Genomic DNA, 72,089 nt, shown 5'->3' on the forward strand with positions numbered 1-72,089 from the left:
CCTATATGCAGCAAAATGCTGAATCCTGTTAGCCTATATCTTTTTATTGGGGAATTGATTCCATTCATGTTGAGAGATATTACAGACCAATAAATATTGCTTCCTATTATTTTTGTTGTTAGAGTTGGAATTACTTTTGTGTGGCTCTCTTTGGGTTTGTTGTGAGATGATTAATTTCTTGGACTTTCTAGGGTGTCGTTTTACTCCTTGTGCTGGATTTTTTCCTTCTATTATCCTCTATAGGGTTGGATTAGTAGAAATATATTGTTTAAAGTTGGGTTTGTCTTGGAAAACTTTGGTCTCTCCATCTATGGTAATTGCAAGTTTTTCTGGTTATAGTAGCATGGGCTGGCAATCTTGATATCTTAGGGTTTGTATGACATCTGCCCAGGATCTTCTGGCTTTCATAGTCTTTGGTGGGAAGTCTAATGTAATTCTGATAGGTCTGCCTTTATATGTTACTTGACCTTTTATTTCTTACTGCTTTTAATATTTTTTCTTTGTTTTGTGCATTTGGTGTTTTAATTATTATTTGACGAGAGAAATTTCTTTTCTGATCCTATGTATTTGTTGTTCTGTAGGCCTCTTGTATGTTTACGGGCAATTCTTTCTTTAGGTTAGGAAAGGTTTTGTTTTTTTTTTGTTTGTTTGTTTGTTTTGTTTTTTCTATAATTTTGTTGAAGATATTTTGTTGAAGATAAACTGTCCTTTGAGTTGGGAGTCTTCACCCTCTTCTATAAATATTATCCTCAGGTTGGGTCTTTTCATTGTATTCTAGATTTCTTGAATGTTTTGAGATAGGATTTTTTTGCTATTTGTGTTTTCTTTGACTGTTGTTTCTGTATCTTGTATTGTATCTTCTGCTGCTGAGATTCTCTCTTCTATTTCTTGTATTCTGTTGCTGATGCTTGCATCTGTGACTCCTGATCTCTTTCCTAGGTTTTCCATCTCCCAAGCTGTCTCCCTTTGAATTTTCTTTAATGATTCTACATTCACTTTTAGATCCTGAAAGGTTTTGTTCAATTCCTTCACTTGTTTGATTGTGTTTCCCTGTATTTTCTTAAGGGATTTCTGTATTTAAGGCTTTTATGTATTTACTTGTGTTCTTGTGAATTTCTATAAGGAGGTTATTTATGTCCTTCTTTAAGTCCTCTATCATTTTTATGAAATGAGAGTTTAGATCTGAATCTTGTTTTAAGGGTGTATTTGGGTATCCAGGACTTGCTGTGGTGGTGGAACTAGGTTTTGATGTTGCCATGTGAAATTGCTTTCTGTTTCTTATGTTCTTATGCTTGCCTCTTATCATCTGGTTATCTCTGGTGGTATCTGGCCTCCATGTCTCTGACTAGAACCTGTCCTTTCTGTGATCCCGTGATATGGGGAAGTTGAGCTATAGGGGTGGGGGGGGGTCGACCTGCCATTGGTGTGTGTACTTTGTGGGATCATGTCCCTGCTCCTGGTGGGCACAGATGGGAGGTAGAAGCACCCTGGTATCTGGCTTGGCAGGATTCTGATTTCTCTAATCCCATGGGTCCTGGTATACCAGGTCTCTGGTCAGGGTTTAAGATCTCACGTGTGAAGCTGAATGTGGTGTCAGAATATCTGGGGTGAGGGTGTCTAGATACAACTGGTATATGTGCTGTGAGGTATCGGATTGAGCACTGGGTCTCTGCTCCCCTTCATCCTAATATAAATTCATTAGAATACCTCAGTGATAGTAGAATATAGACCACTTTTATAAAAAAATATTACAATTACTTTAATGGAGTATTTAAATAGCTGATTTGCATCTTTTATCTTCTAGACTCATTGTCAACAGCTTTTATCACAACATCATTTTCACTTTGTCAGGAGTCTCAAAAGAATATGGCAATTCTTATATGGATTCATGAAAGTTTTTGTTGTTTTTCATGGATTATGCAAATTTCAAATGATAATCAAATATGCTTCTGATTCCTTTGCAATTATTATATATGTCCCCCAGGACAGCATGAGCAGCATCTCCAAAGAGCTTGGTAGGGAACCAACATTGAGCTCTAATATAGACCTTTGAAATTACACACTTCTTAAATGCATTCTGAGGTTTTGTGATATATAATATTGATCCTAGTATACAAGAAAAATTAAAATCTAGCAGGAAAAAACAAAAATATTTTGAAGATTAAAAATGATAGTGTCACAGCTATTATTATACTACTAAATAGTTTTTATTTGAATACTGTACTGTCCTGTGATTAATATTCTTCATTTGTAACTGATTTTAACTCCTTTAATGATTCATATGACTTTAGAATTAGACAAAATATAGGGAAATGCTTCAGAAAACCATCAAGTCCTAAAACAATGGCAATTCATTGTGTGCTATTTTATCCACCGAAGGACATTTTATCATGTCTGAGTGCATTTTTAGTGGTCATCACTGGAGGAGAATGGTTTCTACTTATATTTATCTAGAAGAGAGGAAACACTTTACGGATATCCTATACATAGCAGGATGTGTCCTCACAATGGAGTATTGTTTAATTCACATATCAGTTAAGGTTAGGAAGATAAACTAAGAGAAGTTACTCATTCAAATTATAGTTTTATGATCTACTTTTTCTTCACAATTATTTCATTTGCATATTCTCTATAGATAGTTCTTGAATATCAACAATGATAATTTGCATTCATTTAAACTATTTAGCATGAATAAGGTTGCAGGTGAAAAGGTTTCTTTCCTTTTCATTCTTGAAAATCATTTATATAACACTAACACATTTAAAAGGTTCATTTTCCTCATATCGAAAAGAAATTAATTTGAAGATCTCACTGCAGTTCAATTCAAAGAATATTTTTGTTCCTCTATCTTGCTTATTATAAATCTCTGGCTTGAGCAAACCCAATAATAATAGAAGGAGAAAGTAATCTTATTGCTACACTTTCTTTTTTCATACCATTAGTTATCTTGCTATAACTTCACATACTCAAGTTTACTGTGTGTTTAAAACAAGCCAAGCAAATTAAAGTAGTAAGAAAAAGACACATTTTATCAGGATCTTGGCAGATTAAATGAAAAAGAATAATTTATTTTTTCCTTTTCATACTTTCCAGCCCACTCTTGGATGACAAATCCCATATGGTGATGACAATGAAAATGGATTGTCTAAAGATATCTTGCCACCATACTGCTTACAACCTTCAGGAAAGACTGAAAAGGCAGTAAAGCTGCCACAAGAAAGTGGTTGATGAATGATGTCTAGAAGATAACTAAAATAGATTACATACTTACGTTTTCTGTCATGCTTGCTACAGAGATTTCATTCTCTATTATAGGACATCATATCCACATCACTGATGCTGTAGAGATCTATTGCATTATATATCATACCCATGTCCAAAGGACCATAAATTAGAAAGTAAAAAACCAGAGTCAGGTTTTAGATAGATAAGACATTGGAAAAGTGTTGGAGCATCAAACACTAAAACACAACAACCTCATCCATGCTTGAGCAGATAGTTCTAATTAAGCTCAGTAGGGCACATAAGAGGAAGAATACATGAAAGTAGAATGGGAACCACATTTAGAAGAAGGAAACAATTAGAAAAGATAGAGGAGAAAAGGAGAAGTTTAGGAGTGAATTACTAAATAGTTAAAAATACATAGAATTATTCAAAATAAATGAAAAAGTATAATACCTCTCACTATCAAAGTTTAGCTAAAAAATTGGTATTGTTGAAATTTTTCCTTCAGAATAGAAAAGATGACATTCCTCTTTATGTTAATTCCTATGTCCCATGTATTCTGGGACACATAAATATATCATAATTCTTGAAAAAAATCACAAGTGCACTCTTTATAATTATGCTCAGTAGTTGTAAAGACAACACATAAATTCATAAACTTGTTTTGTACTTGAATTTAGAGAATGAGGAAATTTACCAGTCTATGAGCAGCATAACTAAATTGTTGAATATATGGAAAGGTGGAAGGGCATTGACTTGAGAATCTGACTGACATGTAACAAGTTGAAGTAATGATGTTCTACTGTCATTGCAGATATATTTCACACAAACACACACACCCAATTACTATAGCAGAATAATGTTCTTATTCCAAAATATCCAATCCTGTATTCCCAGGAACTGTGAACTAGTTCTTATATAACACAACATCTAATATAGATATGATTATTTGCAAGATTTTGATACAGGGAGATTACTATAGGTTAGCTATAAAGGCTTTATCTAAATACACAGAGGGAATGATTCCTATGTGTGGATGTGGGAACTTAAAAATTTTCTTTTTTCTTGAATAGAGAATATTGACCATCAGCCAAGAGAGCTAGGTAATTTCTAGAGCCTGTGGAAAAATGGAGAGATATTATTTTGCATATTTTAAGAACAAAAAGTCCTGATCTTCCAAGGTGGTTATTATATAGACATCCTTAATAAGTATTTGGCAAAAAAAAAAAAGTTTGTTGTTATCTTGTGTGTAAAGTGTGCCGAATTATGAAAAAACAAACAAACAAACAAAAAAAAAAAACACAGAGTTGTCACCAATGCAGAAAAGAGGACTTTACTTATTGAACATCAAATAACATGATTCTAAATTTGGATGAAATTCAAATTCCTTTATAAATTCTGACAAGACAGTAGTGAAGGGTTCCATTTTCAGTTTACCTAAGGGAGTAAAGATTCACTACCATCAAAAACAAAAATCCAGGTTAAAAAAAAATAATGAAAAGACTTATGATTCAAAACAAACTAAATATCACTTAAAGTAGCAAGGATCCTGGGAACCAAGCCTATAATAGACTTTCTGATTGGTACTCGCTAAACACATAAGTGGAAAATGATTTCTGCAACCTGCATTACCTAGTATGTACGTTGTACTTTATACTTCACTTTTTACATGCAAAGAGCTCAGTTACAGTACATAGAGGAATAAGTTGACAGATCCAGTATTAGAATGAATTCTAATATCTATTAAAATAGAGTTATTGAAAGACACACACACACACATACACACACACACACACACATATACACATTGATCATGTGAGCTTCATCCACCTGAACAGTCAGGATCTCAAAAAAATGCTCACTAGCAGTAGCTAAGAAGCTAATGTAACAAGTGTAGCCTCAGACTTAGCATCTTGCTGAGCTAGCCTGCTGCTGGAGAAGGAAGGCTCATAAAGGACATAAGAAGCTGTTGATAATCATGGATAGACAGATGATTGAATTCAGTAACTAGAAAACAAGTACAAATATTTACATTCTTAATAGTGTGTTAGATTCTCTCTAATCCTTACAACATGTTTTCAGTCTAGGTTACAATGTTCTCAATTTATAGATAAACTCAGAAAAAATGAACTTTCATTTAATTTCAACTACCTCTCCACTAAAACTTTTGAAATTGTTCTATTATCTTACCACTGTAATGAATAGATTTAATTACCTAAGTGACACAATCTAGATTCTCAGTAAGGGAGACTTGTATAGATCAGCTTGGCATCTCTTTTTAGGTGAAGTGAGAAGGATTGTCCATGGTGAGCTGCACCTTTTTGTGGGCAGTGAATTAGGGATTCTGTAAGACGAAAGAAAGCCTTTTGAGCACCAGCCTGCACTAGTGCACTACTCTCTGCTCTAGACAACAAAATGTTATGTGATCAGTTGTCTCAAGCTCCTACTATTGTCCTTCCCCTGCCATGATAAAAGGTTATCTTGATTTTGTACCAAGAAAACACTTTCTCTCTTAAGATGCCTTTGTCAGAATAGATTATCATAACAGAATACAAACTAAGACAACCATCAACTCAATCCAAATGCCTTAGTGTGGATAATACTTCTCCTTAATTTCTACTGAGTGACTTTACACCACTTTCTTCTGTGAGGTTATCAGGTGAGAATGTAAGGCATCTTTTATACATTTCGGCTTTTGCAATAGTCATGTAGTTATAAAACACTAAATTAGAAAAAATAATCTTTATATGAAAAAATTTAGATCAAAATTTATCCCGCTGAACTAGAGACATACTTTCAATTCACATATAAATAATTTTCTCTGGATGAAGGATACTTTTTCAATATATCTGGTTATTAACTCTTTTATACCAAAATCCATTACTTTTTTAAAACTCTCATCCTTTATTCTTGGTAGAGAATGGTGAAGCACAAATTTAATTTCATCACACAGGAGGCAGAGACAGTCAGATCTCTATGAGTTCAAGGCCAGCATAGTTGAAAGAGTGATTTTCTTTTTTCTTTTCTTTTTTCTTTTCTTTTTATTTATTTATTTTTTTTGTTGTTGTTGTTTTTTCGAAACAGGGTTTCTCTCTATAGCCCTGACTGTCCTGGAACTCACTCTGCAGACCAGGCTGGCCTCAAACTCAGAAATCCACCTGCCTCTGCCTCCCAAGTGCTGGGATTAAAGGCATGTGCCAAGACATCTGGGGCTACATAGTGATACTATGTCACACAAAACTCAAACAATAAAAGAAAAAAAAATTTGACCTTCTTCTTAACTTTGATTTGGTGTTCTATTACATATTATATTAAATATTATTATTCTGACTCTAACTGATCTTAAAATATTAAATTTATATACTCCTATTCCAAATGTGGAGAGGGTAAAACAAATTCCACCAGCTAAGGCACAGTGGCCTGCTAACGCATTTTACTCTGCTGCACATGGAATGCTTCTCTCATGTAGGAAGAACAATTTGCTGGTAAATTTCTTTTTTTTTTTTAATATATTTTATTACGTATTTTCCTCAATTACATTTCCAATGCTATCCCAAAAGTCCTCCATACCCTCCCCCCTCTCCCCCATTTCCCTACCCACCCATTCCCTTTTTTTTTTTTTTTTTTTTTTTTTTTTTTTTTGGCGTTCCCATGTACTGGGGCATATAAAGTTTGTGTGTCCAATGGGCCTCTCTTTCCAGTGATGGCCAACTAGGCCATCTTTCGATACATATGCAGCTAGAGTCAAGAGCTCTGGGGTAATGGTTAGTTCATAATGTTGTACCACCTATAGGGTTGCAGGTCCCTTTAGCTCCTTGGGTACTTTCTCCAGCTCCTCCATTGGGAGCCCTGTGATCCATCCAATAGCTGACTGTGAGCATCCACTTCTGTGTTTGCTAGGCCCCGGCATAGTCTCACAAGAGACAGCTATAACAGGGTCCTTTCAGCAAAATCTTGCTAGTGTATGCAATGGTGTCAGCGTTTGGAAGCTGATTATGGGATGGATCCCTGGGTATGGCAGTCTCTAGATGGTCCATCCTTTCTTAACTATAATTAGCAAATATTTTCTATAAGGTCTTTTTTTCATGGTTAGGTTTATGGTCCTATTTTTTATGTCCTTGAACACAAAATACTTGGATTTCCTTCTGTGCTCAATTTTTGTAATGTTCTTCTTTAATATTGGCTTATAACTGATTGGTAGTTTTGGAATTCTTTGGACTCCTCTGGTATAGCCATAAAACAAGTAATACAGAGAATAAAGATAGTGGCTAGATAGTTGATCAACAAAGAATAACTGAATATAAGATTGGTTAGATTATATGCACAGAGGAAAAAATGAGGTCAGCACAGTCATTGCTTAATTGTCAAAATTCATATAACTCAAAATCCAGTTTAAGCAAATTGAGACTCTAACATTATCTCCATTCAATCATCCACAATTTTTTCGACCAGAATTAGTAAGTAAATTTCCCTCAATTCTTCAACTTTTGGTTGAAGGCTTTTTCATACACATTTAATGGAAATAAACTAATATAATCATTACCTTAAGGAATATAAAAAAAAAAACAACTATAATTTTAACCAGCTCTTTTTCAAACTTAAATGAGGGAAAGAGAGAATAGTCTTAATGACTCTATTCAAATTTGATAATATTTTGAATCTATTACTCTGGAGAGAAAAGGACAAAGATCACTCAAACTGAGATATATATTTAATTCACCTGCTTCTGGGTTTGACATAATTTTTTCTGTCATAAAAAATGGAAATGCTTTCCTTAGTGAAGATTAAGGTTTACTAAAATATGCTGTAATCCATGCAAGCCTGTGAAAACTCCACAAACACAAGAAGCATAGAAAGAAAAAGAGATGGTCCTCATGAAATAGCATTAGCACTGATGACCTCATAAGTGTAGCAAAAATGAGAAATGAAAAATGAAAGAAAGAAAGAAACAAACAAACAAACAAAGAGAGAGAGAGAGAGAGAGAGAGAGAGAGAGAGAGAGAGAGAGAGAGAGAATATCTTCAGTGGCCTGTATGCAAAAACTTGCTGTTTCCTTTTAACACTTACAAATCCCAAATGAAACCTTAGTGATTAATAATGATTGACTTCAATAATGATTAGCTTAAGCATCTGCTATGGGCAGCTCCTGGGCACTCACATGACCTTTTCTGTGTTAATTAAAGGCCTCACTGATCCAAATGGCCTGAACTGAAGTTTATAAGTCCACTGCATGCAGAAGACACTGCCCTGCATAGGGACCCATAAAGAAAATTTAGACAGGCTTTCTTTTCAAATCGAACTCTAAAATTAAATCAAATCCCAAAGTGACCATTAGGTTAATTGTACTTCTGAGCACTTTAGTTTTAAAAAGACTTAAGGGAACATATAGATGTGGAGTCTATTTAACTTGTGCATGAACTACTGGAATATATGCTTATTTATAAGAATATGTGGCGTTGTTTATGTTGGCATTTTCCTAACCAAAAAAAAAAAAAAGGTCTTCTGAAGGCAAATAAAACCATGTATATCCTGCTAAGTTGTGTGGAAATTATTGCTAAGTTTGTAACAAAATGGGAGACACTGATATGATAATGCATGAACAATATTCAAGTATTGTTTAAAAATTTAAAATTCCTGTTATATTTCACTGTATTTCTTTTCAGATTCATACAATAATTCAAAATTAAGCAATACATTTGTCTTGAGAGCCCACATAATACTTAGCCCCCCCCCAAAACAAAACAAAACAAAACAAAAAAACTATATTTACCTAGAAGGAAACATGCCTTTAACCTAAAAGTCTCCATGCTACAAAGAACTACTTCAGTAACTAAGAGTGTCAAATGTGTGTGCCACCCAGTCTTGCCCCAGGTTCTGAGTACCAAATGACTACTGCAGATGGTGGCTGCAATAAGGAGTACAAGCTTTCAAGGTGCTAAGAGAGAATCCCTGCCAAGTCGGACTAAGCTGTGCAAGCAATTTACCTGCTTAAAGTTAAGAGTAATGAGTAAACTTTGATGGGAAGAGTGAGACCTAAGAGAAGGACATACAAATAATAGATAATGACGCTGGCTTATTAGTACTACTTTAGAGCTTACAGGATGCTTATAAATGTTTGCAACCTCAGTTACATGTAACAGGAAATTTTTTGACAGGGTCTGTATTACCCACCATAGCTAGTGAAAGGAAGAATCATAGACTAATCTATACTACATAAAAAAAAAAAAAAAAAAAACAAGTGTGGGTATGCCTGAGAAAAAAAAGAAGAAAACGAGTACTAGGGGCATGTCTGTAACCAAGCAAGACAAACATTTATTTATTTGGTACTGTAATTTTAGGAAATGATGAACTATGCATTTCCTAAAATGTATAACTCATGTTCTACTTTTCTGGAGATAATACTAGGGTCTTCTGAAGTAGGAGTGATGGATGGACACTGTTGGAAATGATGGAGTAGGCCTTTTAAAATACTACTATGAAGACTAAAGCAAAGGCATACTAAAGGCTATGTTGAAATTAAATTTTCTGGACAAAAATTATAATTTTCAATGAGGAAAAAGCTAACCCTTTGTGCATACCATTATGTGTTTCTGTTAAATTTTGTTCTGGATCATAGTAAAATGAAGCAAATTCACACGTGTGAGGATAGAATAATCATCCTCACTGTATAGTCTATTTATATTATTTTAAAAAACAGTAAGTGACTTTCAGAAGAAAATCCTCTGGTTATCATTTATTAAACAAAAATCTGTCGGAAATGTTACTGTAAATATTGAATAATTTAGATTTCTGAAGTTGTTTTTGTCTTATTGATGTTTAATTATTTTATAAGAAAATATTAAATCATTAGAAATATGTATTATATTGATAGTTTTATTTGTTTGAGCATTTCTGCTAGAGAATCACCCATTGTTGCCTTCTGGACTGCTACCAGAAGGATGTGGAGAAGCGGAGTTGGAGTTGAAATCTACACCTGTCCCTTGTTATTCATTTTGTAGGGATGAACATATGTCTACATGTAGACAAATTGTAGTTCTTCCCCAACTTATAATAAAAAAAATCATGGAGTTGTTCTGTTTCTTTTTATAAGTGTTCATATTAAACATGCATTTTAATGGCATTAAAATGTACAAAATTTGCATGGTCAACTGTTTCCACTTCTAAAACATTCCATTTTCTGTAAGGCTGTGGTAGAATGTGGACCATCAAAATCCAACTGCTCAGTCTTTTAAAAGCAATTACAGAAAGATGCACCGTCTTGAATATAACACAAACATAAATATGACTAAGTTATGGTAGTAAACTAATCTACAAAAGCATATAAATTGCATATGTTTAAAGGCTAAACGAAGCCAGGCTTTTTAGCACATGCCTCTAAAGCTAGGTACTCAAGACTAGACAGCAAAATTTCAGATTTTATGACACCGTGAACAATGAAATTATATGCTGTTCCTGCCCCCCCAGAAGAAAAAAAAATAGTAAAATGCTGGAGTTTTAACACAATTTAGAACATTTTTCTAATACATGGGAGACTCTAAACTCACTGCATAGTACTATCCCCAGTATTTTTTTTCTTAATGTTAAATATAAATGTCTACTTTTATTTTGACTCCAATTTTTACTCAAATCCATAATAATTGTAATTTATTTCATGATGCTTGTGATGCTTACGTAGACAAGGTCAGTTTCTGGGAAGCACCAATGTTCCTTCAGAGTATTTTAAAACTCTAGCAATACCTTATATAGATGGGTTTGGAAGAAATAATCATTATTATGACTTCACCATACTAAGAGGATACCTGTCCAGTGATGCAAAGATCTTAAATATCCATGAACTGGGAATAATTTTGAAATAAATTCAGTCTGTGTATTCATGTTAATGATCCTAGAGTTCATGGTACAAGAATATATTGAGGTTTAATATTATGCACATTTCTTCAGCTTTCCATGAGCTCTATACCTTGTATGGAACTTTTTAAGGAAAAGCAGAAATTCATCTACAGAATTAGTTGAAATTCAAGTCGGTTTTACTAGTTCAAAAGAAAAAAATACATATCTTGAAAATAAACAAAATATTGTGTGCACGAAGGTAGTTCAGATAGTCAGATAGTGCAGGAAAGACTAGAGAAGTAACTTGATCCATGAAATCTATTCCTGTTTATGTTTGCTAACTAATTATCAATTATCAGTATCAAAGTTAGGCATATACATGCTTATTCAGTGCAAAGGTAAGAGACAAAGTTTCTATCAATCAGTCAGGAAGCAGAGCTAGATAACATCTTCTGAGGAAGAAGCATTTGGATGTTAGAATTTTTCACTTCCAAAATTCACAGCAATTACTTACAATTTCCACTTGTCTCACATAGTTTCTCCAAGAAATGTGAACTCAGCACCCATCAAGTCAAGAAAATATGGTTAAGCTGTGTAGAGTGGAAGTGATGGAGTGGGATCACAGATTTTGGGGAGAGAATTATGAGAAAAATATAACTGGATTCCTAACAAATATAAATATTGTTATTAATTAGGAGAGTAATTATATCTATATCAGTCAAAATTATTTTTACCTAAAAGTAGGATGTGGATCAGCAAAATTAGCTTCATTTTCCCGTGTTTTCATTTCTCCTGATTATCTTTTGATTTTATTAAAGCTGTACTGGACTCATATGACCAGATTTAACAAGAAAAAATATACTTATTTGGAAAGTAGGTGGAACTAAGCTTACTTTTATTTATTTATTTTAATTTACTACTGACATTATGACATCATATTGATTGAATTTCACTCTTCCTATGAAAACATAACATAGAAAAGAACAATAAAATGCATCTGATAGTTTTTTGGGGGGGAGTACACAGTGACTATGAAGCAGCAATAATCTAGTAGGCGACTTGCTTTCATATACATGAAAGGTTCTATAATCTCCTTTCATGAAACTGTCTTTCTTGGTTTTTTCAAAATATCATAACTTTAGTATTACCTCCCTTTTGAACCACCTATCTGCGTTTCTTTTGATTGATTTATACAACCCTATGTACACCTGTATCCTGACCTTTTGTTGTAAATAAACAAGTAAAATTGGCAGATAATAAAAAAAGGTTTTCAAGAATTACTGACTACATATTTCCAGTCAAAAATGATTTTATAGACGAGTCAATGTTTCTTCAACAGGTAAGGAAAAATAATTCAAATTAATATGTAAATGCTATGGAATGTTTTTCTATCTTATATTATGATATAGACATACTTCTAAAATCTAACATATAAAAAACATAGTAGAAAATAAGAGAATAAAAAATGTTGCATCATATTACTCATTAAAACATATCCAACTCTGGACTTAGAAAGCACCCTTTGAGTGAAACAAATAAAACATAATATTCAAAACTGCAAATTGGAAAATGTTTAATAAATTCAATATTTAAACACATCATCATAGTGTCAAAGATGCAAAGATCTCACAGGATGTTTTAAGAGTATTTGATAAAAATGTATTTTATAAAACATGACCTCTTTACATTTAATAATGTACCTAACTTAAGGAATGATGGAGGACTTCTTGAACATGTACAGTATACACCTGTATAATCTTGGAAGGCTTTACCTATAAACACCTCACAGAATAATTCTGATGAACTACCAGCATACCCACAATGTTACTGCAGAAATATAGGCAAAGAGTGAGTATACACTCAGTATGTAGGATTATAAAATTCAGAACCCAGATTCATCAGTGGATTCAGGCAGTGGTGCTGCCTTCTCTCAAATAGAGAACTGTTCTGTATCTGACCTTTTGTAATGATGCATTTAAAATAAAAATGAAAATATTTGAAAATTAATGTTATTATAAATATATAATATATAAACTAACAGTGATAGATGAAAATAGATAAACTAAATTTTAAAAGCAAATCAGGAAAAATATTGTAAGATAGCAATAACAAAAATGAAATATATAAGTTGTTTTCATGTCAATAAAAATAGTGAAATTGGTCTATTTCTGAGTTGGTAAAGGCATGGTAACAAATTAACTTGAGTAAACTATTAAATTTAGTGCAAATACATAGTAATTCTGTGCCCAGCATTTATCTTCTATAACAACAAAATTTAAAAAAAAAATCTGATACTACAAAAATTTTAATGTTATATATGTGTGTATACTTATATAGGCCTCAATGGCTTCACATCTGGAAATCACAATTTGGCTACCACTTAAGTAGACTAGAATATATTTTGGATACTATTTTTTATTCCCATTCAGAGAAAATGGTATCCATATAACCAGATAGATATATTAAGCATATTATGTATATGCTTATTATATATTTGATGATATATATATATAAATATATATTATATAAATATATATGTATGTGTATTTATGTATGTCATACATATAGGATAATAAAACAATTACCATGAAATAATTGTTTATGTGTTTTGTTTATTTATTTATCTGAACTGGACAGGCTGTAGGTAAAAAGCAGTTCTTTCCAGAAAATAAAAGACAGTATCAATACAGTGCTTTAATCATATTCCCAAACTTTCCTGATAGTCTTCATGTCAAAAATTCTTAGTAAATACATATTGTAGGATTGTCTACATTACGGAGTAGCTTCTGCTCATTCCCATGAAATTATGAGGGTTAATAGTGCCTGATTCCTAAATATTCTTTCATCAAATCTCTATTTTATTTCTGGGATTATAGCTCATCTTTTCACGTATAGAAAGAACTTTTACCAAAGTAAAATTTACAAGGTTTGCCTTTACTCTGTGTCAGAGGGAAAATAAAGCAAAAGAGAGATGTGTGATATGTGTTACTCTGCAGCATTCTAAAAACAATATTTGACCCCAATACCATAAGATCTAAATTATGTAAAAACATGATTTGATGCATATGGAAGATTGGGGGTCTACCATGTTTGGAAGAATTGAAATGGGACCATTTCTTCCTTTGCAATTTTCAAGCAAAGCTAAGTAAGGGTTTAGAAATGAACTGCATTCACCTTGCTGTTCATTTAGCTTATTTTGTTTGAAAACATTTATGTAGTGAAGAGCGGCTAATGACATCCTGATAACCCCGGAGCTATGAGGAAAGAGATTGCCTCTTTGTGCTAAATGCACATTTTACCCTTTTACTTCTCCTAAATACCTCTATTGCTAATGGCTTTCTTCCACCTGAAATTCATATTTCCTAAGCACTCTACAAACATAGTAGAGTCATGAAGGGACAATATCTATTAAAATTTGCTGTCTTTTCCATTCCACAAATGAGCAGAATTTCATTCAGGGGAAAACTTACTTCTGTTACAGGAAATTGAGCTGGAAGTCTTTATTGTCTGAGAGGGGATTGTCTTAAAAGTAATCCAAAGGATAGCTGATTTATCACACTTTGCAATGACTCTATTATTCTTTTTAAATTGGATTTTAAAAGGAAGAATTAAAAAAAAAACAAATTTAAAAGAGGCCTTTTTGTTTTAAACAGTGAGAGACAAAGACAGACTGAACTAAGTAAAACCTTACCATAAAATTACAAGTAATATTGATGTTTACATAGCTTATGATATTAATTTATAGCAAAATTAGTGCAAATTGGTTAAAGTTGATTTTTTTCATGCACCATTCAAAGACTTAGCTATTGTCTTAAAACAAGGACACAAATAGAAAACGAAGGCAACTTTTGCTTATATGTAAGTACTATTAAGACTGAAACCATCCATAATCAAATCTTATATCTTACAAACATCTTCAGCATAGACAAGGGTTTTAGAAAGAATACTGAGTAGCATAAAGAATATTCCCAAAAATTCAAACACAGGGTTATGTGACATTAAAATCATCTGCACCACAAATAAAATAAGAAGAGGATGAAGAAACTGTTTATGGGGTAGGAAAATAAGCACTTTGCAAAAAAGTAGAAGCTAAACAGATTTATATAGAGAATATGAAAAGAATAGTATTAAGCACCTAAAAAACAAGCTATCTAATAAATAAGTGGTACTAATGAACTAAAACAAATGTTCTTAATAGAAAACCGCAAGTGGTAAGCTAATACTTGAATAAAGTGTTCAATGTCCATTCTTTTTTGTTTGTTTGTTTTTATTTTTGTTTTTTGTTTTTAACTTTTTTTTTGCTTTTTTAAATATTTTTATTACATATTTTCTTCAATTACATTTCCAGTGCTATCCCAAAAGTCCCCCATACCCTCCCCCCCACTTCCCTACCCACCCATTCCTATTTTTTTGGCCCTGGCATTCAAAGGAACTCACACAATATGTACTCACTGATAGGTGGATATTAGCCCAAAACTTAGGATACACAAGATACAAGATACAATTTGCTAAACACATGAAAATCAAAAAGAATGAAGACTAAAGGGTGGACACTATGCCCCTCCTTAGAATTTGGGAACAAAACACCGATGGAAGGAGTTACAGAGACAAAGTTTGGAGCTGTGACGAAAGAATGAACCATCTAGAGACTGCCATATCCAGGGATCCACCCCATAATCAGCTTCCAAACGCTGACACCATTGCATAAACTAGCAAGATTTTGCTGAAAGGTCCCAGATATAGCTGTCTCTTGTGATTATGCCGGGGCCTAGCAAACACAGAAGTGGATGCTCACAGTCAGCTATTGGATGGATCACAGGGCTCCCAATGGAGGAGCTAGAGAAAATACCCAAGGAGCTAAAGGGATCTGCAACCCTATAGGTGGAACAACATTATGAACTAACCAGTACCCCGGAGCTCTTGACTCTAGCTGCATATATATCAATGTCCATTCTTTTTAATGAAAGAAGGAGTTTATTTAGGCTTAGAGTACCAAAGTGCTGAGTCCATCATAGTGGAGATGCATGGCAGCAAGTGGGATGTTTGGCTGAGGGAACAAGATATACAGAGATGACATCTTTAACCACAAACATGATAGCACAGAGATTAGACTTTGATTCTGGAAGGTCATATTTTTTTTTTAAAAATAGAAGTTCATAATTTTAGTTTTACAAGTATATTCATATAATTTTGTACTTTGACTAAGATGTGAGAAAGATGTTACATGTCTCTGTTTTCCTCTTTAATTTTCCCCAACTCAAAATAATATCTCTATTGCATATTTGGGGATTTCATACCAAGCTCCCTGCTCAAAATTGCTTCCCATTACTCTCCCACCTTTACACACTCCCCTAACAAAGAAAAAGAACTATACCAAGTCCATTTGTGTTGTCTATATACTCATTGGAACATGATCAAACCCCCAGTAGCCAGCTCCTTTAAAGATAACTGAGTTTTTACTCATTCCTGACATCCTGCTTCACCCCACATTCTCCCATCAACCACACTTCAGCATATTTGTCACAATTTTAAAAGGCTCACTTCAATACCTTCCTGTCTATACTGGGTTGGGGTTTTCTTTGGGGGGTGTTGGAGAGGGGAGGACCTAAGCCTGTCAGAGAGGCATTCAATCTCCTCTCTCTCTCTCTCTCTCTCTTTTAATTAGATATTTTCTTTATTTACATTTCAAATGTTATCACCCTTCCTAGTTTCCCCTCCAAAAGTCCCCTATCCCCTCCCCATCTCTCTGCTCCCCAACCCACCCACTTCTGCTTCCCGGCCTTGGCATTCCCCTATACTGGAACATAGAACCTTCACAGGACCAAGGGCCTTTCCTCCTATTGATTACTGACTAGGCTATCCTCTGCTACATATGAAATTAGAGCCATAAGTCCCACCATGTGTTTTCTATGATTGGTGGTTTAGTCCCAGGGAACTCAGGGGTTACTGGTTGGTTCATATTGTTGTTCCTCTTATGGGGCTATTGTCATTTATGAGTCTACTGTCACTGATACTGCTGCAAAAGAAACTTCTGTGCCTATAACAGGCAGCAACAGAATGGGTCATGTACTTCCACATCGTTTCCAACAGAAGCAGCATGGACTACAAACATCCACAGAGTCTCTGCAGACAGCAGGAAATACAGTCCTGAACATGGTGCCTATGGCAGCATAGATCATGGATAGAAACCTGAACTCAAGCAGCAAAACTGTCCACAGATGTTATCCCAGCACCTTGCTGCAACAAGGAATATGGACACCAACATGCCCTCCCATAAGTACAGACAGCTGAACAGTCAGATTTTGCACTCTCAGTGCAAAATCCTTATCCATATAAGAAAGAAAGGAAGGAAAGTGTCTTAGTCAGGGTTTCTATTCCTGGACAAACATCATGACCAAGAAGCACTTGGGGAGGAAAGGGTTTATTCAGCTTACACTTCCACATTGCTGCTGATCACCAAAAGTAGTCAGGACTAGAACTCAAGCAGGGCAGGAAGCAGGGTCTGATGCAGAGGCCATGGAGGGGTGTTAGTTACTGACTTGCTTCTACTGGATTGCTCAGCCTGCTCTCTTATAAAACCAAGACTACCAGCCCAGAGATGGCACCACCCACAAGGGGACCTCCCCACTTGACCTCTAATTGAGAAAATGCCTTGCAGCTGGATTTTGTGGAGGCATTTCCCCAACTGAAGCTCCTTTCTCTGTGATAACTCCAGCCTTTATCAACTTGACACAAAACTAGCCAGTAGTTATTGGGAAAGGGACATCCTTCATACATTGTTAGTCAGAATAGAAACTGCTATATCCAGTACAAATAAATCAACATGCAGCTATCAAAAATCAAATGATAAAAATACTCTGTGATCTCAGCACTGCTGGGAGTATACATGAAGGACTCTGAGTCAGCTTTGCAGAGAAACTGCTATTTATTGAGCTATGATTCCTGATAACAAGTCTTGATGCACATTAACAGAAGGATATTTTTCTGTCAATTACGAAAGTATAGTATATGCAATGACATTTTATACAAAGAGAAAGAAAAGGAAATTGTGAGATTTGTGTAAAGATATACATACCTAGAAATGATGAGGTTAAGTGCCATATATCAGTTTCAAAAAGAAAAACACATAAGTTTTGAAGACAGATTTATGTGTATGCATGTATGTTTGTATGTATGTATGTATGTATGTATGTATGTATGTATGTTTGTTTGTATATGAATGTTGTATGTGTGTCTTCGTGTACCAGAATTTAAGAATTATCCATGTGTGTCTATGTCTATACATGTATAGACCATGGAATTAGAAAAAGAATGATGATGAGAAAAAAATGAAATCTTAAGCGATGGGGAAAGTGAGTGTCATAGAATATAAGAGATAATAAGTCTAAAAAGACTGGTTAGGGAAGAAAGGGGACCAGGCAAAAAGGAAGAACTGGTCATGGGAGAGATCAGTCAGTTGGAATAAATATTAACATTGTACAGTGCCACAAATTTATGAAAATGCCACAATAAAACACATTACTTTGCTGTTAAAATAAATAGTTTATTTTAAAAATTATATGTAAATATGAAATGTTCAATCTCATATTTCACAAATTTTATAATAGAAAATGGCTTCATCATTAATATTGTGAAAAGCAATGATTCATTTTACCCAGTATTTCTTTTATTTTTATAAAATATTGGGCAAGAACCTGCTGTGTACAAGGATTGTTCTGATATATAAAATGAGTACCATATATCATTCTATGATATACCCAATATAATTCATTGGTATATAAAAAAAGGAAGTTACAGAAAAGAAAGTGGGACTATTTCCAACTTCATGTAGGATTAGCCAAGCTGAGCTTATCAATATATATTTCAGTTTAAAATTTAAAAGGCTTACCTTTCCTAGCATCATGAGGAGAAGAATGTCTCAGACTGAGGAAATATCCAAGAAAAAACAAAAATGCTGAATTAGGAACACTCCTATTTCTTAATAACAAGGAAGGGTAGTTAGCTGGTGACTCTGAAGTAATGGGAGAGAGAGGATAAGAAAGGGACTGTGGTATACTAAGTACTACATGTGGTGTTCAAGTTCTATTTTACAGCATCTTGAAATTTACTCTGCATGAAATTAAGAGCTGAGCCTTCTTTGTGTTCTCTATGAAAAAAAAAATCAACCTGACCAGGCTTACATTTAAGAGTTATTATTGTCTAGTATGTGAGGAAGTATATGGATGAGCTAGGAATGTTGCTGAGAAGGTCAACAAGGCAGTGACTCTGGGATTCAATGAAAAATGACAGTGATTTTGAACTTGTACTAAGATGAAAGTAAAGGCGTGATGAAAACTACTTTGCTGTATCTATTCTTATACTCATCACCAGTTGGCTGGGGTCTTTGGAGAAGCAATGACATTTGTGATAGGGAGGAAATCTGAATGAATCTCTTTACTGCATTTGTAATACCAATGTAATATGTGGTGTTCTCCCTATCATTTTCCTCCGTGTTTTGCAGTTGTTTTCAAAGTTACTTACCATGGAAGATAGTGACTATACCAGTCATCTAAGATAGCTCCCACCATCTTCCCTGTGCAAAGAGTCTTGCAGTGTGATTTTGTTATAGTCATTTTTAGTGTTGATTTCTGAAAATAATAATATTCCTTCTGAATCTGTAATGCCATAGTCAAAAGACCTTGCTTATTTTATTTGAAGTGGCATTTTCTCAAATAATCTGACACCCAATGAATACTATTTGATGTAATAAGTAATTTACAACAAATACTAATTGACAGGAATAGGATTTTCATAACTTGAAGAAGGCTGAGCCCTTAAGACACCTTTCACTCAATTTGAACCTCTTTTCCTTTGATTTTAATTCATACACTGTTAGAGACATCTTGAACAACATTTTTAATGGCAGTGTCTGGTGTTCTTTAGCAATGTTGTCTGAATTAAAATATTCCAATATTAACTAAAGATAAAATCAGTTTCCCTCCTTATACAAATAATAAACTGGCTGAGAAAGAAATCAGGTATCAGGATCCTATGCTGGCATTGAGGTACTGATGTGAAACACAAGAAAGATAAAGGGTGAGTGACTCTTGCCTTGCAAGTCTCTCTTACTGTTCTGGGGGCCAGAAGCTCATGGCTTCTGGCAATTTAACTTACTCTTTGCAATTCTGGGGCCAAAAGCTTCTGGCTTCTGGAACTTTAACACTTTCTCTTGCTATGGGTCTAAAAGTCACTGGGCTCTGGCAATAAAACCCTGCTAAAAGAAGCAGGGGAAAGAAAAGAAGGTTTAGATACTAGGTCTCTTTTCTCTCTGGCTTGAGGCCTCTGGCCAGGCAAAAGGCTTGTAGTTGGTTAACTCATTGTAAACCAGAGGAAAAAGAAGAGCAAGAGAGAGAGAAGAGAAGAGAAGAGAAGAGAAGAGAAGAGAAGAGAAGAGAAGAGAAGAGAAGAGAAGAGAAGAGAAGAGAAGAGAAGAGAAGAGAAGAGAAGAAGAGAAAATTCAGACACACATATGGGATTAAGCAGAGAAGGGCTAAGTCCCTCCTTATTGTAATTCCTAGTATTTATACTTTCTGGGATAATTGATTATATCTTTCCAATAAGACTAGTATCTATCTAAACATTCAGTATTTGTTACAAGCTCCATAATTTCATTATAAGTTTAAAGCAATAATTTTATGTCATAAGTTAGCATGGTTTTGTCATGAGACAACCTTGCCTAATTTTGATTTATTTTGAAGTCTCTTATAGATAGAATAGTCTATCATTTATTTTTCTGTCATTGCACCTACAATAACTGATCCATTCCCAGTTTATGACCTTTAGGTAACAAATAATGGTGTCTTTCCTAACCTAGAAGGAATGTTTTCCTTAATTTAAATTTGTTCTGACCTACCTTCAGTTCTGCTTCCCGACTCAGACCATATTAGCTACTTAACACCCTAAAGCCTGCTTGCCTCCTAGGAACTTTGCAGTAACCAGGGACACACTGGCCTGTCTCCCAGGAGATCTGTAATAACCAGTGACACAGGAAGTATACCTTAACCAGAGGCACAGTCCTTCCAGTTTGCACTTCCATCTACAACTGGGGCAGATTCTCCTCCTGGAGCCCAGAGCTTGCCTGTCTCCCCAAAATGTTGCCTTTACCAGGAACACAAGGTATCTTCTCTACCCAGGGACATAGGAGTCTGCTCTAATCAGAGACACAGGGCACCCCCCACACACACCTCCGAAACTAGAGACAGCATTGACTGCCTCCCATGAGTCCAGCCCTAATCCAGGTCACAAGACTCTAACTGCCTCCAAGGAGGCTGGCTCCAGTCAGAGGCATGTAGGCCAGTTAAAACCAGAGATAACCAGATGATGAGTGGCAAGCATAAGAACATAAGCCACAAAACAGATTACAAGTTGGCATCATCAGAACCCACTTCACCCATCACAGCAACCCTGGATACACTAACATGCCTGAAAAAAAAGATACTGTCAGAAATCCTATCTCATAAAGATAATAGAGGCCTTGAAGGAGTATATATATATATCTTCCTTCAAAAAAAAAATACAGGAAAATGCAGGCAAATAGGTAGAACTCCTTTAAAGGAAACAATGAAATCCCTTAAAGAAATACAGGAAAATACAATCAAGCAGGTGAAGGAATTGAACAAAATGGTCCAAGGCCTAAAAATGGAAACAGACACAATAAAGAAAACACAAATGGGCTCTTCCGGTCAGAAAAGCACCAGGGTAGCGAGGGCACAGGGTCGGCTGACACTAGCCAGCTACCCACAACACCCGCCACAGGATCTTAAGACTTCTGGTGAGTGGAACACAGCTTCTGCTCCAATCCAATTGGACGCGGGACCTGAGACTGCATTAGTTAGGGAAGCAGAAACCGGCCTGACTAGGGCCACAGGCCTCATCCGGCCGGATCAGCACCGGGGTAGCTAGAGTGCAGGGTCAGCTGACACCCACCAGCTACCCACGACCCCCGCCACAGGATTTTGAGACTGCTGGTGAGTGGAACACAGCTTCTGCTCCAGTCCAATCACGCTGGACCTGAGACTGCTTTGGTTGGGGGTAGAAATCCGGCCTACGTAGGGCCACAAGCCTCTTCCGGTCAGAAAAGCACCAGGGTAGCTAGGCACAGGGTCAGATGACACTCACCAGCTACCCACAACACCCGCCACAGGATCTTAAGACTTCTGGAGAGTGGAACACAGCTTCTGCTCCAATCCAATTGAGCGCGGGACCTGAGACTGCATTAGTTAGGGAAGCAGAAAACCGGCCTGAGTAGGACCACAGGCCTCTTCCGGCTGGACCAGCACCAGGGTACTGCCAGCTACCCACAACCCCCTGCACAGGATTTTGAGACTGCTGGTGAGTGGAACACAGCTTCTGCTCCAATCTTTAAACAGTGACAACGACAACAACTAACCCCAGAGATTACCAGATGGCGAAAGGTAAACATAAAAATCTTACTAACAGAAACCAAGACCACTCACCATCATCAGAACCCAGCACTCCCACTTCGCCCAGTCCAGGGCACCCCAACACACCGGAAAAGCTAGACACGGATCTAAAAGCATATCTCCTGATGATGGTAGAGGACTTCAAGAAGGACTTTAATAACACACTTAAAGAAATACAAAGGAACACAGGTAAACAGGTAGAAGACAGTAAAGAGGAAGCACAAAAATCCCTTAAAGAATTGCAGGAGAACACTGCTAAAGAGTTACAAATCCTTAAAGAAAAACAGGATAACATAATCAAACAGGTAGAAGTCCTCAATGAAAAACAGGAAAACACATCCAAACAGATGATGGAAATGAACAAAGCCATACTAGACCTAAAAAGGGAAGTAGACACAATAAAGAAAACCCAAAATGAGGCAACACTGGACATAGAAACCCTAGGAAAGAAATCTGGAACCATAGATACGAGCATCAGCAACAGAATACAAGAGATGGAAGAGAGAATCTCAGGTGCAGAAGATTCCATAGAGAACATCGGCACAACAATCAAGGAAAATGTAAAATGCAAAAAGATCCTAACTCAAAACATCCAAGAAATACAGGACACAATGAGAAGACCAAACCTACGGATAATAGGAGTGGATGAGAAAGAAGATTTTCAACTCAAAGGACCAGAAAACATCTTCAACAAAATTATAGAAGAAAACTTCCCAAATCTAAAGAAAGAGATGCCCATGAACATACAAGAAGCCTACAGAACTCCAAATAGACTGGACCAGAAAAGAAATACCTCCCAACACATAATAATCAGAACAACAAATGCTCTAAATAAAGATAGAATACTAAAAGCAGTAAGAGAAAAAGGCCAAGTAACATATAAAGGCAAGCCTATCAGAATTACACCAGATTTTTCACCAGAGACTATGAAAGCCAGAAGTTCCTGGACGGATGTTATACAGACACTAAAAGAACACAAATTCCAGCCCAGGCTACTATACCCAGCCAAACTCTCAATTAACATAGATGGAGAAACCAAAGTATTCCACGACAAAACCAAATTCACACATTATCTCTCCACGAATCCAGCCCTTCAAAGGATAATAACAGAAAAAAAAAAAAACCAATACAAGGACAGGAACCACGCCCTAGAAACAACAAGAAGGTAATCCCTCAACAAACCTAAAAGAAGACAGCCACAAGAACAGAATGCCAACTTTAACAACAAAAATAACAGGAAACAACAATTACTTTTCCTTAATATCTCTTAATATCAATGGACTCAACTCCCCGATAAAAAGACATAGACTAACAAACTGGCTACACAAACAAGACCCAACATTTTGCTGCTTACAGGAAACTCATCTCAGCGAAAAAGATAGACACTACCTCAGAATGAAAGGCTGGAAAACAATTTTCCAAGCAAATGGTATGAAGAAACAAGCTGGAGTAGCCATTCTAATATCTGATAAAATTGACTTCCAACCCAAAGTCATTAAAAAAGACAGGGAGGGACACTTCATACTCATCAAAGGTAAAATCCTCCAAGAGGAACTATCAATCCTGAATATCTATACTCCAAATACAAAGGCAGCCACATTCATTAAAGGAACTTATTAAATCTCAAAGCACACATTGCACCTCATACAATAATAGTGGGAGACTTCAACACACCACTTTCACCAATGGACAGATCATGGAAACAGAAACTAAACAGGGACACAGAGAAACTAAGAGAAATTATGAATCAAATGGATCTGGCAGATATCTACAGAACATTCTATCCTAAAACAAAAGGATATACCTTCTTCTCAGCACCTCATGGTACCTTCTCCAAAATTGACCACATAATTGGTCACAAAACAGGCCTCAACAGATACAAAAATATTGAAATTGTCCCATGCATCCTATCAGATCACCATGGACTAAGGCTGATCTTCAATAACAAAATAAATAATAGAAAGCCAACCTTCACGTGGAAACTGAACAACACTCTTCTCAATGATACCTTGGTCAAGGAAGGAATAAAGAAAGAAATTAAGGACTTTTTAGAGTTCAATGAAAATGAAGCCACAACATACCCAAACTTATGGGATGCAATGAAAGCATTTCTAAGAGGAAAACTCATAGCTCTGAGTGCCTCCAAAAGGAAACTAGAGAGAGCACACATTAGCAGCTTGACAACATACCTAAAAGCACTAGAACAAAAGGAAGCAAATTCACCCAAGAGGAGTAGACAGCAGGAAATAATCAAACTCAGGGGCGAAATCAACCAAGTGGAAACAAGAAAAACTATTCAAAGAATCAACCAATCAAGGAGCTGGTTCTTTGAGCAAATCAACAAGATAGATAAACCCTTAGCCAGACTCACTAGAGGGCACAGGGAAAGCATCCTAATTAACAAAATCAGAAATGAAAAAGGAGACATAACAACAGATCCTGAAGACATCCAAAACACCATCAGATCCTTCTACCAAAGGCTATACTCAACAAAACTGGAGAACCTGGATGAAATGGAGAAGTTCCTAGACAGATACCAGGTACCAAAGTTGAATCAAGATCAGGTTAATGATCTAAACAGCCCTATATCCCCCAAAGAAATAGAAGCAGTCATTAATAGTCTCCCAACTAAAAAAAGCCCAGGACCAGATGGGTTTAGTGCAGAGTTCTATCAGACCTTCAAAGAAGATCTAATCCCAGTTCTTCACAAACTATTCCACAAAATAGAAACAGAAGGTACTCTACCCAACTCATTCTATGAAGCCACAATTACTGTGATACCTAAACCACAAAAAGACCCAACAAAGATAGAAAACTTCAGACCAATATCCCTTATGAATATTGATGCAAAAATCCCCAATAAAGTTCTTGCTAACTGAATCCAAGAACACATCAAAACAATCATCCATCCTGACCAAGTAGGTTTCATCCCAGGGATGCAGGGATGGTTCAATATACGGAAATCCATCAATGTAATCCAGTATATAAACAAACTCAAAGACAAAAACCACATGGTCATCTCGTTAGATGCAGAAAAAGCATTTGACAAGATCCAACACCCATTCATGATAAAAGTCTTGGAAATATCAGGAATTCAAGGCCCATACCTAAACATGATAAAAGCAATCTACAGCAAACCAGTAGCCAACATCAAAGTAAATGGTGAGAAGCTTGAAGCAATCCCTCTAAAATCAGGGACTAGACAAGGCTGTCCACTTTCTCCATACCTATTCAACATTGTACTTGAAGTCCTAGCCAGAGCAATTCGACAACAAAAGGAGATCAAAGGGATACAAATTGGAAAAGATGAAGTCAAAAGATCACTTTTTGCAGATGATATGATAGTATATATAAGTGACCCTAAAAATTCCACCAGAGAACTCCTAAGCCTGATAAACAGCTTCCGTGAAGTAGCTGGATATAAAATTAACTCAAACAAATCAATGGCCTTTCTCTACACAAAGAATAAACAGGCTGAGAAAGAAATTAGGGAAACAACACCCTTATCAATAGTCACAAATAATATAAAATATCTTGGCGTGACTCTAACTAAGGAAGTGAAAGATCTGTATAATAAAAACTTCAAGTCTCTGAAGAAAGAAATTATAGAAGATCTCAGAAGATGGAAAGATCTCCCATGCTCATGGATTGGCAGGATCAATATTGTAAAAATGGCTATCTTGCCAAAAGCAATCTACAGAGTCAATGCAATCCCCATCAAAATTCCAAATCAATTCTTCAACGAATTAGAAAGTGCAATCTGCAAATTCATCTGGAATAACAAAAAACCTAGGATAGCAAAAACTCTTCTCAAGGATAAAAGAACCTCTGGTGGAATCACCATGCCGGACCTAAAGCTTTACTACAGAGCAATTGTGATAAAAACTGCATGGTACTGGTATAGTGACAGACAAATAGACCAATGGAATAGAATTGAAGACCCAGAAATGAACCCACACACCTATGGTCACTTGATCTTCGACAAGGGAGCTAAAAACATCCAGTGGAAGAAAGAGAGCATTTTCAACAAATGGTGCTGGCACAACTGGTTGTTAACATGTAGAAGAATGAGAATCGATCCATTCCTATCTCCTTGTACTAAGGTCAAGTCTAAGTGGATCAAGGAACTACACATAAAACCAGAGACACTGAAACTTATAGAGGAGAAAGTGGGGAAAAGCCTTGAAGATATGGGCACAGGGGAAAAATTCCTGAATAGAACAGTAATAGCTTGTGCTGTAAGATCGAGAATTGACAAGGGAGACCTCATGAAACTACAAAGCTTCTGCAAGGCTAAAGACACCATCAATAAGACAAAAAAACACCAACAGATTGGGAAAGGATCTTCACCTATCCTAAATCAGATAAGGGACTAATATCCAATATATATAAAGAACTCAAGAAGGTGGACTCCAGAAAGTCAAATAACCCCATTAAAAAATGGGGCTCAGAACTGAACAAAGAATTCTCACCTGAGAAATACCGAATGGCAGAGAAGCACCTGAAAAAATGTTCAACATCCTTAATCATCAGGGAAATGCAAATCAAAACAACCCTGAGATTCCACCTCACAACAGTCAGAATGGCTAAGATCAAAAATTCAGGTGACAGCAGATGCTGGCGAGGATGTGGAGAAAGAGGAACACTCCTCCATTGTTGGTGGGATTGCAAGCTTGTACAACCACTCTGGAAATCAGTCTGGCGGTTCCTCAGAAAATTGGACATAGTACTACCAGAGGATCCAGCAATACCTCTCCTGGGCATATATCCAGAAGATGTCCCAACCGGTAAAAAGGACACATGCTCCACTATGTTCATAGCAGCCCTATTTATAATAGCCAGAAGCTGGAAAGAACCCAGATGTCCCTCAACAGAGGAATGGATACAGAAATCATGGTACATTTACACAATGGAGTACTACTCAGCTATTAAAAAGAATGAATTTATGAAATTCCTAGCCAAATGGATGGACCTGGAGGGCATCATCTTGAGTGAAATAACACAATCACAAAAGAACTCACACAATATGTATTCACTGATAAGTGGATATTAGCCCAAAACTTAGGATACCCAAGATATAAGATACAATTTGCTAAACGCATGAAACTCAAGAAGAATGAAGACCAAAGTGTGGACACTGTGCACCTTCTTAGAATTGGGAACAAAACACCCAGGGAAGGTGTTACAGAGACAAAGTTCGTAGCGGTGATTAAAGGATGGACCATTTAGAGACTGCTGTATCCAGGGATCCATCCCATAATCAGCTTCTAAACGCTGACACCATTGCATACACTAGCAAGATTTTGCTGAAAGGACCCAAATATAGCTGTCTCTTGTGAGACGATGCCAGGGCCTAGCAAACACAGAAGTGGATGGTCACAGTCAGCTATTGGATGTATCACAGGGCTCCCAATGGAGAAGCTAGAGAAAGTACCCAAGGAGCTAAAGGGATCTGCAACCCTATTGTTGGAACAACATGATGTACTAACCAGAACCCCGTAGCTCTTGTCTCTAGCTGCATATGTATCGAAAGATGACCTAGTTGGCCATCAATGGAAAGAGAGGCCCATTGAACTTGCAAACTTTATATGCCCCAATATAGGGGAATGCCAGGGCCAAAAGAATGGGAATGGGTGGGTAGGGAAGTGGGGGGCGCTATGGGGGACTTTTGGGATAGCATTGGAAATGTAATTGAGGAAAATATATAATAAAAATATTAAAAATTAAAAAAAAAGAAAAAAGAAAACACAAATGGGGGCAACAAAAGTGTTAGGAGTGACAAATCCAAGTGTCACTAACAGAATAGAAGAGATAGAAGGAAGACTCAGGTATAGAAAGTACCATAGAAGATATTGAGACATAGATCAAATGGAATTCAAATTATAAAAAGCTCCTAACCAAAAATATTCAGGAAACTGCGGACACAATGAAAAGATCAAAATTAAGAATGATAGGAATAGAAGTGGATTAAATTTCCAGCTCAAATTACAAGAAAATATCTTCAACAAAATCATAGAAAACTTCCCTAACCTAAAGAAAGCTAAGGGAATATATATAGAAACCAAGATATTCTATGACAAAACTAAATTTAAATAATATCTTTCTACTTATTCATTCCTACAGAAGATACTAGAAGAAAAACTCTAACACAAGAAAGATAACTATAAGGAAACACAAAACATGAAACTTCACACACACTCACACACAAAGAAAAACAATGAAAACAAAAGAAGAGACAAATAATACCACCTCCAGCAAGAAAAATAAGAATCTTTAATATCTTTCTGCATCAATGGACTCAATTCTCAATAAAAAGACAAAAGCTAACACACTAGATACCTAAACAGGATCCAGCATTTTGCTGCATACAAGAAATACACCTCAGTGACAAAGACAGACACTATCTGAAAGTAAAGGGCTGAAAAAAATTTTTCTAAGTGGTCCCAAGAAACAACCTGAAGTTTCCATTCTAATGTCCAATAAAATAGATTTTCAACCAAAAGTTATCCAAAAAAGATAAGGAAAAGACTCCTCATACTCATTAAAGGAAAACTCTACCAAGATGAACTCTCAAGTGTGAACATCTGTGCTCCAAATTCAAGGGTACCCACATTCATAAAAGAAACTTTACTAAAGCCAAAAGCAAGCATTGTACCTCACAAAATAATAGTGGGAGACTTCAGCACCCCACTCTCATCAATGGACAGATCATGGAAGCAGAAACTAAACAGGGACACAGTGAAACAAACAGAAGTTATGAACCAAATGGATTTAACAGATATCTATAGAAGATTTCATCCTAAAACAAAAGATTGTACATTCTACTCAGCACCTCATGGTACCTTCTCAAAAACTGACAATATAAGTGGTTACAAAAAATGCCTCAACAAATAGAGGTATATTGACATAATCCCACTCATCATATCAAATCACCATGGAGTAGGGCTGGTAACAACAAATACAACAGAAAGTCCATATACACATGAAAGCTGAACAACACTCTACTCAATTATAACTTGGTCAGGGAAGAAATAAAGAAACAAATCAAATACTTTGTAGAATTCAATGAAAATGAAGATGTAAAATACCCAAATATATGGGACACAATGAACGCAGTGCTAATAGGAAAATTCATAGCACTAAGAAGAAATTGGAGAAATACCATACAAACAACTTAACAGCACACCTGGAAGCTCTAAAACTGAAAGAAGCAAACACAACTAAGAAAAGTAGAGACAAAGAAATACTCAAACTCAGAAATTAAAATGGATACATAAAAGCAGAAAATAATAAAATTGTAAAAATAAATAAACAGAACCTACTGCAGAAAGCTTTAATCAACAAAACAGGAAAATCAAGATGAAATGGATGACTTTCTAGATCGATACCACCTACCAAAGTTAAATCAAGATCAGCTAAACTATCTAAACATTCACATAACACATAAGGAAATGGAAATAATCATCAAAAATTTCCAAACCCAAGAAAGTACAGGGTCAGATGGTTTTAGTTCAGAATTCTACCAGACCTTCAAAGAAGAGCTAATACCAATACTCCTCAAACTATTCCATAAAATAGAAACAGAAGAAACACTTCCTAATTCATACTATGAAGCCTCAGTTACTCTGATACCTAAACCATATAAAAACCCAATAAAGAAAGAAAACTTCAGGCCAATTTCATTTACAAATATCAGTGCAAAAATATTCAATAAAATTCTGACAAACATATTCCAGGAACACATCTAAACCATCATTCACCAAAATCAAGTTGTCTGCATCCAAGGATGCAGGGATGGCTCAATATATAAAAATTTATCAAAATACTGCACTATATAAATGAACTCAAGAGAAAAAAATCATGTCATTTTGGGTCTGGGTTACCTCACACAGGATATTATTTTCTAGTTCTATTCATTTCCATGCAAAATTCAGGATGCCCTCCTTTAATATACCTCATGTAAATTGATCACATTTTCTGTATCTGTTCTTCCCTTGAGGGACATCTGGGTTGTTTCCACCTTCTGGCTATGACAAATAAGGATTAAATGAACATAGTAGAACATTTGTCCTTGTGATGTGGTGGGGCATCTTTTTGGTAAATGCTTGTCTTATTTAGGGTTTTACTGCTGTGAACAGATACCATCACCAAGGGGGACCAAAATACACATGAGAGGAGATACAGAGACAATATATGGAGCATAGACTGAAGGAAAGACCATTCAGAGACTGTCTTACCTAGGAATCTTACCCATATACAGTCACCAAACCCAGACACTATTGGTGATGCCAACAAGTACTTGCTGAAAGGAGCCTAATATAGCTGTCTCCTGAGAGGCTCTTCCAGTGCCTGACAAATGCAAAGGTAGATGCTCTCAGCCAACCGTTGGACTGAGCAAAAGATCCCCAATCAAGGAGCTAGAGAAAGGACTGAAGTAGCTAAAGGAGCTTGTAGCCCCATAGGAGAAACAACCAGTACCCCCCAGAGCTTTCAGGGAATAAACCACCAACCAAAGGGTACACATGGAGGAACCAATGTCTGCATATGTAGCAGAGGATGGCCTTGTTGGACATCTATGGGAGGAGATGCCCTTGGTCTTGAGAAAGCTAGATGTTCCAGTGTAGGGGAATGCCAGGACAGGGAAGTGAGAGTTGGTGGGTTTGTGAGAAAGGGGAGGAGGGATGGGACAGGGGGTTTTCAGAGGGGAAACCAGGAATGGGGATAACATTTGAAATGTAAATAAAGAAAATTTCTTTAAAAAAAAACAAAAAGACTAACAGTGTCAACTAACCTGGACCCTTAACAGCTCCCAGCTACTTAACCACCAACCGAAGAGCATACGTGGGACTGGACCTAGAACCCCTTCCACATATATACTTGAACTGCAGCTTGGTTCCCTAAAAACTGGAACATTGGTTGTTCCTGAATTGTTGCCTGTCGAGTAATCCTGTTGCACTGACTGGGATGTCTTGTTTGGCCTCTGTTAAGAAAGAATGAGCCTAGTCCTGCAGAGATGATGTGCCATGACATGTTGGTAGTTAGAGAAGAGAACACCTGATTTGAAGAGGGGAAGGAAAAGTGGGTTGGAGGAGGTACTATGGGTGAGGGGGACTGAGGGGGGAGCTGAGAGGGGGGACAACAGTCTGCAATTGGGATATAAAGTGAATGAAGAAATTAACGAAAAGAAAAACAATGAAAGAAAGAATCAATTCTTCCTTTGGAAAGGAAAAAGAAAGTAAGACTATGGAAGTTAATGAAATATACTAATGAAGCCCTGGGAAACTCAGAAATTTACAGTTTATAAAGCCTTTCCACTTGTTAATAAAAGCAAGAAATAATCTCTATGGACTCTCTCCAGTGGAGTTGCCTGTGAGTTGGGCCCAGAGTTCCAGTGGGGCAGGTGGGACATAATCATTGCATTGGTTAGTTTTATATCAACTTGACCCAAACTATTGTTAACAGAGGATGGAGCCTCAATTGAAAAATGCCTCCATAACATTCTGCTATAGGCAAGTTTGTAGGGCATTTTCTTAATTAGTGTCTGATGTTGGAGGGTCTAGGTTATTTTGGATTGTACCATCTCTTTACTTCTGGTCCTGGGTTCTGTAAGAAATCAGGCTAAGCAAGCTATGAGGAACAAACCAGTAACAACATTCCCAACATTCCTTCCTGTACTCTGCATCAGTTCCTTTCTCCAGGTTCCTGCCTTACTTGAATTCCTGCCCTCACTGCCTTTGGTAATGAATTTTTATAGAGAAGTGTAAGTAAAATAAACCCTTTCTTCCTCAAGTTAGGTTATGTTTCTACAAAGCCTACACTGACTGGGCTCTTTAGTGATGCAAGTGCTTTTGAGTCCTTCGTGCTTCCCTATGTAACTCCAATCTACTCATTGGTTCACCATGATAGAATTGGGTGGGACTATTTCTTTTATTTCCAATCAGTGCTGTCTGTACTGACTATTTAAATCACCTAAACTGATAAATGGAATTTTGAGAAATTATATGAACACACACTCTTTCTCACAACCTGACAATACTTTCAATTTGATTACAAAAGACAGACAGGTGATTTGTTCCATGCTATTTTAATAAATATAAAAGCAGCAAAAGCCCCTGGAAGTTTTGAGAATATATTTATGTAGCTTCTTATCAAATGTATATTTAAATACTACATAATCATTAATCATTTATTAATAAAAAACTGGTATCACACTATATAAGGGAAAGAATATATCAACTTAAAATGAGCATTCCTTTTTTAAGTAATAAGGAAGCTGTTATATATGCTTATCTTTAATAACAACATTGTTACTTACATTAACAATTTACATTGTTGCTTAAAATGACAAAATGACAAAATGCTACATTATGTGCTGAGATATGCATAGTCAAGTAGTCTTGTAGAATATCTAAGTTATCTCAAAATTACTGAACCAAGGTTATGAATAGTTTTCTAGAAATTTTAATGTGTTTGTTTGTTGGTTCTTTTGGTTTGTTTGCTTGATTGTTCTTTTTTTCTTTTCTTTTTATCTTTTTTGAGATAGTATTTCTGTATGCATCCCTGGCTGTCCTGAGATCCCCTTGTAGATTAGGTTGACCTGGAACTGGGAGATCTTGCTGCCTCTGCTGGTACTGAAGACCATTGTTACCACTGTCTGACTTTCTTTTCATGTTTTAAAGATAGTATATGTAATAATTTTTTCATAGTACATACACATTAAGTTCTAACATAGCACAGAGAACTAGCACATCACCAAGTGTCAAATTTTATGATGTGAGCAGGTACATGCCATATTAGCTCAAGAAAATATATAGTGATTACGAAGGATCAAAACAGATCTAAGACCAAAGACCTCAGTTAAGATTATAATATCCCAGCAAGATCTTTTCTTGGCATTCCAGCATTATGGGCAAGCTATTGCGAGGAAGACAAAATCCTATTAGTCACTTTATTTTCTAAAATTCCTTAACTGAAGAGTTGCTATGGAATGGATTTCACTTTCACTTCATGTTGCAAGCCTAGTTCAGGGCTCAGTTGTAAGTGTGGGTGATCCGTTTTAGACATATTGGAAGCCAACCTTCTTTGGACAGTAATAATAGCTATTTCTCGAACTTGAGTTGTAAGTTTGCAAATCTCTCTATAAAATTTCTCTCAAATTTTTAAGAAAATTAAACTGCTAAATATCTTATAGCCATCATTATAAACAAAATAGTCAAGAGATTTATATGAAATTTCTGCAATGAGTAGGCAGAAAGTACAAATACCTTTTATGAAGGACAAGGAATCATTAAGGAAGCATTAATCTTGTCTTCATGCCTGGGAGCAACATCCTATCATTCCATAGTAACTCACAGATGAATACCACATATTTTTTACTTCTTAAATCTGATGAACTGTGCAGTGATTATAAAATCAATGGGGTCTCAGGATCCTAAAAGTATTTAAGCATCATGGTAAACTTTCACCTTGAAATGCAATGCTCCAAAGTTTTAAATTTTAAATGAATTCATATCAATAGTTAAAATCTTGAAAGTTATTATGAAAAAGAAAGATTTATTTTTTCCATAAAAAAAATTTAAGTACCTTAAGAATGGTATGTCTTGATAGGCATTCTCTAATATTTCATTAATAAGAGCTTTAATTATTTTTACTTTAATAATACCTGAAATTAATTAGGTTTCCAGAAAGACCATTTTACTTGGCACTGTGTTACTTAAAGAAATGAACCATTTGTCTCTTATAAAAGCTGGAGCAGTGACAATTGTTTAGAATTCAATCTATAGAACAGTTTCACACAAGGGGCTACCAAAATCTTCTTTTTATTTGAAACCTCATAAAACTGATGCACCTCTTTCAAGGTAATTAAGCTCAAATCACAAAAAGATTTGGCCACAAGGCTCAAGGGAGCTGGTAATAAGATATTCAGCCTTTTATCTCCATGAAATTGGCTTGAGAGTGTATTGAGCTGATAATGGATAAGCAGCAAGTGTGTGCCAACAGATTCTGGGTTCCTGCGAGCTGATTTCTGAGTCCAGGACTGTTTTCATGTTTCAGTTGCTAACTGGTTTCTCATTAATCATTTGAAGGGCAGAATCTCTACTCTCAAAGTTGCATATCATTTTAAGTGTGTGTGTCCTTACAGTCAACATTAAACTACTCAGAAATCATCCCTCCTGGTTTCACAAACCAGTGATATACAAGGAAACATAACGATTTGCATTTAAATTTGTACTTGATCCAAAAGGAGCTTTTTTAAACATTTAAAATGATCAGTTTTGTATATGACTTTTCAAGTATTAAAGTCTTAACACTCAGACCTGGATAAATGGTCCAAAGGTTAGGACCACATATAACAGTCATATAATTCACAACTGCCTGTCTGTCACTCCAACTTTAGATCTGACACATTCCTCTGGTCTCTTTTTAAACCTCCACTCATGTGCACATACTCACATACAGAGACATGCACTTACACAGAATCAAAACTAAAATAAATGTTTAAAAAATTACAAAACTGAGATATACCATATTTTTTATCCAGTTCTATGCTGCAGGATACATAGGAAGTTATTTAAGCTATAACTGAAATCAACATTGATATATATGCATGTTATTTTAACTCATCTTTTAACTAAAATCCAGTTTAGTTTACTCTTTTATTAAAGATAAATTCTTTACACATACAATATAATCAGAATGCAGTTTTCCCTCACCCTGTCCTCCAAGTCCCTGCCATCTCTTACATCTGGATCTACTACTCCCTTGCTCTATCATTAGAAAAGAAATAACAACAAAATACAACAAAATAAAATACAATAGGCTGCCAAGAACCTGCCTCTGCATGGTGAGGGGTTCCTGAAAAAAGGGGTGTTTGAGAGAAGAGAAAAAAAACCTCAAAGTTAAATCTTGAAGTACAAGCTGATGGTGTGTTTTCTGCTTGACAACTTTCCCTCTGGATAGCTCAGCTCTGGCATACCAAAGCCTGGTTTGGTTTGGTTTGGTTTGGTTTGGTTTGGTTTGGTTTGGTTTGGTTTGGTTTGGTTTACATACCAATTCAGTCATTTTCCCCAGGTTCACTTTTAATGATCCCATGATTCAGCATTCTATGTCCCCCACCCCTTATACATATAAAAGGACAACAAGCACATTTTAAACACACAAATGAATTCAGAGATTTGCCTGCCTTTGTAAGCACAAAGAATAAACTTAGCTAGGTGGGATTCTGTCCTAAGATTACCACTCCAACCATACCTGGACCTAAATTTGCCCAGGCTGAGGCTGACCTTGAACTCAGAAATCTTCCTGCCTTTGCATTTTCCTGCCTTTATAACTTTCTGACAAGTTAACTCAGAGTGCACCTGACTCTGCTTTTTTTTCCCCCATTTTTAGAGACAGGGTCTCTCTGTGTAGCCCTGGTTGTCCTGGAAATCACTCTGTAGACCAGGCTGACCTCGAACTCAGAAATCTGCCTGCCTCTGCCTCCCAAGTGCTGGGATTAAAGTCCACAAAGCCCTTCATACAATTCATATTTCACCCTTATATTTTGCATAGTTGAGAAATGACATATTCTTGAACTCATGTTTATAGAATCCTATCCCACAGCCTTAAGGGCTCTCTTGAATGTTTCATTATTTACCCTTTTGCTGAGATACTAACCATGTACCCTTGCCTTCCAGACTGGTGTTGTCTCTGATTATCATGGAGTCATTAAACTTGACAGATAGTGTGGGAAAACTCTGGTAATTGAACAGATAGCTGTCTGGGATATTCTAAACCTCCACATTCACCTCTACCTGAGGAATGTCACACAGTCTCATCTAGTTTATTGGATCAATTTCCTTTTTCCTGACAAAACCTGTCCAGCCAGCACCTGAAATTCCTGAAAGGTTTACTCATGCTAATGAGGCATCCCAGATAATCTAAATTTCCAGCCAATGACCTTTGCCTATCCTTGATGTCTTTACCCTCAGTTCCCCAGATTGATATAAGATTTGGATTACCCTAAGTAAAGTTGATCTGCATATAGCCAAACAATGCTGGTATGGCCACAGGACTTCTGAATTCCTGGTTCTACTGCACTCATGGAGATCAAGGAGGTGATCAAGGAGGGCAGGGAACCCCTTGGAGGGAACATTTCTTGAAGAAGGAACATGAAAATGTGCACATTATTATACAAACAAGCCTTATACCCATAGCAACCATCAATACTCCTGGAGTCCAGGCCCTTGTGGCTGTGTTCCAGGTGTGGGAACCATGTCACTCTGTCCCTTGCATGGTCATGCAGAATTCAGCAATAAGATAAAAATACAATACCTTGAAGTTGAACATGACAGCAACAGAAAAATAAGGGGCTTCCATAGGCAGGCACAAGTATCAGAAATCCAGCCATTCACACATTCAAGAATTCCATAAAAATACTAAAATAAAAACTATAATATATATGCAGATGGCCTGGTACAGACTGGTGTCAGTCTTATGATTGCTGCATCCATCTCAGTGAGTTTATATGAGCTTTGCTCAGTTGTAAAACTTGGTGAGTTAGTTAGGCTTGTCGAAAGGAAATGTTTTGTTTGTATATTTGTTTGCTTTTAGAATTTCTGCATAGCACAGACTAGCCTTAAACTCATGCCCTTACTGTATTATATGTAATCTTTAGTGTTGGTGTGTTTCATGCAGTCAAAATTATATTGTTAAAAAAAGCATTATTTTTGTAAAGACAGAAGAAACTTCAGGACGGTGTAGGTTGCTGTGATTCTAATGACTTATTCTTATTCTATATAGGTTTAAATTAGTTCTATCCAAAATTTGCTCTTGTACTAACTAAATTAAGGAAACAAAAGAATCATCTTAATGTAAACAATGATTAAAAGTATATGGTATCAATGACTGTTTTTAAAGAACCTTTGCTATAAAATTAAGTGAAAAAAATTAATTAGATAAAAGAACATTGCCATGGAAAAGTGTTGCTATGAATTAGGTTTCTTTAACCTGTACAGTACAGGAGTTATTTATCTAATCTATATTATAATTTCTATTTGGCTGGTCTTCTGATTTTCTCTCGGTTTTCTTTCCTTTGTCTTTTCTTTTTCATTTTTCTCTTCTCTTCTCTTCTCTTCTCTTCTCTTCTCTTCTCTTCTCTTCTCTTCTCTTCTCTTCTCTTCTCTTCTCTTCTTTTCCTTCTTTCTTATTTTTTTGTCACTTTGGTGGTATATAGCCCAGGTTAGCATCAAATAATGGAATATAGGCTAGCCTTAAACATTTTGCTTCTTTAGTATTAGAGTTTAAGTGTTTGTCATCATTTCCAGAATATGCACTAATTTTGTAAAATAGGTAGGTAGGTAGGTAGGTAGTATCTATGTGCCATAATACATTGTGAGAAATTCAGAAGACAATGTGTGGGAAACAATTTTCTCCTGCTGAGGGGATTTCTGGGATTGAACTATAGATAGCAGGCTTAGAGACAAGGGCTCTGTCTGTCTGTCTATCTGTTTGTTTGTTTGCATACTTGTTTGTTCACTTATTTTTCTACAATCTGAACATCTTTAGCCCAGGACCCAGCATTTTTAACTGAAGTGACTGTTACTAAAGCAAATTAACTTGTCAGTTAATGTCTCTGTGCTTCCTAAATGCTGCTGCTTTCTATTTTCTTTCTCCATTAACATGGTATCAAATTTATTTAAATGTTAATACCCAGAAGGTCTCTCACTATTAGTTTATCTTCATTCTTCTTATCATGTCATAGTATCTTCCTGTCTAGACTTACTACTTCTATTTATTGTCTTAAATATCCTCCTTTCATTAAACAAAACAAACAAACATCTTTTGAAAACATCCTTGTAACCCAAGGTCTATGTCAGGGAATAACAGCAGAGTATAAAGCTGTAGATGTTTATTGTTTCCTCTCCCCAAAGGTATACCATCTACCATCAGTAGGCACATAAATCGACACTGTGTGGAATGTTCTCATATTCCTATAATGAGTAGTCTAGAAACAGGGATTGTGAAGGCTAGAGAGAAAAAGGGTTAATGATGGTCAGAATAAAATCCCATCATAATATGTTTTGCATGTAAAGAAAACTCCATTTCTCAGTTGAATTGCTCTAAAAGTCCACTTTATCACCTATTCTCCCCTTTCATTAACATATTTTAAATTTTTATTTTATTTTTAATTTGTTTTTTACACTCCATAGTCCATTCTCTGATTACCAATCCACCCTCCACCTGCTCCCCATTCCACACCTCCTCCCCACCCCATCCTGCCTTCATGTGGATGCCCCCACACCACACCCCACCTGACCTCTAAACTCCCTGGGGCCTCCAGTCTCTTGAGGGTTAGGTGCATCTTCATCTCTGAATGAACACAGGCCTGGCAGTCCTCTACTGTATGTGTGTTGGGGGCCTCATATCAGCTGGTGTATGCTCACTGTTTGGTGGTCCAGTGTTTGAAACATCTCAGGAATCCAGATTAATTGAGACTGCTGGTCCTCCTACAGGATTGCCCTTCTTCTCAGTTTCTTTCAGCCTTCCCTAGTTCAACAACAGGGGTCAGCTACTTCTGTCCATTGGTTGGGTGTAAATATCTGCATCTGACTTTTTCAGCTTCTTGTTGAGTCTTTTGGAGGGCAGTCATGATAGATCTCTTTTTCTGAGCTCTCCATACCCTCAATAATAGTGTCAGGCCTTGAGACCTCCCCTTGAGCTGGATCTCACTTTGGGCCTGTCTCTGGACCTTTTCTTCAGGCTCTTCTCCTTGTCCATCCCTGTATTTTTTTCTGACAGGAGCAATTATGGGTCAGAGATGTGACTGTGGAATGGCAACCCCATCAATCATTTGATGTCCTGCCTTCCTGCCTGAGGTAGGTTCTATAAGTTCCCTCTTCCTACTCTTTGACATTTGATCTAAGGTTCCTCCTTTGAGTCCTGGGAGTCTCTCATCTCTCAGGTCTCTGGTGAATTCTGGGGGTCCCCCACAACAATTCCTTCAGAGCTCTCTTTTGAATACTGGGTCTGTAGACATTGTTGACAATGCTCCTACCATAGCTAGTGACCAGAATATCACTTTCTGTGACCATTTTATTTATTCACTGGTATACCTATAGTCAGACTTACCTTCCATGCCACATAAACATGGTTGAACTTTTTTCCCCTAATGATAAAACAGCAGACACACTTAAAATATACATTTTGACAAAAGCAAACTCATGCACTGCTTGCTACCTCTACCTCTCTGTTTTCAGCACAGCTGGTGTGCTATAAATAAACATAAGACATTATTATAGTAACATTCCTGAGTATAGAAACTAAATACATCTGTGCTCACATTTGTTGTTACATCATCTTTTATTCTCACCATAAAAAATTTCAGACAAAAAATGATGTCTATATTTCTTTTATATTATTTCCTAATATACCACTACATCAAAAGAAAATAATTACCAAAGGCTATCTGTTAAAGTACCAGGAAGATTTTGCAGAAAATATCAAGATGTTTCCCAAATCCTGGGTTATCTTCCAAATGATAGTAAACTGAGCTTTTATCATATGCTAGATGAAACATATGTTTTTGTATGTATATTTCAGTCTGATCTAAGTTACTAACTTTTAAACATGACCAAATAATTAATGATGAATTATATTTATATTTCTTGGATGGATGATGGATGGATTATTCTTCTTAATAAATTATGTAGTTTTTATGCTTGGTATCTAACATGGGTTTTTACATACCCGGGGATCCATCCCATAATCACCACCAAATGCAGACACTATTGCACATGCCAGCAAGATTTTGCTGAAAGGACTCTGATACAGCTGTCTCGTGTGAAGCTATGCCAGTGCCTGGCAAATAAAGAAGTAGATGCTCACAGTCATCTATTGGTTGAAACAAAAGGCCCCTAATGGAGGATCTAGAGAAAGTATCCAAGGAGCAGAAGGGGTCTGCAACCCTATAGGAGGAACAACAATATGAACTAACCAGTACCCCACCCCACCCCGAGCTTGTGTCTCTAGCTGCATGTGTAGCAGAAGATGGCCTAGTCGGCCATCATTGGGAAGAGAGGTCCCTTGGTCTTGCAAACTTTACATGCCCCAGTACAGGGGAACGCCAGGGCCAAGAAGTGGGAGTGGGTGGATAGGGGAGCAGGGTGGGCGGAGGGTAAAGGGGACTTTCAGGATAGCATTTGAAATGTACATGAAGAAAATATCTAATAAAAAATTGGGGAAAAAAGAATTTTCACCATACACCCACTCAACACCATTTTATTTATTTACTCAATACCTCAAACAATTAATCATTTCTGGTAATTCAGATTAACATAACTTGAACTCATAGACATTTGGAAAAAATAGGAAATTTTTACTTACTGGATTAGCATTTAAAATATCTGATAGATGTGTTTATGTGGCAAGTTACATACTATGCATTGTCACTGTGTTGACTCTTCAGGAGATACACGGAAGGCTTGGTGAAATGAAGTGAAAATGCTTAATTTTGCTCCATCTATGGGATATGTGGGCAGTCACGAAGCCTATGACTATAAGTCCTATGGACCATTCTTGGAGTATCATAGAGTGTGAAGTAAAACCTTGAAAATAAAAATGTCTTGCTTTTTCCAGGGAAGCAGATTGGACTCCTGAGAGGGAAATACTGACAATGGACTGTTAATCATTGATAGCTCTGACAAAGGGAATCTCAGAGCTGAGTCTGTTCCCGTGACATCTCCCAAAAGAAATATCAAAGCTGGAGCTGAGTTGGTTCCTAGAATGTCCTCAAGACCTCACCAAATATAGTAGCCAATCAGAAACTGACCTATGTAATTTCCCCAGAACCTGCCAATGAAGTTATACGTTACCTAATAATTGCTAAAATTCCCTTAGTTTCCTATAAGAGGCTTGTGCGCATATGTCTGGCATCAGCATTTTTGTAAATGGTTGACAACTGCATGCTGGTAATTTCTACACAATAAATGTTCTTTGTTGTTGCATACTATTGGAGTCTGGGGTCTTCCTTCAGCAATTCTTGGACCGAAAAAGGTTAGCTTTCAGGTAATTCATTATCCATTTATTCAGAAAACTGAAAGGAATGTTTACTGAATTACTTATCATCTCTCAACCAAGCTCCAGTTTATTATCATGGGATAAGGGACAAGATTTTTTGAGGAATAGCCACAGCCAAAGCAAGCCTTAGAAAATATTGTCATTTCTTCTATATTGTGAAGGTTTTGAAAGATTTCTCAACATTGAGGGGGGTCTCTGCTTCTTGATGAGATGATTGAAAAGTCTGTTCGCTGGGGTGATACTGAGAGCTAGGCCTTTTCTAAAAGCAATCAAGCAAAATCAGAAGCATTCCTTCTGTTGAAAGCAAAATACTTTCAAACCCAATAGTTGAAAACAGTTATACTAATAGGAAATAATGACTTTGAAAATAATTTACAGTGTGTTAGCAATATACCACCAAAAACATATATAAACACAGATAAAGTTTTGTATGAAAATATTTTTGAAGCTTCACCTACCTCAACCCTCTTCTAGAAATCCAATCCCCCATTCTAGGTCTGCAGCAGACCAGTTGGTGAGGCCTCCTCCACCCTGCCCAGATCTCCAGTGTAACACATAGGTCTTCCCTTCCTAACCTCTCTGCACCAATCCATTGCTTTACCGAAGACTTGAACTCCAGCAAGCATTCCTTAGGCATCTTCAAATCACTCTGTCCAGTAAGCAGATCAGTGCCTTGCTCGGTCATTTTCAGAGAATCTTCCTCCTGCATTAAATGAGAGCAAATAAAGAGACCCACAGCCAAACAGTATGAAGACAGTGAGAGACCTTCAGACACTCAGCTTTAATGGGATGTCTTTATCAAATTCCAAACCATAAAAATTCTGCATAAGAGAAGGCAGAAAGAGTATAAGAGTCAGAAAGGAGGAATAACACCAAGAAACAAGACCCTCTAAATCATGATTAAACCTTATATGAATCTAGTGAAATAGGCAACATGCACATGGCCTGCACAGTTCTGCATCAGGTCTTCTGCATTTATATTATATCTTCCAGTTTAGTGTTTTCATGGGATTCCTGATTAAGCAAATACATGGGTCTTTAATTCTATATTTCTATTTTTATTATTATATTATCCCTTAGACGTCTGTTTGTTTTCTAATGAGAGGCAGAAAGGGTATGGATCCAGATGGTGAAAGAAAGAAAGAAAGAAAGAAAGAAAGAAAGAAAGAAAGAAAGAAAGAAAGGAAGGAAGGAAGGAAGGAAGGAAGGAAGGAAGGAAGGAAGGAAGAAAGAAAGAAAGAAAGAAAGAAAGAAAGAAAGAAAGAAAGAAAGAAAGAAAGAAAGAAAGAAAGAGTAGGGCCACAAGCCTCTTCCGGTCAGTCCAGCACCTGGGTAGCTAGGGCGCAGGGTCGGCTGACACTCGCCAGCTACCCACAACACCCGCCACAGGATCTTAAGACTTCTGGTGAGTGGAACACAGCTTCTGCTCCAATCCAATTGCGTGCGGGACCTGAGACTGCATTAGTTAGGGAAGCAGAAAACCTGCCTGAGTAGGGCCACAAGCCTCTTCCGGTCTGAACAGCACCTGGGTAGCTAGAGCACAGGGTCTGCTGACACCTGCCAGCTACCCATGACACCCTCCACAGGATTTTGAGACTTCTGGTGAGTGGAACACAGCTTCTGCTCCAATCCAATTGCGTGCAGGACCTGAGACTGCTTTGGTTGGGGAGGCAGAAATCCGGCCTGAGTAGGGCCACAAGCCTCTTCCGGTCTGAACAGCACATGGGTAGCTAGAGCGCAGGGTCTGCTGACACCCGCCAGCTACCCAAGACACCCACCACAGGATTTTGAGACTTCTGGTGAATGGAACACAGAGTGTGCTCCAATCTTTAAACAGTGACAACAATAACAACAAATCCCAGAGATTACCAGATGGCGAAAGGTAAACATAAGAATCTTACTAACAGAAACAAAGACCACTCACCATCATCAGAACCCAGCACTCCAACTTCGCCCAGTCCAGGGCACCCCAACACACCGGAAAAGCTAGACACGGTTCTAAAAGCATATCTCATGATGATGGTAGAGGACATCAAGAAGGACTTTAATAACACACTTAAAGAAATACAAAAGAACACTGGTAAACAGGTAGAAGACATTAAAGAGGAAGCACAAAAAATCATTAAAGAATTGCAGGAGAACACTGCTAAACAGGTAGAAGACATTAAAGAGGAAGCACAAAAATCCATTAAAGAATTGCAGGAAAACCAGACCAAACAGGTGATGGAATTGAATAAAACCATCCAAGACCTAAAAAGGGAAGTAGAAACAATGGAGAAAACCCAAATTGAGCCAACACTGGAGATAGAAACACTAGGAAAGAAATCTGGAACCATAGATACGAGCATCAGCAACAGAATATAAGAGATGGAAGAGAGAATCTCAGGTGCAGAAGACTCCATAGAGAACATCGGCATGACAATCAAAGAAAATACAAAATCCAAAAAGATCCTAACTCAAAATATCCAGGAAATCCAGGACAAAATGAGGAGACCAAAACTACGGATAATAGGAGTAGATGAGAATGGAGATTTTCAACTCAAAGGACCAGCAAATATATTCAACAAAATTATAGAAGAAAACTTCCCAAACCTAAAGAAAGAGATGCCCATGAACGTACAAGAAGCTTACAGAACTCCAAATAGACTGGACCAGAAAAGAAATTCCTTCCGACACATAATAATCAGAACAACAAATGCACTAAATAAAGATAGAATACTAAAAGCAGTAAGGGAAAAAGGTCAAGTAACATATAAAGGCAAGCCTATCAGAATTACACCAGATTTTTCACCTGAGACTATGAAAGCCAGAAGGGCCTGGACAGATGATATACAGAAACTAAGAGAACACAATTTCGAGCCCAGGCTACTATACCCAGCCAAACTCTCAATTACCATAGATGGAGAAACCAAAGTATTCCACGATAAAACCAAATTCACACATTATCTTTCCAAGAATCCAGCACTTCAAAGGATAATAACAGAAAAAAACCAATACAAGGACGGAAACCACGTCATAGAAAAAGCAAGAAGGTAATCCCTCAACAAACCTAAAAGAAGACAGCCACAAAAACAGAACACCAACTGTAACAACAAAAATAAAAGGAAGCAACAATTACTTCTCCCTAATATCTCTTAATATCAATGGAATCAACTCCCCAATAAAAAGACATAGACTAACAGGCTGGCTACAGAAACAGGACCCAACATTTTGCTGCTTACAGGAAACTCGTCTCAGAGAAAAAGATAGACACTACCTCAAAATGAAAGGCTGGAAAATAATTTTCCAAGCAAATGGTAGGAAGAAACAAGCTGGAGTAGCCAATATAATATCTGATAAGATTGACTTCCAACCCAAAGTCATCAAAAAGGACAAGGAAGGGCACTATATTCTCATCAAAGGTAAAATCCTCCAAGAGGAGCTATCAATTCTGAATATCTATGCACCAAATAAAAGGGGCAGCCTCATTCATTAAAGATACTTTAGTAAAGCTCAAAGCACACATTGCACCCCACACAATAATAGTGGGAGACTTCAACACACCACTTTCACCAATGGACAGATCATGGAAACAGAAACTAAATAGGGACACAGTGAAACTAACAGAGGTTATGAAACAAATGGATCTGACAGATATCTACAGAACATTTTATCCTAAAACGAAAGGATATACCTTCTTCTCAGCACCTCACGGTACCTTCTCCAAAATTGACCACATAATTGGTCACAAAACAAGCCTCAATATATACAAAAATATTGAAATTGTCCCATGCACCCTATCAGATCACCATGGTCTAAGACTGATCTTCAATAACAAAATAAATAATAGAAAGCCAACACACACGTGGAAACTAAACAACACTCTTCTCAATGATATCTTGGTCAAGGAAGGAATAAAGAAAGAAATTAAGGACTTTCTGGAGTTTAATGAAAATGAAGCCACAACATACCCAAATTTATGGGACACACTGAAAGCATTTCTAAGAGGAAAACTCATAGCTCTGAGTGCCTCCAAAAAGAAACTAGAGAGAGCGCACACATTAGCAGCTTGACAACACACCTAAAAGCTCTAGAAGGAAAGGAAGCAAATTCACCCAAGAGGAGTAGACAGCAAGAAATAATCAAACTCAGGGGTGAAATCAACCAAGTAGAAACAAGAAGAACAATTCAAAGAATCAACCAATCGAGGAGCTGGTTCTTTGAGAAAATCAACAAGGTAGATAAACCCTTAGTCATACTCACTAGAGGGCATAGGGAAAGTATTCTAATTAACAAAATCAGAAATGAAAAGGGAGACATAACAACAGACCCTGAAGAAATCCAAAACACCATCAGATCATTCTACAAAAGGCTATACTCAACAAAACTGGAGAACCTGGATGAAATGGACAAGTTTCTAGACAGATACCAGGTACCAAAGTTAAATCAAGATCAGGTTAATGATCTAAACAGTCCCATATCCCCTAAAGAAATAGAAGCAGTCATTAATAGTCTCCCAACCAAGAAAAGCCCAGGACCAGATGGGTTTAGTGCAGAGTTCTATCAAACCTTCAAAGAAGATCTAATCCCAGTTCTTCACAAACTATTCCATAAAATAGAATCAGAAGGTACTCTATCCAACTCATTCTATGAAGGCACAATTACTCTGATACCTAAACCACATAAAGACCCAACAAAAATAGAGAACTTCAGACCAATTTCCCTTATGAATATCGATGCAAAAATCCTCAATAAAGTTCTAGCTAACTGAATTCAAGAACACATCAAAACAATCATCCATCCTGACCAAGTAGGATTCATCCCAGGGATGCAAGGATTGTTCAATATACGAAAATCCATCAGTGTAATCCATTACATAAACAAACTCAAAGACAAAAACCACATGATCATCTCGTTAGATGCTGAAAAAGCATTTGACAAAATCCAACACCCATTCATGATAAAAGTCTTGGAAAGTTCAGGAATTCTAGGCCCATACCTAACCATGGTAAAAGCAATATACAGCAAACCAGTAGCCAACATCAAAGTAAATGGTGAGAAGCTGGAAGCAATCGCACTAAAATCAGGGACTAGACAAGGCTGCCCACTCTCTCCCTACCTATTCAACATTGTACTTGAAGTCCTAGCCAGAGCAATTAGAAAACAAAAGGAGATCAAGGGGATACAAATCGGAAAAGAAGAAGTCAAAATATTGCTTTTTGCAGATGATATGATAGTATACATAAGTGACCCTAAAAATTCCACCAGAGAACTCCTAAGCCTGATAAATAGCTTCGGTGAAGTAGCTGGATATAAAATTAACTCAAACAAGTCAATGGTCTTTCTGTACACAAAGGATAAACAAGCAGAGAAGGAAATTAGGGAAACAACACCCTTCTCAATAGTCACAAACAATATAAAATAACTTGGCGTGACTCTAACTAAGGAAGTGAAAGATCTGTATGACAAGAACTTCAAGTCCCTGAAGAAAGAAATTAAAGAAGATCTCAGAAGATGGAAAAACCTCCCATGCTCACGATTGGCAGGATCAACATTGTAAAAATGGCTATCTTACCAAAAGCAATCTACAGATTCAATGCAATCCCCATCAAAATTCCAACTCAATTCTTCAACGAATTGGAAAGGACAATCTGCAAATTCATCTGGAACAACAAAAAACCTAGGATAGGAAAAACTCTTCTCAAGGATAAAAGAACCTCTGGTGGAATCACCATGCCTGACCTAAAGCTGTACTACAGAGCAATTGTGATAAAAACTGCATGGTACTGGTATAACGACAGACAAGTAGACCAATGGAACAGAATTGAAGACCCTGATATCAACCCACATACCTATGGTCACTTGATCTTTGACAAGGGAGCAAAAACCATCCGTGGAAAAAAAGACAGCATTTTCAACAAATGGTGCTGGCACAACTGGTGGTTATCATGTAGAAGAATGCGAATTGTTCCATTCCTATCTCCTTGTACCAAGGTCAAATCTAAGTGGATTAAGGAGCTCCACATAAAACCAGAGACACTGAAACTTATAGAGGAGAAAGTAGGGAAAAGCCTCGAAGATATGGGTACAGGGGAAAAATTCACGAATAGAACAGCAAAGGCTTGCACTGTAAGATCGAGAATCAATAAATGGGACCTCATAAAGTTGCAAAGCTTCTGCAAGGCAAAAGAGACCGTCAATAAGACAAAAAGACCACCAACAGATTGGGAAAGGATCTTTACCTATTCTAAATCAGATAGGCGACTAATATCCAATATATATAAGGAACTCAAGAAGGTGGACTCCAGAAATCAAATAACCCCGTTAAAAAATGGGGCTCAGAACTGAACAAAGAATTCTCACCTGAGGAATACCGAATGGCAGAGAAGCACCTGAAAAAATGTTCAACATCCTTAATCATCAGGGGAATGCAAATCAAAACAACCCAGAGATTCCACCTCACACCAGTCAGAATGGCTAAGTACAAAAATTCAGGTGACAGCAGATGCTGGCGAGGATGTGGAGAAAGAGGAACACTCCTTCATTGTTGGTGGGATTGAAAGCTGGTACAACCACTCTGGAAATCAGTTTGGCGGTTCCTCAGAAAATTGGACATAATACTACCAGAGGATCCAGCAATACTTCTCCTGGGCATATATTCAGAAGATGTCCCAACCGGTAAGAAGGACACATGCTCCACTATGTTCATAACAGCCTTATTTATAATAGCCAGAAGCTGGAAAGAACCCAGATGCCCCTCAACAGAGGAATGGATACAGAAAATGTGGTACATTTCCACAATGGAGTACTACTCAGCTATTAAAAGGAATGAATTTATGAAATTCCTAGGCAAATGGATGGATCTGGAGGGCATCATTCTGAATGAGGTAACATATTCACAAAGGAACTCACACAATAAGTGGATATTAGCCCAAAAACTTAGGATACCTAAGATATAAGATACAATTTGCTAAACGCATGAAACTCAAGAAGAAGGAAGACCAAAGTGTGGACACTGTGCCCCTTCTTGGAATTGGGAACAAAACACCCATGGAAAGAGTTACAGAGATAAAGTTTGGAGCTGTGAAGAAAGGATGGACCATCTAAAGACTGCCATATCCAGGGATCCATCCCATAATCAGCTTCCAAACGCTGACACCATTGCATACACTAGCAAGATTTTGCTGAAAGGACCCAGATATAGCTGTCTCTTGTGAAACAATGCCGGGGCCTAGCAAACACAGAAGTGGATACTCACAGTCAGCTATTGGATGGATCACAGGGCCCCCAATGGAGGAGCTAGAGAAAGTACCCAAGGAGCTAAAGGGAACTGCAACCCCATAGGTGGATCATTATTATGAACTAACCAGTACTCCAGAGCTCTTGTCTCTAACTGCATTTGTATCAAAAGATGGCCTAGTAGGCCATCACTGGAAAGAGAGGCCCATTGGACTTGCCAACTTTATATGCCCCAGTACAGGGGAATGCCATGGCCAAGGGGTGGGGGTGGGTGGGTGGGGGACTTGATGGGGAGTGTATTGGGGACTTTTTGGATAGCATTGGAAATGTAATTGAGAAAATTTCCTAATTAAAAAAATAAAAAAATAAAAAGCATATGTATACATACAAAAAAAAGAAAGAAAGAAAGAAAGAAAGAAAGAAAGAAAGAAAGAAAGAAAGAAAGAAAGAAAGAAAGAAAGAAAGAAAGAGGAAGTAAAAGAACATGAGTGCTCCTAGGTATGTTGGAGGAGAAAGTTTATTGTGTGGGAAAGCATTGACAGATGCAGGGACAACTGGGAGACTACAGAGTGGACATGACTATGAGCTATATGCCATGTGGGTAGGAGAGGAAGGGAAGAGAGTATGAAAATAGGTTTGTAGCCAGGAGGCCCAAAGTTAAAAAGAGGACAGGTAACCAAATTATTTGAATTATATGGAGAAAGTCATTTGGGACAGAAGCAGCACAGGCTCTGGGCTGGAGAAGATTAGGGGTTGAGCAGTCCTGGAGGAACTCAATGGCCAACAGGCTTCTTTGATAGCCATTTGTCCTAAGAGGTGGAGAGATTGGTGGGGAACATGGAGGAATAGAGAGAGGGGAAATTATAATAAGAACATATTACAAAAAAAAAAAAGGAAAAAGAAAGAAAATATTTTCTGTCAAGTTTTCAGCCTACCTGTGCAGATCTTGTCCAGTGTTGAGGCCTGAAAGAATAGGTGGACTACAGTATAATGCTGTAGACAGCTTCATATTAGTGCCAGTATACTTTTATGCAAAAAGAAACAAAGAGAACAATGATTCAAGGGGGATTGTTTGAGTTAAAAAATAATCATGTTCAGAAAAATCATTATGTAAGTAAAGGTCAATAAAAACATCCTAAATATGAATAGAGCAGCCCTTTCCCACAACTTTCTCAGGGCAGAGCAACTGAAACACAGTAGCCTGGCATGTACTATAGGTTTTATCTGGGAAAGCAAGAATGCAAGGCAAAAGACCATATCCAAATTCAGGGTACACTCACCAGAATGTGTTCTATAGCTAAGATCTGACATCTTACAAGAATAAGGATGTCTTTTAAATGGAATGTAAATATTTAAAACAAGAGGCAAGAAATTGTGTCTAAGAGCAAGTCAGGGAACAAAGTGGACCCAAGGTAAAAGGCCTTCTGCCTTTTATCCTAGAACCTTTCTCTAAGTTGTCCAATTAATTGCTCACCATGGGTCATTCTTGGACTATGTTCTGACAACTGTCACCTTATGATTGTCGTTTTTCAATAAAGATCTGAATGGTGAACAATGAAAACTCTTGACTATCTTGAATAGCATCAGCACTCATGGATTATGTAAGCTAAAGAGTTATATTCATAGAGTAACACAGACAAATATTCATAATCAGGTATCAAAAGACAATGCAAATACAGAATTATTTCTAATTATAATTATGACTTAAATACACTGACTAAGCCAGGCATGGTGGCACACGCCTTTAATCCCAGCACTCCGGAGGCAGATGCAGGTGGATTTCTGAGTTCAAGGCCAGCCTGGTCTACAAACTGAGTTCCAGGACAGCCAGGTCTATACAGTTTCAGGACAGCCAGGGCTATACAGAGAAACCCTGTCTCAAAAAACCAAAAAAAAAAAAAAAAATACACTGATTAAATATTTTAGTAAGAGAAAACTAAAATTGTCCAGAATTCATTTCTTTCCAAGTTTCTCAGACAATAGGACCTTTTATTTCTTTCAGTTTTTAGACTGAACTCGATATGCTTTATATTCTTGTTTATTTCTAAATATTCAGAATAAGTTTTAATACAGAAAAATGCTAAAATGAAAAACTTCTCGAGGCTTAATATTTCACATGGTGCACATTTATGAGAAAAATAAACCAAATCTTCTAAACCATTTATTGAAAAAATTGACTAAGCAAATTTTCAGACTTTGCATAATAATTATATGTAAACATTTAAAATTTTATGCATTCAAATGATCTATGTTGAATTTCTCTATAAATCTAGATAGCTATTGCTCCTTCATCATGTGCCACTTTTACATAAAGTTACAGCATATGTGTATTTCTATAATACCCACACAGGAAAAGAATTTAAGGGTACAAACTGGGAAACCATATTGTACTGTGAAAATGTTTTGAAATTAGGAAAGTTGACATAAGGATAGGATCCAAGAAAAGCTACTGGTATTTGATCACTGGGAATTATGAAAGAGGATGTGGTAAGAAAATGAGAATGGGCAAAGAATCTCTCTGAAAGCAGGGGTGAAAGGAGACAGCAGACATAAAACTGTGGATGCTGAGGCTAAGGTCACTTAGCAGTATGCCTTGTTAAATTCCCCTGCCCAGTCTTACTTTGTCATTGTCTTTCATTAAGCAACAGGAGTTTGAGGGATATCTCCCTGGTTTTGTCTTAATAAGTCTCATAGCAGAGATATTTGGCTATGAAACTGCCCTTGGGGAGTTCTCATGAGAAAATACTGTGATCTAAGTTGCAGAATCTGCAGACTGAGCATTTGATTGTTACTGAAGTGCCTAATCCCCATCACTCTGCCCAGCAGAGTTGCTAACATTGGTAATCCCAATGCTAAGGGTATGGGGAAAGGAGGATCCCTGGGGGTTACCCTATCAGGGACAGTGAGGCATTCTGAGTCAGATATGAAGAACAATTGAAGAAGATATCCATTGTCAACTTTAGCCTTTCAACCTACACACACACACACACACACACATACACACACACAGTGGGAGTGTGGGAGTACAGAACAAAACAGTAAGCTTCCAGATCTGTGGAGTTGAGTATTTAGCTGAGTAACATACTCAGCTAAACTCAGATTACTCAGGGTAATCTGAGTAATCTGATATTGATATATATACATAAATAAATAAAAATAAATAAATAAATAGCAGTCTTAGTTTAAATGTCTTCCATATGATGTCTTTATTTATTTCTGTTTGCTTTCTAGATGAATCTCATAATTATTATAAGATAGTCCTGATCTAGAGAGAGAGAGAGAAAGAGAGAGAGAGAGAGAGAGAGAGAGAGAGAGAGAGAGAGAGACTGTTACTAAAGTAATTTTATATTACTTTAATACCTAACTCAATCTACATCTATAGTCCTCTCATATGTGCCTCAAAGCATAGCTTAGTTACATACCACTGACCCTTACAGTACAGAGTACATCTACCTTAAAGTAGGGAGGTCAAAAACTGATGGCTATGATACACTAGGATCGCTGAAATATGTGTTTCAAACCATATTTAGTTAATGTTAAGAATTAACATTTGTGATGGTCACTTTCATGAAAACATTTGATTTTGTCAAGATCCCTAAGTGTTTTGTCCAATAGCTGTCTCAACTATTGGACAAAATTCTCAAAGGAAAACAAAAAGAAACAAAGTTTGTATTCAGACTCATACTAGCAATGCTCAGAGTCAAGAACATGTCTTTAACCACCCCCCCTGTCTCTCCCTGAATCTGTTCTTCCATGTGCATGTGCGTGTGCATGTGCGTGTGCATGTGCGTGTGCGTGTGCATGTGTGTGTGTGTGTATAAGGCAGGGGTGTGAATGCATCAATCCTAACAAATTTATCCTGCTTTGTGTCCTTTTCTGTTTCAATACCAGTCTCTATTCCCTATGGATGGCAAGTACCAGGCCATCTGTTCATTACATTTTATGAATGTACATTCAGGAGGAACCTGTTTTCTAGCCACTCATAACTATATTGGCCATAGGTAACTGCATTCTGGCCAAATCAGTGAAAGGAACATAAGTCTTTTAGGAATAACTCTTAAAAATATCTTGCATAATGCTTTAAGTTCCTTCCTGTTACAAAGAAACTTTGAAGGCCACCTGTAGAAAATGACATAAAAACAAGATAGAAGGAATGTGTCTGATCCACAGGAGAATATTGTAACCAGAAAATGTTCAGGAACTGTAATTTGGGTGTAAAGTTCTTACTGCATAAAACATTATTGTTCACTTATTTAAGTCTTGCATTAGTATGATTGCACTCAGGAAAGTATATCAGAAACCCTGATTCAGAATGGTCTTAATATGATGGACACTCTTTATCTCAGAAAAAGGGCAGACAGCAGACAGGTCAGGAAGAATTGCTGACTGGTTGATATTCTCAGAAGCAGTACTGAATGTCTTTAATCTGTCTTCCTTAGTTATTTTTGTTTGTTTTCTTGCTGAGTATCCAGATTATTGTTATTAAAGTAATTCTGCCTCCCTTGAATACCTTCTCAGTCTCCGCCTATTGTCTTCTCATATGTGTTTTGAGGAAGACCTTAGTCACATACCACTGACTCTTCAACCACTGAAAACAAAGGTATTCAAAAAATCATAATTTTCTTAAATAAAGATTCATTTCTGGAATTAATAGTAATGCATCTCTTTTATGAGTTCTATGGTTAATAGTGAACCCATACAATAAAATAAGCTCTACAAGAGTATGTAGGAAGCTCATAGTCTTTGGAACAATTAAAATTTTTGTTATATCCTGGCCCTCTGGCACACACTCTCCAAGTCATATGTGTGAACATATTCTGACCAGGCCTGATGTCAAACTCTAAGGTTAAAAGGATATATACACAACTACTGTATTAATATGATATTTTGATAGTCAGTTAGGGTAGTCCTTGCAAATCCTCTGACTAAATTCTCCAATGGGAAATAAAAAGCAATAGGATGACTGGGGATTAAATTTTAAAAAATCACTGATTTTTAGCTTCAGAGAAACAAATGACGATTTGGTAAATGATAACTCTTTTTCTTTCCTTATTAATGAAATACTTTATAGTTATTACAAAAGGTATTCTCCATTCTTAAGCATTGCAAATTTGCCCTGTACTATCTGTTGGCTTCACTGTAGAGTTCTGCTCTAAGCAATGAAAGACTGGATAGAGTCGACTATGTGTTCTAACAATTTTAGGGTTTTGTATTCCCCAGTGAATTCGTCTTATGACAATCTGTCATGAAGTCACATGTCACAGGTTCGATATTAGACAAAGTTGCCCCTCCATCAGTAGTTTTTATCTCTAGAGAACATGTCTGCCTGCAGGTTTCCATACTTCCTGCCCTGATGATAATGGAGTGAACCTATGGAACTCTAAGCCAGACCCAATTAAATGTTTGTCTTTATCACAGTTGCCTTGATCATAGTGTCACTTCATAGCAACAAAACCCAATTTAAGACAGAAGTTAGTACCAGGGACTGAGTATGCTGTGATAGATCTGACCATGCTTTTGCTCAGAGGAATGTGGATTTGCTAATTTTGGATTAGGAAATCAGTGGAATGCTTTAAATGGGGCTTAGGGGGCCATGTTAGTAGGGACATTGAAAACAGTCATACTGAGGGCATATTGAACTGTTGGGGCCTGGCACCAGGGGTTCCATAGGAGAAGATTTTTATCATGGTTCCAAGAGAATGTTCCTTTGACATTTTGCTGAAATATGTGACTGCTGTTTTCCCTTGTCTGACAAGTCTGCATGAGGCTAAGGTAAAAGAAATAGACTAAGTGCATTGACAAATAGAGTCTCAAAGAAGCCTGGTTTTGCCTTTGTCCTGTGGTTCACACTTATGAGGATAGTTGTAATCAAGCATAGTAAGCTTAGGAAGGAAAAACACAAAATGCATGGCTCAAAGACTAAAAGGACAACAGGAAAACTGGACCTAAATTATTTGTTCAAAGATATGAAATGGAATTAAGGGAGTAGTGACCTCGGGGCAAGATTCTATCCAGCTAAACTTAGTGTTTATGTGGTTTCAGTTGAACAAGGGATATTTATATCATGTTAGTCATTACTATGAGCTGGTTATTGTTTTCATTTGGACATAAAGAGGTAGGATTATGTGTCAAATTGACAAGGGGTAAATTGTAATGACTATTGTTGCATGTCAACTTGCCTTTGGCAAAGTTGTAGTCTCAGTTGCAGTTGACAGCCCAGGGCTGAAGGATCATGCAAAGAAGTTTAGGCTTAACCCCATGAAGAGAGTCTAGGCAATTGATAAAGCCTAGTTGCAATGGAAGACCCCAGCATATTAGAAATGCCAATACCAAGGGATAATCACCAAGAACAGCAGCAGCAACAGTGGAGTGGAGTGGAGTGGAGTCAAAAACAGCCTAGAATGCTATAGAGAGTAGTGCTAGAGAAGTGACCAAAGTCCTCTGGAGAAACCCAGAAGATTATGTGTGGAACTCAGACATTGAAACAAGAACCTATAATGTTGAAGTTTCCTTGGATAGCCCAAGATGTTAAAGATACCAGAGCCACAGGTTACCTGTCAAGGAAAGCTGATAACAGGGAGTAGAACCAGTACAAGTCACCAAAGAAGCAAGGTGTTGGAGATCTGAAGAGTACTTTGTCTTCAGACATGGAGATGTAGTTTGGAGTTTACCCAGTTACTTTTCTGTCATTCTTTGGTCCAGTATTTTCTCACTATCATGTTTTCGAATGGTAATGTATATATATCCTGTGGTACTGGAAGTATGTGACCTGCTTTTTTATTTTAATTTTATAGATGATTACAGTTAATAGATTACATAAATCTCAACAAAGACCTTAAACTTTGAAACTATGAACATCTCTGAGACTGTGATAGACTATGGGGACTTTTAAAGTTGGACAAAAAGTATTTTGCATTATGCTATAGCTAGGTATTACCCCATAGACTCTTGTGTTTAAACAAGTTTATGGGGACCAGGTAATTAGTATGTACCTGGCCCATGGGAAGTAGCATTGTTAAGAGGTGTGGCCCTGTTAGAATGGGTTTGGCATTGTTGGAGGAAATGTGTTGCTGTGTATGTGGACTTTGAGGTTGCCTTGTGCTCCACTCTGCCCTGTGCAGAAGAAAGGCTTTTTTCTGGCTCTCTTCAGAGCAAGAAGTAGAACTCTCAGCTCCTCTGGCAATATGTCTGTCTGAAGACTGTCATGCTTCTTACCATAATGATAATGGACCAGACCTGTGAAACTGTAAGTCAACCCTGTAGGTATAAATCATTTTCAACCTACTTTTAATAAGGGTTCAATCTCTCCTCTTGCCAACTATCAGACAGAGGTAGTGGAAGGGAAAAGTTATTAGGATATGCGGGAAGTGGACCTGCTCAGCAATAGATTTTTTTAGGATGAGCTTGCTCTTCTTTGGCAGCAGTTCAACCCTGTAGCAAACACCAAATATGAATTAGCAGCTGTAGATGATTCCTCTAGGCAAACAGACATCAGGCGGCTGTAGTTCAATACTGAAGATACTACCAGGTACACCAAATGGCTGACATGAGGCTGTGGAAGAGGCATGCTGCAGCAGGAACCTCATGAGTAGTTCTTGGGTGAGTTTCTCTAAATGGTGGCATTACCACAAATTGAGTTCAACAATGCTATGTCAGATGAACCAATGTATGCATGCCTTTAGTGAAGAATAATGAGGTCCAGTAAGCCAAACCAAAGCTCAGTCCTCCTGTGCGGACTGTCTGTGGGGTCATAATTTTATACCTTCATCAGGTGTCCTTTCATGTGTCTACTATACCAAAACCTCCTTTCACCTGTGACTACTTTACAAAAACAGTCTTTCATGTGTTTGCTTTAGCAAGACAGGCTTTCACCTATGTGCCCAGCAAAACATCATTTGACATAATTAACTGTCCAAAGAACCAGAAGTGTCCACTTTATAGTACCAATTAAATGTTGTCCTTTATAAGAGTTGCATTGGAAAAGGTGTCTTTTCACAGCAATGAAACCCTAACTAAGACAACTACTTATTTCAAGTACTCAAAGTATATTGTCATTCAAAATGAGCTTTTTTCATTAGCCAGGAGAATACACATATGGAGAGCAGGCATTATCACAAAATGATAGCTGTTCTGAGTACATGGTGCATACACATTAATTTATCTCACACAATTAAGCATCTGCTTATGATGGCATATTTGTTGTATTAATAAATGTCCACTGAATGTGGATAGTGAATTGGAAGTTTAGTGTATGTTGCCACATACCTACAAGAGATCCATTATTGTTTTATAATATGCTAGCCAAGAAATAATAGTCTCCAATATGATTTTGATTGGAACAAAAATATGGAATAGAGTAAATCAAATTAGGAGAAAATGAAAGAAATGAGAATACAACCACAGCTCTGTGAAAATTTGAGAAAATAGAAAATCAGCCTTTGGGAAGCAATAAGGCAGAGACCAGAAGTGAAAATACAGACTGAATTGTGGAAAGAAGAAAAATTTACAACTAAGCTCAGCACAGCAAATGGATTAAGACAGTACAAAGCAAAGACAATGTCATATGTGCCAAGGACAGGCAGGGAGCTGTGGATATGAGCGCTCAAGACAAAGGCCACTGTCACCAAGCATGCCCAAGAAAGGCTTATCCACCAAAAAAGGCTGTGAGGCACTTTCACATGCCTGTTTTTGCTTCTGTCGCTCTAGCCAAATGAGGAAGGATGAGACTAGAGTTTGGAACTCTTCTAATCATATTTTAGTCCCAGTGTGTAGGAAGTGTTGGAAATAATAAAACTATTCTTAAGACACCATTCCTTGGCTTTCTGTGGAAGAAAAACAGCTGCAGTGCAAGTTAACAATCTCTACTCAAAAGAACTCAAATTTTTGTCTGAAGGGGGCAGTATTAGAATCATCAGCAACTTATCTCGTCATAAAACTGTCTTCCCTGAATAATTAGAAGGGATGATAATTTAATTAATTTGAGTAAGATATCCACAAAAGTGTGCCATTGATTTTTGTTTGGTTTTGTTTGTTTAGTGATGTGTGTGTGTGTGTGTGTGTGTGTGTGTGTGTGTGTGTGTGTGTGAAGATGATTAATCCAAGCCAAGGCAACATGAAGACTGAATGAACTGGGCAGCTTTCCTCAATACAAACTGCAGTATATTGACATCATTTCTTGGACACATTTATATACATGTGAATTTTAGAAACAAACTCCCAGGCTGTACCAATTTTAGAGCCAATCCACCAAGTAGCTACAATCATTGCTATTTTAATAACTGTATTCATTTCAAAGAAACTCAAGTAATGCAGCTCCCTGCAAAAGCTTTGAAACTGACTAAGCCCTTGGGATATCAGCATTTCTAAAGGAAAAAGGGTTCACAGTTTACCATGCTATTTATAAGTATATGAAAGGGAAAGATTAAAAACAACATTGTAAGTGTCTCCCTAAATTTCTTTCCTGCCAATGCTTTACTCACATTACAGAAAAGAAAATATATATGACAGTAAACTGAAAAGATATAATCTTGATTAAATGAACTAAGTGAGAAAAAAATGTCTATATTGTTCTGGTAAATGTCTTGAAGTCTATGATAAAAACCAGTTGCCCTGCAAAGACCCTCACAGTTTTTGGAATGTCTGTCTATATATTCCCCTAGTTGACTACCTGCACAAGACTTCACAGATCCATCCAATTCTGACTTGACTCCTTCCCTGCTGATAAACAACAGATTATATTCTCAAATAGCTTGCATGAATCTCCACGTCGGCAGACGCTCTCCAACTTCTTCTGATATTCCTCAAGCTCCCTTTCCAGCCAGCCCTAAAAACAATGTTGTGCGTGCACAGAAGGTGCTAAATATTTCATTTAAAGTCTGAGTCATTATGTTTAGTGTATTTACCATGGCTTCCATATTTGTCACACAAAGACATTTGACTCAGCCAGTATTGTAACCACACATAATTTGTTCAGGAGCCTAGTAATTTTATAATAGTTGCTGGGCATAATGAATGTAGGCAGAATTCAAAATCTTTATTTCATATTCACTACAAACCTTGCTAGTAAATGAAATAAGTCTGCAACTTTTGTACTCAATATTTCTAGAGAGGATCTTAGGAGAAGAAACTGTTTCAGGTTTCAGAGGACAGTGAGATCAAACAGACTACTGACATGCTTTACTCGACCCTTCAAAGTCACTGGTGCTACCTCAGTTGTAAATTGTGTGATAGCATACAGACAATAATACTCAACTCTAAGATTTAAGGAATCATCTATGGAGAAGATTCTTGTAATTGAGATGACTGGAATTGAGACTAAAAAAAGAGAAACATTTATACCTTCTATTTTTAGACTGAGACCAGGTTATAAGTTCTAAAATTTTAAGATAACCAAAAAAGACTTGAGTGAAAGACAGAAATACATTTCTGAAGTTCTATTGTTTTCAATTAAAACTGATATCTACTTATGTAATTGCTGGAATATGATTAATTGCATATATTCTTTTAGCACCAAAAAGTGTTGGTGTATAAGCTTTTTTTCCCCCCCTGGGTGAAACCTTCATCACTTTAATTATAACCTTTATAATCTTGGATCTATAGCCCTAGGCATTGAAAGGGTTGGGGAAGCCTTATGCCACAGTCATTGTGAAAAAAGAAAAAGAAAGTGTTCTTGTCCTCTAGGTATATTTCTCACAGGTCAACTATTTTTGCAATATTTTGAAGCAAATGCCATTTGTTTTTAATCCAAGATGTTGAAAGTGTCTCCCCTTTAGAAGGGAGGACTTCCTGTGTCTCCCTTTTGAAAAAAAAAAAGAATAGGAAAGATCACAGATTAATGTATAATCTAAAATGAGGAAGGGCATTCAGAGGGGATTTCTATAATCTCTTGATACAGATTTGCAGCATGGTGAGTTTGTACACAGCTTTGCCCACTGCAGCTTCATGTAATACTAAGAATCCTGAGCAGTGCTTCTGTTCTTGAGTATCACCATTACAAATGTGATGCTAATAAACACATACGATACTTTCATTTTTTGTCATATATAATGTGCTTTCTGCAGCCTATATATTTTCTAAACATCAATGTGATCTGTACTAAATAGTATTATTCTGAATGAAAAAAAAATTAAAACATTGCCTGCCAGAGTTTAAAAACAAAAATGGTTTCATAAGCATGAGCCAAATGTTGTTGGGAGCCAAAACTAAATTCTTTATAATAATCCAAGTGAACTACCAAGTCTTAGGACATAAAGTTGGACCTCCTCCCCAAGGTGACTAAGTCCAAATGAAGGTCACCAACAGACTGTTGCAGAATTACTGCAAGATGACTCCAGACCTGATTGATCGCAAACAGCAGATTCATAACCACAAGATGTACTTTTAGATATCTTACCTCTCCTTGTAGTCACCAAGGAAAATTACCACTGCCCCCTCCCCTGCCCTTCTGCGTAAAGGTTATTTCCCTTTGATCTTTTTGTATAAAAACTACAAGTTTTGCTGAATACAACGAGATCTTGACAAGATTCAGATTTGGCTCCGTGTCGTTTCTGTGCTTGGTCTCCTTTCTCTCTCACCCCCCATTTGGTTTTAGGAGGAGTCCCCTCGAGACCCACGAATAACTGGACCTGCTGGACGGGTCAAAATTTGAAATAGCGTACACGCTCATCTCATCTATTCGAAGCCATCAAATTTAATTATTGGTTAAAAAAAATAAAGTGATTCAAACAAGGCTGTATTTTTAAAGTAAAGTAAAGTAAGCCAGATTTATACATAATGTAAATATGTCATAAAATTTATCAATTCGGTGTTTTACTCTTGGTAGCTCTCATTTACTAAACCATTCAATTATACTCTCTGAGTACCTCCAAACATATGATATCCATAAACACAAATATCTTTTTTTCTACTGTTTTACCTTTCTTCTGTGAACAGTCCCACCAAATCACCTCTTGTTCGATCCCCTTTCAATATTAAATGCAATCACTTATTTCTAATGTTTAAATGTATCTTCCTATCACAAGTGAGTATCACAAAATGAAGCAACTATGCCAGAAACTTGGAATTAACTTTAAAAATGAAGAAAAAGGGCAGGGATTATTGAAAGAAGATGCTGATGCTAAAAATTAAAATTGTAACCATTTGTACTTTTGCTTATTTTGTTATTTTTTCCCACATATGTGCCATCTAGGAACCACTTATGAAGAATCAATCTGTGTTTTTAAAATAAAGTAGAAAAAAAAAAGAATCATAATATGGCTGGACAGACTTTCTGATATTGCTTGTGTTCTGTGTAGGGACTTTTCCTCCTTTTTGCTGGTTCTGATAGTGTTTCATATTGTTTTCTCATCAATATGAGGGAAGAAGTATGAAACTGCAAAGATTTTAAGGACATATAGACATCTGCCCACAGAATAACCATTTATGATCTGACTTACAGCATACCAAATGTTATGAGTATCTAAAGATGGAGCAAGGAACTGTTTACATTTTCATGAGTTTACAAAGATTTCTCAGAGTGGTTTGATATAAAACCAAAGGAGAAGACTGTTACCATCAATAAAAGAGTCTAGATTAGTTAGATATTGCTGTGATAAAATATCCTGAGACAAATAATTGAAGCAATAAGGAGTTCATTTTGACCTAATGTGCAATAGAGCCCATCATGTCACAAAGCAGTGACAGAGCTCTTTACATTTTAATTCATACACAGGAGGTTGAGAGAAACACCAGACATCATGCAAGGCTATACAGCAACAATAACCAACACAGAGACCAGCAATGATGCATCTCCTGAAAGTTTCGTATTGTCCTCCAAACAGCACCACAAATCAGCAGTCAAATATCCCAATACAAACAAGCCCCCAGGGGAAATTTTCCTTCCAACTGCCATAGGGCCTATTATAAATCATGATTCTGAGTGTGAAGTATAATGACTTTTGCTACAGATTTATTTGCTTTATGAAACAGAGGTAGGTGCTTTGGGAACACTTTTCTACACAAAATATTTTAATTATTTTTAATTATGTGTTACTTTTCTAGTTCAATGATTCCAGTTATATTTACTCCTAGAGAACTGTATTCCACTTACTGATTGAATGACCGAGGTAATTGCTAGGACTCACCCAAGAATACAAGCTTCTATTACATAAGAAGAATACAGAAGTTGTGTGCTATTTCTATGTTTCCCTTAATTGCACTCATGGGACATTCAAAGTTAGATTATATATGTACCATAAATATAGAGAAAAATTCAACTTTGGGTTAGGTAGGTTATATATGTTTAATTTCCAGAACAAAATTAAAAATATGGTTCAGGAGGTCAATAATTGAATATGCTACCTAAATTGATTTTTAAGATCAATCTTAGACCCAGGAATTTGTTTAAATATGGATTTTGTTTTTATCTGATAGTAGGTGATGATGACTTTATTCATGACTTCAATTCTTTTTAACTAGTTTTAAATGATCTTCAAACTGATACCTATGTTTTTGTGTATTTAGTAAGAGATTATGTCGGGGTTACAACTGGATTTAAAGTTTAGGCAAATGTATTCATTAACATTTTCCATAAAACATTTTTTTACTACAAGGAAGGGAGGAGACAGGAGGAAAAATTGTAAAATTTGGCCAAAATAAAGATGGAAGAAAGCAGTACAGAATGGAAGCTTACACAGAATACCAACTGCACAGTCAATCCAAGCTACAGGTCCAGTGCTGGGAAGATGACCCAAGTTTGGTTTCCAGAATGCACATGTGACAGCTCACAGTGTCCCATAGCTCTACCCCCAGTGGATCCAAACCCATTTATGGCCTCCCTGGGCACTGCCCTCACACCTACAAACCCACACCGATGGATACATATGTACATCTTTAAAACAAAATTTAAAAACTAAAAAATTATAATATGGTATAGAACACTGGATTTTTCTCAGAGATGAGCTTCATGTTCTATCTAGGTACACTTCTTTTTTTTTTAAAGAGTTGTATTACTTGGGGTAAATATATCAAACCAAAAAAATCTCAATTTCATACTATCAAGTACAGTCGAAGCTTAGGCTGCTGACTAAGGAAGAATTTCTGGAATCAGACAGTAAAGGATGTCCTATACCAGTCAATCAAATTATTGAGTTGTTATAGCTGTGTTCTTATCACTTCAATATTTTAGCATGTAGAAGGGCAAAGCTTTCAGTGATCCTTGATTTGGACTATTATTTCTGAAGAATAAGATGTTACTCTTCATGCACACAACCCCATACTTCAAATTAGACTTTTGTCACATAATTGTCAACTTGACTGGGTTTAGAATGCCCATGGGCACATACTTCTAGATGTATCAGGGTATTTCAGGTCCTAGATTGTTAAAATGAAGAACGGGAAATGAGAACCAGCTTCCATCCCTCTCTGTTCCTATCTGTAGATTCAGCATGAGCATGTTCCTCATGTTCTAGTCATCATGCCTTCCTTTACATGCAGCTGTGTATCCTCCAAATATAAGGTGAAACAAACCTTCCTGATATAAGCTTCTCTGTGTTAGGTTCAAAGCGATGAGAAAAGTACCTAAAACCACCACATTTCTCTCTCTCTCTCTCTCTCTCTCTCCCTCTCTCTCTCTCTCTCTCTCTCTCTCTCTCTCTCTCTCTCTCTCTCTCTCTCTCTCTCTCTCTCTCTCTCTCTCTCTTTTGGTGAAGGTCTGTCAAGATATTGACATTCTCTTTAGAGCTGACTCAGATGCAGATACTTACACCCAACCAATAGACAGAAGCTGGAGAAACCCTGAGGTTCAATTAGGGAAAACCGGGAAGAAGCTGAGGAGGAGGGTGATGCCCGTAGGAAGACCAGCAGTCTCAACTAACCTGGACTCCTGAGATCTCTCAGATACTGAGTGACCAACCAGGCAGCATACATAAGCTGATCTGAGGCCCTCAACATATATACAGCAGAGGACTGTCTGGCCGGGCCTCAGTGAGAGAAGATGCACCTAACCCTGGAGAGACTTGAGGCCCCAGGGAGTAAGGAGGTCTGGTAGAGTGAGGACATCCTTTGAAGACTGGAGTGGAGGAATGGGATGAGGAGCTGTCAGAAGGAGGACCTGGAGAGGGATAATAACTGGATTGTAAAAAATAAAATAAAAATAAAGATTAATTAATCAATTATTTAGTAAGGATACCCTAAAATAGACATTTTGTGGTAGAACCACCACAGGTACCCTCTGCAGCTTTCTGGTACAGATACTGACAAATCCCTACTGTACTCCATATTTCCTATTAGGTACCTTAAAATCCAGTATCTTTACTAGTGTAAGGAAAATAGAAGAAATTTCCTAAATTAGCCAGTTTTTCTCTTTTCCTTTTATTTGTTTGTTCAGGTCTACATTTAAATATTATATATATTTGAAGAACACAATACATTTTAAAGTCATGTGGCTTATAAATTGTATGAGTGAACATAGTGTATGTAGTGCTTTATCTAAAAATTGGGACTGGTGTTAACTTTTCTCAAATTTCGATCATCAAAGAGAAAAAACTCTGTTATATATCATGAAGTATGGGTCCTAAATATTATGACTTATGTAGAGCTCACACAAAGTTTATATGAATACAACAGGTTAAAAATAGAACTCTCTGTGACATCTAGTTTAAAAAAAGTTTTCAAAACACTGATTTTAGTCTGGCCTTGGTGGAAGAGGAATCTCCTAATCCTGTATAGACTTGATGCCCCAGAAAACAGGGATGCCCAGGATGAAGTGAGGTGAGTTGGGGATGGGTGGGGGTAGGTGGGGGGCACACTCTCAGAAGCAAAGGGGAGGGAGTGAAGAAATCTGGGAGAGGGAACCTGGAGGGGGGACAACATTTTTCACATAAATAGATAGATAGATAGATAGATAGATAGATAGATAGATAGATAGATAGATAGAGAGAGAGAGAGATAAATTGAAAAGTAATGATGTCGTACACAGGCTGAGCTATGATAGTCAGCCTGTGATGCAGGCCTGTAGGCCACTTATTTATTTCTATGAATAGTAGAGAAGGAAAATACAGAATAAAATGTTTTTATACCCTTGTACTTATTAAGTCAAAAATTAATGCTAGTATACTTTAATTATTATATTAAAAACTGAATGTCTAGATTTTCACACTCTGACATGAATAATGAAATAACAGTGAGAAAGTTACCAAACTCTCAGAGGATTAAGGCTGGCCACAGAAAACACAGTCTGAATGTGTAAAATTAATAATTTCATCAAATCTAAGGCAGATCTATTGAATTAAAGGTTGTGATCTTGAGATCTTAGAAGTTAAATTCCTTCTGACATACTCTTGGTAAATTTGGACTTTGGTGAACAAAACTTATTAAAACTAATGATATAAAACACAATTTATTTTGAGATAAAGTGTCAATGTATAACACAGGATGACCTTACACCCACATTCATCTTTCATCTAACTCTTAAGTGCTGAAAAACCCACTACTCAGCTATGATGTGAAAATAACAGAAGCTGATGCTATAGTCCACAAACCCAGAGAGGCTAAGTAACAAGGAGGGCTTAAGTGGTGAAAGCAAGAATCTCCCTGGGAAGAGAAATAGAGTAGATTTCTTGGATGAACAGAAGTTAAGTTTAGACAGCATCAGAAGGGATCAGATTGGGTAATGATGGGAGAGAGTACTGGAATAGACAACTGACACTGGTTGGGGTTGGTGAGACTTCCTGGGCAAGGTAAAAACCTAGTACAAAGGAAACACTCTGGAATCTATAAGAGTGACCTTAACTAAAACTCCTAGTAATGAGGAATTTGAAGCTCCAACTGGTTATCTTCTGTAACCAAGAAGGACTTCCACTGGATGGATTGGGACACCAACCCAGCCACAAAACACTAGACCTACATTTTTTCCTGCCAGCAAGATGTTCTGAGTTAAAGGTGACCCCTTGGTATCCTCTGTAGCTCCCTATATGCACATGGTGCATATACTCATACTCAGGCATGTATATACACATAAAATAAAATGAACCTTCTTTAGGAGAAACCAGTATAGCCTTTTTGTATGTGTGTAATGTGTATATAACCTTAGTATTGGCAGTATATTGTTGGGCAATGGGCTTTGTAAAGACACCCTGGTCTCTAGTCAAGCTGAGGTCTTGAACCTAGGTGGTACCATATGGGTGATAATATCCATCTACATTGGTTGAAAGGTGTCCCCTCATGTCTCATGGGCTCCCAGGCTCCTGTCGAAGTTATCGCCCCCACAGCCCCAACAAGAGAAGCATGTGGCTAGTAGTCACATAGACAATGTCCCTGGCTTATAGCCTTCTGGCTAGACTCCACCTCACAGTTACATAGCAAAAGCAAGATAACACATACCACTATAAGAGGAGCTGCTTGGCCCCTCCTTGCTCTCTTAAGCTTTTACTTTCCTTACACTTTCTTTCTAAGATTTTACCTCTCTCTCTCTCTAAGCCTTCACCTTTATTACTCTCTAACTCATTTCTCCCTTTCCCTTTCCCCTTCTCTCCTCTTGGCCATGGCAGGTTTCTCTTCTCTTCTCTTCTCTTCTCTTCTCTTCTCTTCTCTTCTCTTCTCTTCTCTTCTCTTCTCTTCTCTTCTCTTCTCTTCTCTTCTCTCCTCTCCTCTCCTCTCCTCTCCTCTCCTCTCCTCTCCTCTCCTCTCCTCTCCTCTCCTCTCCTCTCCTCTCCTCTCCTCTCCTCTCCTCCCCTCCCCTCCCCTCCCCTCCCCTCCCCTCCCCTCCCCTCCCCTCCCCTCCCCTCCCCTCCTCTTCACTTCTCTTCACTTCTCTTCTCTCTTTCCCCATGTCTTCCTACAATAAAGCTCTAAAACCACAGACTGTCTCTGTTCATTCTCCTGCATGGGAATGACCAGGCACCTCCACTTCCCTTGCCCTCTTCCCTTATCTCTGGGGCCTTATCCAGGGTGAGAAAACAGAGACTGAGTACCTGGTACGGGGACTGCCCCTTGTCCATCCCCACCGTGCAGGGTCAGTGGCTTCACACAGCTAGGTGCCCACCCAGGGCCATTTGGAATGCATTGAGGACTATTCCCACGTCCACCCACCAAGAGCACAGGAACTCTGGCCGGACACGGGCTCTCTCCCTCTCCCCTCTTCCCGCCACACCCAGGCCCCACATTATATAACTCATTCTCATCATAAATATAGACAGCAATCTCTGTTTCTTTCTTTTTTTTTATTTTTATTACGTATTTCCCTCAATTACATTTCCAATGCTATCCCAAAAGTCCGTCATACACCCCCCACTTCCCTACCCACCCATTCCCATATTTTGGCCTTGGCGTTCCCCTGTACTAGGGCATATAAAGTTTGCTTGTCCAATGGGCCTCTCTTTCCAGTGATACCCGATTAGGCCATCTTTTGATACATATGCAGCTAGAGTCAAGAGCTCCGGGGTACTGGTTAGTTCATAATGTTGTTCCACCTATAGGGTTGGAGATCCCTTTAGCTCCTTGGGCACTTTCTCTAGCTCCTCCATTGGGGGCCCTGTGATCCATCCAATAGCTGACTGTGACCATCCACTTCTGTATTTGCTAGGCCTAGGCATCTCACAAAAGACAGCTATATCTGGGTCCTTTCAGCAAAATCTTGCTAGTGTATGCAATGATGTCAGTGTTTGGAAGCTGATTATGGGATGGATCCCTGCATATGGCAGTCTCTAGATAGTCCATCCTTTGTTACAGCTCCAAACTTTGTCTCAGTACTCCTTACATGGGTGTTTTGTTCCGAATTCTAAGAAGGGGCAAAGTGTCCACACTTTGGTCTTCATTCTTCTTCAGTTTCAGGCATTTAGCAAATTGTATCTTATATCTTGGGTATCCTAAGTTTCTGGGCTAATATCCACTTATCAGTGAGTACAAATTGTGTGAGTTCCTTTGTGATTGGGTCACCTCACTCAGGATGATGCCCTCCAGATCCATCCATTTGCCTAGGAATTTCATAAATTCATTCTTTTTAATAGCTGAGTAGTACTCCATTCTGTAAATGTACCACATTTTCTGTAACCATTCCTCTGTTGAGGGGCATCTGGGTTCTTTCCAGCTTCTGGCTATTATAAATAAGGCTGCTATGAACATAATGGAGCATGTGTCCTTCTTAAAGGTTGGAACATTTTCTGGATATATGCCCAGAAGAGATATTGCAGGATCCTCTGGTAGTACTATGTCCAATTTTCTGAGGAACCACCAGACTGATTTCCAGAGTGGTTGTACAAGCTTGCAATCCCACCAACAATGGAGGAGTTTTCCTCTTTCTCCACATCCTTGCCAGCATCTGCTGTCACCTGAATTTTTGATCTTAGCCATTCTGACTGGTGTGAGATGGAATCTCAGGGTTGTTTTGATTTGCATTTCCCTGATGATTAAGGAGGTTGAACATTTTTTCAGGTGCTTGTCTGCCATTCGGTATTCCTCAGGTGAGAATTCTTTGTTCACCTCTGAGCCGCATTTTTTTCTTTTTTTTTTTTTTTTTTCTTTTTTATATTTATTTTTTATTAGGTATTTTCCTCGTTTACATTTTCAATGTTGTACCAAAAGTCCCCCATACCCACCTCCACAATCCCCTACCCATCCACTCCCCCTTTTTGGCCCTGGGGTTCCCCTGTACTGGGGCATATAAAGATTGCAAGTCCAATGGGCCTCTCTTTCCAGTGATGGCCGACTAGGCCATCTTTTGATACATATGCAGCTAGAGACAAGAGCTCCGGGATACTGGTTAGTTCATATTGTTGTTCCACCAATAGGGTTGCAGATCCCTTTAGCTCCTTGGGTAATTTCTCTAGCTCCTCCATTGGGGGCCCTGTGATCCATCCAATAGCTGACTGTGATCATCCACTTCTGTGTTTGCTAGGCCCCGGCATAGTCTCACAAGAGACAGCTATATCTGGGTCCTTTCAGCAAAATCTTCCTAGTGTATGCAATGTTGTCAGCGTTTGGAAGCTGATTATGGGATGGATCCATGCATATGGCAATCACTAGATGGTCCATCCTTTCGTCACAGCTCCAAATTTTGTCTCTGTAACTCCTTACATGGGTGTTTTGTTCCCCTTTCTAAGAAGGAGCAAAGTGTCCACCCTTTGGTCTTCGTTCTTCTTGAATTTCATGCGTTTAGCAAATTGTATCTTATATCTTGGGTATCCTAAGTTTTGGGCTAATATCCACTTATCAGTGAGTATATATTGTGTGAGTTCCTTTGTGATTGGGTTACCTCACTCAGGATGATGCCCTCCAGGTCCATCCATTTGTCTAGGAATTTCATAAATTCATTTTTTTTAATAGCTGAGTAGTACTCCATTGTGTAAATGTACCACATTTTCTGTATCCATTCCTCTGTTGAGGGGCATCTGGGTTCTTTCCAGCTTCTGGCTATTATAAATAAGGCTGCTATGAACATAGTGGAGCATGTGTCCTTCTTACCGGTTGGGACATCTTCTGGATACAAGCTTGCAATCCAAGCAATAATGGAGGAGTCTTCCTCTTTCTCCACATCCTTGCCAGCATCTGCTGTCACCTGAATTTTTGATCTTAGCCATTCTGACTGGAGTGAAGTGGAATCTTAGGGTTGTTTTGATTTGCATTTCCCTGATGATTAAGGATTTTGAACATTTTTTCAGGTGCTTCTCAGCCATTCGGTATTCCTCAGGTGAGAATTCTTTGTTCAGCTCTGAGCCCCATTTTTTATTGGGGTTATTTGATTTTCTGGAGTCCACCTTCTTGAGTTCCTTATATATATTGGATATTAGTCCCCTATCTGATTTAGGATAGATAAAGATCCTTTCCCAATCTCTTGGTGGTCTTTTTGTCTTATTGACGATGTCTTTTGCCTTGCAGAAGCTTTGCAACTTTATGAGGTCCCATTTATTGATACTCAATCTTACAGCACAAGCCATTGCTGTTCTATTCAGGAATTTTTCCCCTGTGCCCATATCTTTGAGGCTTTTCCCTACTTTCTCCTCTATAAGTTTCCGTGTCTCTGGTTTTATGTGGAGTTCCTTAATCCACTTAGATTTGACCCTAGTACAAGGAGATAAATATGGATCAATTCGCATTCTTCTACATGATAACCACCAGTTGTGCCAGCACCATTTGTTGAAAATGCTGTCTTTTTTCCACTGGATGGTTTTAGCTCCCTTGTCAAAGATCAAGTGACCATAAGTGTGGGTTCTTCTCTGACTCTTCAAATCTGTTTCATTGGTCTACTTGTCTGTCACTATACCACTACCATGCAGTTTTTATCACAATTGCTCTGTAGTACACAATTAGGTCAGGAATGGTGATTCCACCAGAGGCTCTTTTATCCTTGAGAAAAGATTTTGCTATCCTAGGTTTTTGGTTATTCCAGATGAATCTGCCGATTGCCCTTTCTAATTCGTTGAAGAATTGAGTTGGAATTTTGATGGGGATTGCATTGAATCTGTAGATTGCTTTTGGCAAGATAGCCATTTTTACTATATTGATCCTGCCAATCGATGAGCATGGGAGATCTTTCCATCTTCTGAGATCTTCTTTAATTTCTTTCTTCAGAGACTTGGGGTTAGATTATCTTTAATCTTTCCTTATGTTCTATTTATGCTACCAATGCATTATAGCTTTGATACTACAAACATTTTCTGAACATTATTAGAAAACTTTTAGAATGAGAAATATTTACAAACATTTTACATAAAAAAAGAGATGTAGCAAAGGTCTCTATTTTCTATAAAGCTATTCATCAATGAAGAGCAACAGTCTCAAAGCACCTTTGTTTTTTAATAAACTTTTTATTAGATATTTTATTTATTTACATTTCAAACCTTATCTACTTTCCCTGTTTCCCCTCTGAACACCCCCCATCCCCTTCTTCTCCACCTGCTCAACAACCTACCCACTCAATCTTCAAGGCCCTGACCTTCCCCTACACGGGGGAATAGAGCCTTCATAGGACCAAGGGCCTCTCCTCCCATTGATGTCTGAGTAGGCCATCCACTGCTACATATGCAGCCAGAGCCATGATTTCTGCCATAATGTACTCTTTGGCTGGTGGTTTAGCCCCTGGGAGCTCTGGGGATACTGGTTAGTTCATATTGTTTTTCCTCCTATGGGGCTGCAAACCCCTTCACCTCCTTGGGTTATTTCTCTAGCTCTTTCATTGGGGACCACGTGCTCAATCCAATGTTTGGCTGCAAGCACTTACCTCTGTATTTGTCAGGAACTGGTGGAGCCTCTCAGGAGACAGCTATAACAGGCTTCTATTTCCAAGCACTTGTTGCATCCACAAAAGTTTCTGGGTTTGGTAACTCTATGTGGGATGGATCCTTAGGTGGAGCAGTCTCTGGATGGTCATTCCTTTCAGTCTCTGCTCCACACTTTGTCTCTGTAATTCCTTCCATGGGTATTTTATTCCCTTTTCTAAGAATGATCAAATTATCCACATTTTGGTCTTTCTTCTTCTTGAGTTTCATTTGGTCTGTGAATTGTATCTTGAGTTTTCTGAGCTTCTGGACTAATATCCACTAGGACCACTCCTGGACATATACCCAGAAGATGCTCCAATGTGTAATAAGAACACATGCTCTACTATATTTATAGCAGCCATATTTATAATAGCAAGGAGCTTGGAAGAACTCAGATGTCCCTCAACAGAGGAGTGGATACAGAAAATGTGGTACATTTACACACTGGAGTACTACTCAGCTATTAAAAGCAATGAATTTATGAAATTCTTAGGCAAATGGATGGAACTAGAAAATACTATCTGAGTGAGGTAACCCAAATACAAAAACAAAACAAACAAAAAACAAACAAACAAACAAACAAAAAAAAACCACACACACATGGTATCCACTCATTGAGAAATGGATATTAGAATCACAGAATACTCAAGATATAATCCACACATCTTTTGTCTTATTCTGTGATTATCTATTCTTATTTCACTGACTAGGTTCTCTCCTGGTTGTAAAGCTGTATTGAAATATCATAATAAATTGAGTAATACTTGCAAGAAAACTAATAGTCCTCAAAGTATTGAGTGGCTTTGCATGCATAAGAATTCTGAAACCAGAACCCAATGTGAAGAATTGCAGCCTTTGACACCAACATTAAGATGTTCATTGTTTTCAAAGGATGTGTTTATTAGTATTCAGAGTAGACATACATACTTTCTCTTCTTCCTTGGTGCTAATACTTGACCTATCTTGTCTAATTTATGGCTCTTATTTGGGACATTCAGTCTCTAGAAATTATGTCTCAGAATAGAACCCTAAATCACTACTAAAGATTTCTTTTGGTGTTGAGGGC

This window comes from Mus caroli, unplaced genomic scaffold, assembly GCF_978045245.1.
Source record: "Mus caroli unplaced genomic scaffold, Mus_caroli_1 scaffold_2, whole genome shotgun sequence".
NCBI lineage: Eukaryota > Metazoa > Chordata > Mammalia > Rodentia > Muridae > Mus > Mus caroli.